At 38.6% G+C, this 72,089-nt stretch overlaps 2 protein-coding genes and 1 pseudogene across 4 annotated transcripts in view; all 3 read left to right on the top strand.

Annotated features, from left to right (window-relative positions):
* Positions 1 to 3,066, top strand: part of LOC127790810 (calmodulin-binding protein 60 A-like) — a 5,053-nt gene extending 1,987 nt beyond the window's left edge. For all 3 annotated transcript variants that reach the window (XM_052320503.1, XM_052320505.1, XM_052320504.1), the window contains 5 exons: positions 1 to 40; positions 135 to 625; positions 995 to 1,155; positions 1,729 to 1,935; positions 2,029 to 3,066. The exon at positions 1 to 40 is cut by the window's left edge and continues 13 nt beyond it. In XM_052320503.1, coding sequence (XP_052176463.1) covers positions 1 to 40; positions 135 to 625; positions 995 to 1,155; positions 1,729 to 1,935; positions 2,029 to 2,619 — 1,490 coding nt within the window. In that variant the 3' untranslated portion in view covers positions 2,620 to 3,066. The remainder of the gene's footprint in view (positions 41 to 134; positions 626 to 994; positions 1,156 to 1,728; positions 1,936 to 2,028) is intronic.
* Positions 3,067 to 31,808: 28,742 nt separating this feature from the next.
* Positions 31,809 to 68,544, top strand: LOC127789803 (succinate dehydrogenase subunit 7B, mitochondrial-like; annotated as a pseudogene).
* A 1,654-nt stretch (positions 68,545 to 70,198) lies between these two features.
* Positions 70,199 to 72,089, top strand: part of LOC127789520 (LIM domain-containing protein WLIM1-like) — a 3,209-nt gene continuing 1,318 nt past the window's right edge. The window contains exons 1-2 of the mRNA XM_052318403.1: positions 70,199 to 70,465; positions 71,692 to 71,788. Coding sequence (XP_052174363.1) covers positions 70,328 to 70,465; positions 71,692 to 71,788 — 235 coding nt within the window. The 5' untranslated portion in view covers positions 70,199 to 70,327. The remainder of the gene's footprint in view (positions 70,466 to 71,691; positions 71,789 to 72,089) is intronic.

Below are 72,089 nucleotides of genomic sequence, written 5' to 3'. Positions count from 1 at the left end.
TTGAATCAGCTTTAAGAAAGTATTTGACTGGTATGGAGCAGTAAGTTGTTAAGCCCTTAAATATACTTCATAGGTAGTTGAGTTGATAAGCCCTTTTGGTGTCTGCTTGATGCACTGTTGCTCTTCTTGTTTAGGAATTGCACGACAGAGATACATTCTGTGGAACCAAGAGCATTACAGTTACAGTTCCTAACCGGAATCTCTCTTCCTGTGTTCACTGGAGCCCGTATTGAAGGAGCAGACTGTAACCCATTGAAAGTGGCTCTAATTGACGACGTTACTAGAGAAGTTGTTTACACTGGACCTGAATCCTCAGCAAAGGTGGAAATAGTGGTTCTTGAGGGAGATTTTGATGCTGATGATGGAGGTAATTGGACACTTGAAGAGTTTAAGAATAACATAGTTCGAGAAAGGGAAGGGAAGAAACCCCTACTCACTGGGGATACCCAATTGAATCTCAAGGAGGGCACTGGTTTGGTGAGGGAGATTTATTTTACAGATAATTCAAGCTGGACAAGGAGCCGTAAATTTAGAATGGGCGCAAGAGTTGTGGATAATTTTGATGGGATCAGAATAAAGGAAGCGAAGACACAATCATTTATTGTCAAGGATCATCGTGGAGAATGTAAGGATTGTAATACTTCTGTGTTTTATAATAGTACGGAGTCTTCTGGCTACCATATAACCAGCCAGTTTTGTTGCTTTAATTGTATTGGTTGTAATGATTTAACACATTGCCTAAATTGCTTATTAATGGAAAACTTACATGAGGTTTCCTTCAGGGTAATGTTTTGGAAACAATAGATTTAATGTTAGCATTATTAGTATTTAATCCACACATAAAGAGCTTGTAGTGGTCAAGGCTAATGCCAGCACACCAAGGATGGTTGATTTCCATCTGTTGACATTTTGTTGGGTGTACTAAATTGCACGCTTGTCGACCATTTGTTGGTTCGAATGAATTTGATTTAACATAAGTAGCTTCTGTTTGCAGTGTACAAGAAGCACCATCCCCCATCTCTACGTGATGAAGTATGGAGGCTGGAAAAAATTGGTAAAGATGGAGCTTTCCACAAGCGTTTGAGTGAGGAAAAAGTCAGCACTGTGAAGGATTTTCTTAGACTGCTCTTTATGGACCCAACAAGGCTTAGAAATGTAAGATATTACTGAGCCCTCATATATTTCTTTTGCAATAAATTTGATAGCATGTTGAAGGCAATATTTTCTGTATGCTATATGTTCCCTTCTCCCCTTCCTAGAAAAAAAAAAAAAAAAAGTTGGTACGATCATAATCCCCTGATTTCAGCTTTATTTTATTCTGAAGGACTTGCCACTTCGGATATAATAATAGGGTCATAAAGAGAAATTCTAACCAAGTTGTTACTGTTAAGAAGGCACTTATACTAGAGTCCACTGAACTCTTGATATTTCATTTTTGCTGGGAACATTTGTGTATATAATCATCTCAAGGCTGCTTTACTGTGGGAGCCTTGTGTCCGTCCTAGATGAGAATGACCATGTCTACATTCTTGATCTGGAACTTTGCACGAAAAAGAAAAGAAATTATTGCCAGTATCTTAGAAGGAACGTCAATTTAGTTTGATTTATGCTGTCTCTCTGCAGGTAGATAGTTGTGTGTGACCTAAGGATGTGTACATCTGAAAGGATAAACCATTTTACTCTTGGTTGAAGTTTTCTAATTGCCGTTGTTTCTTTGGGTTTCTGCAGATCCTTGGCATGGGTATGTCTTCTAAAATGTGGGAAACTACCGTTAACCATGCTCGGACATGCATGCTAGATCCAAGTTTGTACTTTTACTGCCCCCCTGGGTCTGAGTCGAAAACTGGTGTGGCTTTCAATATTGTGGGACAAGTGAAGGGACTAGTTTATGAATGCAAATATGCTGATATTGCTAGGCTGTCTGAATCTGAGAAGGCAATATTCTTTAACAACTTGGAAATGTTTCCTTTCCTTATTTTGTTTCATCTCTCTAATTCCCTTAATTTTCTTTCGTCTTCTCTAATTCAGGCTGAGGCCTGTAAGTTGGTAACCGCCGCATTCAAACAGTGGGAGGATGTGATCTCCTTCGATGATGAGGCTGCTCTTAGTGATGGCATGTCAAGCTTCTTCAATGACGGTCCATGCTCCAACTCAGCCACAGTGGAGACATCTCTTGATTCTAAGAGTTTAACTTCTCAATCGATTGACATATTCAATTACCCACAATCAAGTGCGTGTTCTCCAGATATCATCCCATCCGTTTACCCCAAGGGGAATAGCTTGGATGATCTTAGCGAGTATAGTATCGACAACACTGATCCCCTCCAATCTCTAACCTTCGCCGATGAAGCTGCACCATCCTTGATCTGTGAAACTGAGTCCTTCACTCAAACCTTTCTCGGGAATGAACAACTGCAGTACTTTCGTGCTGATACCAGCCTCGAATCGCGAGCTGATACCAGTGTGGTTGATGGCTTCCTATTGTCTCGCCCCCATAGGAGATGGACAATTTTATTCAGTGTTCTGAGGTGGTTCTCTGTAAGGAGGATTTTGCGAACAAGAAAAAGAACCATGTCAGGGAAACATAAAGAGAGAGAGAGAGATCCGGTTGATGGATGAACCAGAGAACAAAATACTTCATCTGAATGCAAATCTGTGTTTCTTGTGCAGTTGCAATGAAGGAAAAGCGAGTTTTCTTGAGGTTCTATACAGCTAGGAAGGAAGGATGTTTGGGAATTAAGTTTTGTCTCTTTGGTTACTTTGTAAAGTCTTGATGTTTATAATAGCTGTGGGATTGTGGATATCAACAGCAGCCAGCAGCATTCTGATAGTTTGTCAAACCAAGCTGCAACACATTCAGTTAGCCTTTGTGCCATATATCTTCATCCTGAATGGGGAATGGGGAAGCTTTTGGTTGCTAGATGAGTGTCAAAGCCTGCCCTTTCTTTTTTATCTGAAATCAATTCCCCACGAGTATATTAATGTATCTGCCATAACTTTCCTTGCCTTTAACTATATACCAAATCCCCATTGTCATATCAACCCCGTTAATTTTCTTGAGGGTTCTGTTTCGGTGTTTTCGAAATGTTTATGTTTTCAAAATACTAAAAAACGTGAAAAAGAATTTTTGGATGGTTTTTGCAATGTTGTTTTATAATATTAAGTAAATATTTAAAAATATTTTGGGGCTATTCACGAGAGAAATATTTTTGTCTCTAACTTAATTTTTTTAATTTTTTTTAAAATTTAATTCTTGAATTTGTTTGAATGTATTGTAGAATTTATGTTTATTTTTAGATTGAATAATTTTATATATATATTTATAAAAGTGTCTTTATATTTTTTTTATTTACATGTTTTCTTGCTTTTTTATTATATATATATTTTTTTAAAATCTTATTTTTTTCCTATCACATGTATTGCTCGTTTTTGCTTTCATACAAATTTTTCACATTAATTAATTTTGTCACCAAAAGAGAGTTGAAAGGCGTAAACCAATTTGAAGAGAAAATCAAAAGGACAATAGAGAAATTTATAAAAGTTACAAACCTAATCTCTCACATTCATAGGGGCAAACTCAGTTCGTAAATTATTACAACCTCAATTTTTGTATGCAAGTACTAGCACAATTTTACACTATTTTTAGTTGAAGAGTGAAATACTTTTGAGTTTATGGTCTCAATCTAAGTTGCACAGAATAAAAAACGAGAAACGTGCCTTTAGGGCATAGCCCAATAGTTAGGAATGATTCCAACATATGAGTTTTTTGCCTTTACATTTACGGGTATATCTGAGATCAAAATCTGGCGCTGAGTTCTTGATTTAATCTTTCACCACCATATTATGAGGTCAGTTGGTGAAGTGTCGGTGATAGAGCATAATCTAAAAAAATATATATATATTTTTGATTTAAAATGAAAACAAAAAAATAGATATTTTTTTTAAAAAATAAACATAAATAGTTTAAAAAAAAAAAACATTTCTCATTTCAAATTTGATTTAAAAATACCAAAACAACCTCTTGGAGTCATTTTTGTGCTTCACTGGTCCCAATGATGTTGGTCGACTAAAGAAACAAAGTAAAAAAGGATGGGCGGATCATTGACATTGCAGAATGAAACCTCTTTGTCAGAATAAGTTAGTGATGTAAAGTTATTAGATTGAATAGTATATGAGTGGGTGTTTGTGACTTGGAACTGAATATATAAGTGAAGATATTCTATAGCACAATGCTTTCTTTTAGGGTGAACAAAAAGGACAAGCCTTGGGTCCAAATTTTGTGTGTAAGATAAATTCATATGAAGGATGATTGATACATTTTTTATTGTCAAATAAGGTTCGAAAATTAACTTAGGAGAATGTGAAATAAGTTTTTACATAAATTTAGTTAACTAATTTATAAGACGTTATTTTGTTATTTTGCTTTTAGTATAGTTTTGATGATAAAAAATAATATTATTTTTATGATAAAAATAGTTTGTAATTGATTCTAAACTTGGTACTCTTAAATCATTTTATAAGTTCTATAAACACTAATTAGGAAAATCAATTTTATTCAATGTCAAAAATCTTGTGATAAATTATCTTAATGGCATTTGAAAAAATATGTTTTTATTTGATTAAAAATATTGTATCAAAATTAGTTTTGAATGTGTTTGAAATAGTATAAATTTTCTTTTGATGTATAGGTATAGTTGTCATCTGTTTTCTGCGTTCGAGCAATTATTTTTGTCCAAGAGTCGACTCTCGCTGGCAAGAGTTGACTTCTGATGTCAATCGTCCAAAATCTTGTTCTAGGTTGTTTGTTGTCAACCATCTTTGCATCAAAACTGTTGATCGTTTCTCAAGATTGTCGATCGTTTTTGCTCCAAATGTCAATTGTTTCTTATATTCTATCGACCGTTTTTGTCTCTAACGATTAGTTTTGCAGGTCTAACATTAATAAACGGCTAATTTCCTTTAAAACTCTCGAGATGCTTATAAATATCATTCAAATAAGAGCTTGAGAAGACTAATGTGCAAAAATAAAATCATTTGACTTTACATTTGTATTTTTACTTCTCAATTATACTTGGCTCTCATTTTCTCTCAAAAAGCTTCGTTATCATTAGTATCATTTGTGTTCAAATCTTATATTTAATTTTGAGAGATTATTGTAATTGAGAGTGTTTACTCTCATATCCTCTCTTGTAAATCATTCTTGTATTTTATAACTTGTTGGCTAGAAGGTCTATTTTGATAGTAGGACGTTATAAATCTAGTCTTAGACTAAAAGGTCTACTTAGGATTAATTAGGAAGTTTTAGTAAATTGGTTTGAAATTTTTAGTGGGAGATAAGGTAGTAGATTAGGCAGTTGTTGTACCATAAATTTTTCAAAAAACGTCAACCTGGTGGTATTTTTAGTGAATAAATACAAGTTAACATATTTCTAATGAATAAATTTAAGCGAGCGTATTTTAAATGAGTAATTTCAAGCAGGAGTATTTTTTTCAAAGAATAAATCATGAATAAATAATAAGAAAATAATTGTTATATGTATTTCCCGCATCACCCCGCATGGGCCAGACTCGGTCCGATAGACCGGCCCAATCACCCAAGGCCAAGAAGGCCCGGACGACCTTGCCAAGGAAGGTCCAGCCTCCACCAAAGATCCGGAACTCGTAAAGCGAGCGTATGGCGAGCTCCGGGCAATCCCCCAACGAGCTCGGAGCAATCGACTAACGAGCTCCTGAAATATCCTCCAGATCGCTGGACCATCTAGGTCGCTCGCCTGAAACCTCCAGCTCGCATGAGCGGCAAAGCTGCTGAGAAGTCAGAGGTAGGGTCCGATCACTTTATCTGTAACAGCCCATGCCCCTCGTAATGAGGATCCCACTCCCGGTCTTGCGAAGGCGGTAAGAACTATTTGTCCCCCATTATACAAACACTGTATTTTTATATATTATCTAGATTGTAAAAGTCCCTCAAGAAAAATGGAAATAAAGGAGGCCATGAGGGGCAAGGAAGAAGGACAAGAAAAATATAATCAGATACCGCCACTCTGGGAGAAGATCAGATGGCGGCCGTGGACTAGGCATCGTTCTGGCCGAACCACGTAAAAGATTCTGGTGTACACGCTTGGAACGTGGGGGGGAGGGGTTTTCTTCCTTCCTTCTCGGTATTTTTGGATTGACTCACCGCGGCCCAAAACGAATCACGGTCGGCCGAAATCAAACGTCGACATTTTGGCGCTAGAGGAAGGGCCGCTCTGATCAATAGCCATGGCTAGAGGAAGGAATACTAGAAGTTCCGAGGCGGCGGTCGACCCACCTGAAAATCACCACGACCGACAACGAGACTTACCACCAAATGGAGGACCCATTGCCCCGACAGCCGATACCCCTTTGCCGCCGCCCGCCGGAGACGTTCCCGGCATATCACCACGGGTCCCTGTCCAGCCTACTGTCCAAATCACTGGGACAGGGACGATCCGGGACTGGCAGCAGCGCCAGGAAGCGTTGGAGAATACGGTAATGCAACTCGCTGACGCGGTCAGAATTCTGGCCCAAGCTCAAGCACGGGCTGTCCACGACCCACCGGCGTCGCCTCGCAGGGTCTGCCAACCGCGGGAGGAGAGACACCCACCCGCGGAAGAAGATATCGGGGATAACTATCCGTCCCCAATTCACCGCTCCCCAGTCCGAGAAAGAAGCAGGCGATCGCAAGCCCAGCAATCAGTAGGACCGGACTCAACTGTGGAAGAGCTGTATCAGAGGGTGCGACAGCTGGAGGAACGACAAGGAGTCCGCAGCCAGAATAATGGCCGTGGGGATAGGACGCCATTCGCCAGAGAAATTGAGCTCGAACCCCTGCCCCGGAGGTTTAAGGTCCCGAGCATGCCACAATATAATGGGGACAGCGACCCCTATGATTACCTGGATGCGTACAACGTGCAAATGGATCTGCAGACAACCAGCTCGCTGGCTAAATGTCGCGCCTTCCCAGCAATCTTAGGAGACATCCCCCGAGCTTGGTTCAGGAGCCTTCCGCCTCGTAGCATCAACAGCTGGGAGGAGTGCCAACAGAGGTTCCTTAACCAATACAGGGCTCTAAGGAGGCAGCTCGCGCCACCTTGCCACCTCGCCACCGTATTCTAGAAAGCAAACGAACCATTAAGGGATTACATCGCCAGGTTCAGGCGCGAGGTGAGCAACGTCGAGGATCCCTCGGATGAAAGTATCCTAACGGCGATCTCCGCCGGCCTCCGAAAAGACGGAAAGCTCTACGAGAGCATCTACTGAACCCCGGTCAAAGACCTGGGGGAATTCTATGAACGAGCTTCCAAGGAAATCCGATGGGAATACGCCTTCGGGGCGAAGAAGCCCGTCGGGTCGAGAGAAGAAGTTGGGGGCTCCAGCCAGAATAAGAGAAGGCACAACGAAGACGCCGAAAGAGAAGCTCGGGGGGAGCGCTCGAGCAATGAAGTGTTCAAGCGAGCTCGGAAGGCAGAGGGAGATGAGCGACCTCATAGATCACAGCGCTTTGACAGCTACTGTGCCCTGTCAGACCCCCAAGAAATGATCTTCGCCATCGAAAGGAACAAAGAGGAATTCGGGAAGCCCAACCCATTAAGAACCCCAAACAAATTCCGAAACAAAGAAAAATTTTGCGCGTACCACAACGAGGCGGGTCACAACACCTCGGAATGCTGGGCCCTAAGGGACGCCATCGAAGATCTGATAAGAAGAGGTCGCTTGAAAGATTACGTGGTGCGGCCGACTAATCAACCAAGCCAGCCGCCGGTACAGCAGCAGCCTCCCACCGATGACGACCAATCACCGGCTGTACGAACCATCTACACGATCCATGGCGGGCCCCACCTCGCTGGTTCCTCCCACAAATCCCGCGACAAATACGTACGAGAGGCCAACCATGTCTTGCTAGCGAGATCGGGCGAACAGCCGGTTCCCGCGAAGCGGCCTAGGGGTAACCCAATCCTAGAGAAGATGTTTTTCTCGAAAGAAGACGCCAGAGACGTCCATTGGCCGCACAACGACGCACTCGTTATACGAGCCCAGGTCGGCAACTCCGAAGTGCGGAGGATAATGGTGGACACGGGCAGCTCGGTAAATGTAATGTACAGAGCATGCTTCGATCAGATGGGTTTGGGACCGGAACAGTTGAGTTCGTCCCCAGAGCCACTCTATGGGTTCACGGGAGACGCAGTGATTCCCGTCGGTCGGATCAGCCTTCCCCTCACCATCGGGGATGCGAACCGCCAGGCCACTACTTTGGCAGAATTCCTAATAATTGACTGCCCCTCAGCATACAACGTCGTACTCGGAAGGCCGACGATGAACGACCTGGATCTAGTGACCTCAACCAGGTCGCTTACGGTGAAATTCCCGACCCCCGACGGTGTAGGGTGTGTACGAGGCGAGCAGCACCTCGCAAGACGTTGCTATGAGGACGCCCTGAAAATGGGAGCAAAAGGAAAGAAAGTAAATATCATCGCAAAAGTCGGCCCGCGATCAACCGGCCGATGGGAGGACTTGGATCCACGCGAGGTCGACTGCGAAAAGCCCACCGGTCCCATGGAAGAGCTCGAAGATATCTCAGTTGGCGAGGCAGACGAGGAAAGGCACCTCAAGCTAGGCAAGAGTCTAGCCCCCGAGGTAAAATCCCAACTTACAGATTTCCTTAAAGCTAACCTTGATGTATTCGCATGGAACCACGAAGATATGGTGGGAATCGCCCCAGAAGTCATGTCACACAGGCTCAACGTAGATCCAGGCTACAGGCCAGTGCGCCAGAAGAGGAGGCCAATGACTCCGGAGCGTTATACCGCTCTTAAAGAAGAAGTGGACAAACTCTTGGCGAATAATTTCATCAAGGAAGCCCACTATCCGGTCTGGGTGGCCAACCCGGTCCTAGTAAAAAAGAAAAACGGGAAGTGGAGGACCTGCATCGACTTCACCGACCTGAACAAGGCCTGTCCTAAAGACAGCTTTCCCCTCCCCAGAATCGATCAGCTCGTGGATGCAACGGCTGGTCACCGCCTCCTCAGTTTCATGGATGCCTATTCAGGCTACAACCAAATCCCCATGAACCCCACGGACCAAGAGCACACCTCGTTCATAACCGACCGGGGGCTCTATTGTTACAAGGTCATGCCCTTTGGATTGAAGAATGCTGGCGCGACCTACCAGAGGCTGGTCAATACGATGTTCGAAACACTGATCGGAAAAACCATGGAAGTATACGTTGACGACATGCTGGTAAAATCCGAGCAAGTGACGGACCACGTTTCCGATCTAAGAGAAACGTTTGGAGTCCTCAGGAAATATCAGATGAAGCTCAACCCGCTCAAGTGCGCCTTCGGTGTAGCCTCTGGAAAATTTCTTGGGTTTATGGTAAACAACAGAGGCATTGAAGCCAACCCAGACAAAATTAAGGCTCTGCTCGACATGAGGTCGCCCATAAGAAAGAAGGAGGTGCAAAGCCTCAATGGTCAGGTCGCGGCTCTGAGCCGTTTCATTTCAAAGGCAACTGACAAGTGTGCCCCGTTCTTCGAGCTTCTAAAAAAGGAGAAAGACTTCAGATGGACAGAAGAATGCGAGTTCGCATTCCAACAACTAAAGGAATACATGGGACGGGCCCCACTGCTCGCCAAACCTAAGGAGGGAGAGAGGTTGACCTTGTACTTAGGAGTATCCCAACAGGCTCTCAGCGCGGCCCTCGTTCGGGGGGAAGAAGGGGTGCAGCACCCCATTTATTACGTCTCCAAAAGCCTAATCGATGCAGAAACAAGGTACGCACCAATCGAAAAATTAGCTTACTGTCTAATAGTGGCATCAAGGAAGCTGCGACCCTACTTTCAAGCTCATGAGATCGAAGTCCTGACCAAATACCCATTGAAACAAATCCTCCAAAAACCGGATACCTCAGGCCGTTTACTAAAATGGTCTATTGAGCTCGCTCAGTTCGACATAAAGTACAAACCAAGGACGGCGATTAAGGGTCAAGCGTTGGCAGACTTCATTGCCGAGTTTACTGGGCCAATTGACGAAGAGCCGGAAAACCTGAAAGGACCGTCCTGGGAACTATACGTCGATGGATCATTGAACGAACAAGGAGCGGGAGCCGGGGTTATGCTAATAAGCCCCGAAGGTCACAAAATCCTCTGCGCCCTGAGGTTCGGTTTTTTAGCCACCAATAATGAATCCGAGTATGAAGCCTTATTAGCAGGACTCCGCCTGGCAAAGGAAATACGAGCTGAATTCTTGGAGATCTTCAGCGACTCTCAACTAGTTGTCAACCAGGTGCGGGGAGAATACCAGGCCAGAGACACGAAGATGGCAGCATACTTACAGAAGGCACGCGAACTTTTAGCCACTTTCGGAAAATATGAAATGCATCAAATCCCCCGTTCCCAGAACTCTCATGCGGACGCTCTGGCTCGCCTAGCAACTGCCCGGGACGCAGAATTCTTGGGGGACATACCTGTCGATTTTTTGGCCACCCCGAGCACAGAACAACGAGATGAAACGCTACTGATCACGGTGTCCCAAAACTCATGGATGACCCCCATCTTGGAATATCTGCAAGACGGGAAACTACCGGAAGACAAGCTGGAAGCACGTCGCCTGCGAGCTCAAGCCGCCCGATATTGCATCTACGATGAAAGACTGTACAAGAGGGGATTCTCAGCCCCACTCCTGAGGTGCATTGACGGCACCGATTGCCAGTCTGTGCTAGAAGAAATTCATGCAGGCCACTGCGGTAATCATGCAGGGGCACTCTCTCTGGCACAAAAGGCCCTCCGACAAGGGTTTTATTGGCCCACCGTGAAGCAAGATGCCATAGAGACGGTCAAGAAATGCGAGAAGTGCCAAAGGTTCGCCAAGGTTCCGCGAGCTCCGCCGGCTTACCTGCAGCAGATGAGCAGCCCTTGGCCCTTTGCCATTTGGGGCATGGATCTAATCGGGCCGCTGCCCACGGCTCGCGGAGGATGCAAACATGCCATAGTGGCAGTTGACTACTTCACCAAATGGGCAGAGGCCAAAGAGCTCGCACAGATCACCAGTGCGAAGACACAAGCTTTTACATGGGATAACATAATCTGCAGATTCGGAGTGCCACAGCAAATAGTAACGGACAACGGAACCCAATTTACCAGCGAGCAATTCATCCAGTTCTGCGAGTCAATGGGGATTCAAAAGAGTTTCACCGCCGTTGATCACCCCCAGGCCAATGGGCAGGTCGAAGCAGTCAACAAAATAATCAAGCAGACCCTGAAGGCAAAGCTTGAGGCTAGAAAGGGAGCCTGGGTGGATGAACTGCAAACAGTTCTATGGACCTATCGCACAACAGCCCGAAGCAGCACTGGAGAAACCCCATTCTCAATGGCGTATGGGTCGGAGGCTATGATCCCCGCTGAGAATAAAGTGGCCAGCCACCGAAGGGTCACATTCAACTCAGATCGCAATAACGAGCTACTGGCGGCTAATCTGGACCTGCTCGAGGAATCAAGAGATGTAGCTCGCGTGAGGATCGCCATTTATCAACAAAGAGTGGCACGATACTATAACAGGAAGGTCCGAATCCGACGTTACAACGTCGGAGATCCGGTACTACGCCTAGTACTGCCAGGAGCATGGGCGGCAAGCGATGGCACCTTAGGTCCTAACTGGGAAGGTCCATTTATCATCAAAGAAAATTTGAATAACGGAGCATATCATCTGGCAAACATGGACGGTCTCCCTCTCCCACGAGCTTGGAACGCAGAACACCTTCGTCCTTACTTCAGATAAATGTAATCGTTCTTGCCTATGCTCCGTCTTTTTCATTACGAATGACTTTCATGATTCTGGTCAGAATTTATGAACTTTCATTGCACTTTATTCTTATTGGTATTCGATTGAATGCCCCCGTAACGAGGGGTCGAGAAGCCATGGTTTGCGAGCTGAGGCCTAAATAACCTAGTCGCGGCGCTACGGTCAACGGCTTAACCGAGCATTCACCTTGGTCCCTCCCTCAGGTCGTGGTTTGCGAGCTGAGAACCAATCATCTTGACTTTATGTCATGGTTTGGAACCTACTGAGCAACCACTTCCACAAGTAACCCCGAGCTTGGGTTCGCTAGCCGAGGTCCTTTTATCTTGGCTTAAAGGCATGGTCTGCGACCTACCTGGGTGTTCCCTCTCAGTTCAAATAAAACTTGTAGAAGCCAGTGGGTGTTAGCTGAGGACGTAACGCGACCTACCTGGACACATATCCCGGCCGTACAAGTCAAACGAAATAACAAGCCATGGTGTGTTAGCTGGGGTCACTCTATGACCCGCCTGAACATATAACTTGGTGGTACAGGCTGCACTTTCACTAGCTGGGGTCCTCCTATCTTGGCTTAAAGCCATGGTCTGCGACCTACCTGAGTGTTCGCTCCCAATTTATTGAAAACCTATTAAAGCCTCAACATGCCGGCCGAGGACATGGCATAATCTCATACCCTAGCAAACTTGCGTATTGGACCCTATCAGCTGAGGTCCGTCTTAACTTGGCTAAAAATAAAGCATTCGCGACCTATCAGGCACACGCCCTATAACGAGCTTCTCAGCCACCACATGTTAGACAAGATCACAAGGCCGTCCGACTTTACATATATCTCGGGAAGGCTCTCGTTATTTCGTCAAAATATGCCGAACGGGGTTTCCTGGAAATTGCCTAAGTATGAGTGTTCGCGCTGATTATTACAACTATCGTCAACGAGCTAGTTAAAGAGCGTTAGTCTACGAGCTGATAAAACTCCGGATCTACCTGGACCTATGTTCGAACAGTTTATTATCAAGTTACATACTCGAAAGTCCCTTATCAGTGGACCTTTCAAAAATACGGGAGCTTTGTTGAAGAAATTTTCAAGTTATACCATGAAGAAGTTACTTTCAAGTCATGATTCAAGAATCGTCATGCCAAAACCTCGTCAGAGATAACTTGAATTCGCGAAGAAATCTGAGGCAACGTGCACAAAATGCCAATTTTTATTATGAGATGAAGCTCACATTACAAAAAAAAAAAAAATATAATACATGTGGGAATCCTAGCTAAGAGGGGCGTTCGGTTCTGCAGAATCAACCTCGACAGGGCGAGCTTCAGTAGGTATGGTCGGCTGGAGATCGACCTCGACAGTCCCGGCTGGGCAAACCTCGGCAACCTCCACAGGAGGCTCCTTGGCAGTCTCACCAGGCTGAGCCGCGACGACCCCGGATAGCTCGGCCCCGACCTGTGGAGCTTGCGCTGCGACCAAAAATGAGTCAAGGGGACTGGCATCATCAGCATCCTCCACGGCCTCGGCAGCATACCGAGCCACCTCCTCGACAGCTTGCGCACCGAAGAAGGAAAAATCCATCTCAGGATGGTTCACCCAAAGGGTGTACAGAAATGCCGAGCAGGTGTCGGATCTGGTCTCCCTACGAGCCGCGTCCATCCGCTCTCCGACCTCCGCCCTTATATCGTCAATGGTCCTCTTGGAAAACTCCTCGCATCGGACGGCACGATCATCCGCCCGTGTCCGCTCCTCCTTCGCCGCCCTAAGCTCTGCCTCGGTTGACTTGAGTCGCTCCTCAACCCTCCGCAACTCCGCCTTCGCTCCATTTAGCTCGCCGGTGAGCCCGGGGTTGGCTTGCTCCCACATGTTCTTCGACCTGCGAAGCTCCTCGTCGAGATCCTTATTCTTCTGGATCTCCATCCTCAGACGCGTCAAGCAACCCTCCACCTCCTTTTGAGTGGCAAGAAGCTCGACCTGGAGATCTCTCTTCTCGTCCGAGAGCTTCGTTATTTCGGCCTTTTGGGCGCTCTTCTCGTCCTCAAGCTTCGCAATTTCGGCCTGACGGGACATGCTCACCGACTGAAGCTGCTCCTCAAAATCTTTGTACTGAGCTCGGAGCTTCACGGCAGCAAGAGAAGTCTGCAAAAGAAGAAATGTTAGCTCATTAAAAAAGTAGGCTAAGAAACCAAGGTACGAAGAATTCCTACTTACCACCAGGCTGTGACGGGCGACAAAATCACAAAGGGGGATTCCCTTTAACTTCGGGTCGTCGAGGGGCTTCGAGTTCGGACCCAGGAAATCGGGCACGGAATCCAGGAGGGGACCAACAAAGACCCCTCCTGGCAGGGCCTCCACGGCCAGCTCCTTCTCACGGACCCTGACCCGTTTGGCCCTGATATCCTCCCCCTGTTGCAGCTGGTCCGATCTCCGTTTCGAGCTGGCAGCAGGAGCGTCTCGAACCTCCACTACGACCTCCTTCCCACAGGCTCCACTCGAACCATGGTCTCGGGAGGCAGGGGGCCGATGCCCCAGCTGCAGATGAGCTTGCTTTGACTGTTGGGGCTGACGGGGCAGTGTTCTTTGCCGCTGCTCCTGCTGCCCCCCCGCGACTGTTGGGTTTGCTGCTGCTGGGGGCGTGATTGCGGCTGCGGCTGCTCCGACCTGCCATCCCGCGAGCTATAGCTCGGGGTTATGGAGGACGTAGTGCTCGACCTCGCCCTATGACGCTTCGGTTGGAGGAGCTCGAGATCAACCATATTATCGTCTTGGTCGGCTTCCCCTCTTGAACTGTTCGTCTCAGCGAGCTGTAAGCTGGAAGGGAGAACCTCCGCACCCAAGTCCCTGAAACGATCTCCCTCGATAGTCTCGGTGCCAAGAGGAGGGGCGAGCTCGTATTCGCGAAGTAGCTCGTCCGAAAGTTCAAGAATCTCCGAGCTCGACTCCGCAGCCACAAGTTTGCCAAGGATATCAGTCTCCTCGGCCGATAAAATCGGTTTCTTCCCCCCAAAATCTACATCAAAGCATGAGCAAGTTAAAACAAGCACTCTCGGAACAAAGGAAAGATTTGTGAGAGCTCATATTCTCTTACCAGGGGTCAGTGCGAAGCTACAATTCCTAAGTAGAGAAAGGGAAGGGCAAGACACGAAGAACCAACTGGACTTGTAATCGCCCACGTTGGACTTCCCCTTTACTTTACCCTGAGGAAGGGCGGCCTTGTACGGAGAAGGACGAGCCGCCAGGTAATACAGCCCGTCCTTGGCATTTTTGAAAGAAAATAAAAATCTTATCAGTTTTGGGGAAGGGAGAGGAAGTTTGTTTATAAGGAACAAAACGGCCAAAGAAGTAAGTTGGGCATACGAATTCGGTGTTAGTTGGAAGGGGGCGAGCTTGATGTCGTTCAAGAGGGCGATAAGGTACGGGGCTATTGGAACCTAAAGCCAGACTCGAGGTGTTGGGGGCTAATAGCAATGAAATTGGCTGGCGGGTATGCTGCATGGGAGCTCGATGCAGGGATGTATACTCGGCAGGTCCTGGGGAGACGAAACTCCTGAGCACAAGTCATCACCTCGTGAAGCTTGGCCTTGGACGAGAATCTCTTGAAGACCGCAAGATCAGCACTCCCACCAGCGATCTGATCTTAAACCTTCAGCTCGGTTTCCCGAGAGGTCGGGACGGCGACCTCCCTGCACCCCGAGCTCGTACCCCCAAGATTTTGGCCCTCCATAATGAGACAATCTTCGGAGCTCGAAGTGTCGTTTTCTCCTACGATATAATTGCAGCGCTTTTGACCTGAATTTCCATGGTGTTGGTCGGACATCTACAAAGGAAAAGAGAGAACAGTCAGGTCGCAAGTCGCGAACCAGACCTCAAGAAACTAGAAGAAAAACCCTAAAACGTCCCCTAGGTCTTCCAGGCCGAGCGCTTCGCAAAAGGGGTGCCGCCTAAGGCGGAGGGGCTACAGCCGCAAGCCCGGTGTTCCATGAAAAGCTAATCCTAAGGTCATTGGACCCAAAGGCCCAGCAAACGACAAACCGAATCGTGCCGTTTCTCCAAAAATGAGAACGACATCGATCGACGAAGCCAGAGAAACCACCGACGGCTAACCAACGGTGGACGGCCTCACAAGAAAAAGAAGAAAGTCACGACAAACTTACCTAAAAGCTGCGCTTGACGACTGAATGGGGACTCGTACCAAGCACCGGACGAGAACGGCAGACGTCTGAAAGCATGGCGATAACGGAGGCCTCGAGAGAGAAAAAAAAGAAAAGCAGGGAGGCAAAGGTTTGAGGGAGTTTCAAAATAGCGTGAAAGAAGAAGCGGGTGGACACTCCCCACTATTTATACTGACGGCCTGGTCCATCCCAACCGTCGGATCGAATGACGACTTATCGCATGCTCCGCATCCAGCGGCCGCACAACAGCTTGTGGGTCCCACGAGTGTAATCATGCGCAGAAATGGGGAGGGGGCGCGCATTAAATGCGCTGCCGACAAAGCGTGCTGCGTGGAACAACGAGACTTAAGGTGATTGGACAGAAGTCGGAGGGATGGAAGAACAGCTGGCACGCGCCAGTTCCCAGCACGAAGATCGTGCCGCGAGCTGGGGGGCTTATGTTATATGTATTTCCCGCATCACCCCGCATGGGCCAGACTCGGTCCGATAGACTGGCCCAATCACCCAAGGCCAAGAAGGCCCGGACGACCTTGCCAAGGAAGGTCCAGCCTCCACCAAAGATCCGGAACTCGTAAAGCGAGCGTATGGCGAGCTCCCGGCAATCCCCCAACGAGCTCGGAGCAATCGACTAACGAGCTCCTGAAATATCCTCTAGATCGCTGGACCATCTAGGTCGCTCGCCTGAAACCTCCAGCTCGCATGAGCGGCAAAGCTGCTGAGAAGTCAGAGGTAGGGTCCGATCACTTTATCTGTAACAGCCCATGCCCCTCGTAATGAGGATCCCACTCCCGGTCTTGCGAAGGCGGTAAGAACTATTTGTCCCCCATTATACAAACACTGTATTTTTATATATTATCTAGATTGTAAAAGTACCTCAAGAAAAATGAAAATAAAGGAGGCCATGAGGGGCAAGGAAGAAGGACAAGAAAAATATAATCAGATACCGCCACTCTGGGAGAAGATCAGATGGCGGCCGTGGACTAGGCATCGTTCTGGCCGAACCACGTAAAAGATTCTGGTGTACACGCTTGGAACGTGGGGGGAGGGGTTTTCTTCCTTCCTTCTCGGTATTTTTGGATTGACTCACCGCGGCCCAAAACGAATCACGGTCGGCCGAAATCAAACGTCGACAATAATTAATAATGTTTATAATGTAAATATTTATGATTTGGGGGGTAAAATTATCTAAGAGAAAATGTAACACTATTTTCTATAAATAACACAATAAATGAACAATAAAAAACTTTTTAACACGATTCCCAAAGCTTCTCCTTGTTTTCTTTACACAACATTCCAACATCCTTGCAGCACAATGGTGCCTTACAACATTTCCTTGCCTTACAAAATTTCCTTGCGATAGTCTGCTGCAACATTCTTTGTCGTAGCCTCCTTGTAGCACAATGGTGCCTTGTATCATTTCTTTGTGGAGTCATTCTACAGAGCCAAACAGCTCTACCAAGCACCTCACTGAATGGGGGCAAAATGACAAATTTGTCCCCGCCTATTTTGCAAATTTACAAAGCGGGTCACTGTGCTCGCCCATGTTCTTTCCTCTCCCTTTCCATGGTTGTCGTTGCCGTCGCCTTATCGTCGCGTCTCGTCTCTGTCGCCTCTCTACCATTGCCGTCTCGCCTCGTTGATAGTCGATGCAACAATTGTCAGCGAGGTGAGGTGGCGATGGCAGCGAGGCGATGACAACGAAGCGTGACGGCGAGGCGAGGGCAGTGGCGTCAGCCATGGGAAGAGAAATAAGAGAGCAGGGGCGATGCAATCCATGAGAGGAGAAAGGAGAGAGCAGGATGTAGGGGCAAATTCATATTTTTACTCCCTTTCGATAACTTGGTTGGTAAATTTGTTGGGCTCTCTAAACTTTTCTTTCGTTGCGATAATGGATCTTGCGAGAAGCATTGCTTTTGACCAGCCACGTAGCCGCAATGGATCTTGGGGCAATTGATCCAACGAGAGTCTTCCTCCAGCAATCCAAAAGATGGCCATCAATTGCCAAGCGGCCCCCTAGTTGCTGCATCCGTCCAAGGCACCTCAATTGAGATTGCATATTATATTATGCGATAGTCACACACTATTGCAATTGAGATTGCATAATATATTATATGATGATATGATAGCCACGCACTATTGCAATGGAGATTGCATATTATATTATATTATATTATATGATAGCCACACACTATTGCAATTGAGATTACATAATAATATATTATATGATATATGATAGCCACGCAGTATTGCAATGGAGATTGCATATTTTTTATTATATGATAGCCATGTACATTTGCAATTGAGATTGCATATTATATTATAAGATGGCCACCAGGTCCCTTGGCAAGCCACATGCCTCCCACTAATTTTACTAAAGCCTTCCTTTGTAAATTGGCCTACACGTGCATGCTCTCCAATTCGCCCACCTGCCCCACGGCTTTACGCATATAATTTACATATATAGTCACCTATAATAGCCTAACTTAGGGTGTTTGTTAATTAAGATAAGAAAAAAAAATGTTAAATATGAAAAGCATTTCAAATGTTTGGTCTTTCCAACATGTTTGTTAAGCTTATCTAACCACTTTCAAAAAAATCCTCACGTGAACTCTTATATCTCTTTTTCAAGATAAATTTATCCGATCTCTCCTTCGGATAAATTTATCCGGCTCTTTCAAGATAAGGCTCAATTACTTATATGCCCGTTATAAGATAGTTAATGCCATTTAATGTATTTTAAAGATTTAAATTTATTAAAAAATTTATTTATTTAACTCTTATAATTAATATTATTTAATATATTTTTAAATTGTTATATGTTTTGACAATTTTTAAATTTTAAATGACATTATTCATTTCATTGATTTTCAAAATTTAAATTTCTCTCTCTCTATATATATTTTATTAACTAATATAATTCCTTTCACCAATTTTTAAATTATTTTATTTAATTTTATATTTTTGAACATGAATTTATAAAATAAAATATTATTTTTATTTTTATTTTTATTTTTAATTTTTTTTGACAATTCATATTAATCATAAAATACTATTTTAATCATAAATTTGGTAATAAGGATATTTTGGTAAAAAAAAACTCTTATCTTGGTACTTATCATATGCATTAACAAACACATAAAAAAATATATAATTATATTTGATAGAAATCTTTGAATGCTTTCCAGTCTTTTCTTGATCATTTCATATCTTGATTCAGAATGCATTTCAAACTTATCTTGATACCTCTTATCTTGCTCATTTTAACAAACACCCCCTTAGTATATATGGAGTATAATCAATTATGTATAAAATATGTATAAGATTAACTCCACAAGCAAGTGTTCCTGTCTTTCACATTTAATATATACTAGTGGATCACCCATGCGATGCATGGATGAATGGATATCGTAAAAAAAAAAAAAAAAATTGTTAAAGTAAAAATTATATAATTTAGTAGTTACAATAAATGAAAATCACAATAAAGAAGTAAAAAAATAAATAAAATAACCATGTTACAATCATGAAAATATAATAAAAAGATGATAGATTTTGAAAGGTTTCCTTATATGCATTCAAGGGTAGACAAACAATTAAAAGTACATAACTCTATCCCGAAACCATGTAAAAATAAACCTAAATTAACATGTAATACAATAACCAATGCGTAAAAAATAAAAAAATTTACACAATAACAGGAAAAAAAAATAAACGATAACCAACCTCTTTATTTTGAAATATGCATTCAAGGGTAGACTTTTTTGGGGGGGAATTTTTACGTATATTTCTCTCATATGTGCATACCACATGAACCCTCAAGGCCTAATTTTTCTTAGTTGCATTCACATCACTCACTTGACAGAATAGTGGTGCTATGTTACACCAGAAGAACAAATTGGATAAAAAAAAATATGGTTAAAATTTACTAAATAAAAGTAAAGAAGAAGAGAAAATTTAAGAAGAATAATCGAGAAAGGAGAAGAGAAGAAATGAAGGGGTTGAACGGGAATGGAGAGGAAGAAGAGAGAGAGATATTTACTTTCTTTTATTAATTTCTCTTCATTCAAATTCTCCTATTTCTCTCAATTTATCAAATCACATGTCACCATTAAGTTTATCTGTTTTCTCACGCTTTGTCACACAATTTGAATCTTACTCACTTAACATAATTTTCAAAACACAAATTTAATTTGCATTTAATTTCTCCAAGTCCAACATATAACACATCTTCAATGTAGACTAATGGGAAAAAGAAAAATTAAATAAATGACAATAATCAATTAAGTTGAAAAATAAAATTATGACATTTAAAATTATAAAAAATAAATTTAAATTAATTAAATTGTATGTAAAATAAAGATAATTTAAATAATCAATTAATTATATAAAATAATAATAATCAAATTTTCAAAATTGATTATCCATACATGAATTTACATATTTCTCCTAACAATTAATTATCACATTTAAGACATGTCAAATTTTTAAGTAAAAAAAAATTAAAAATAAAATTATAACATTTAAGTTATATATAAAATTATAATATTTAAAATTATAAGAAAAATAATTTAAATTAATTAAACTATATATAAAACAAAGATAATTTAAATAATCAATTAATTATATAAATGATAATAATCAAATTTTCAAAATTGATTATCCATACATGACTTTACATATTTATCCTAGCAATCAATTATCACATTTAACACGTCACATTTTTTAAAAAGCAACCAAAAAAAATAAAGTTAAAAAATAAAATTATAACATTTAATTTATATATAAAATTATAATATTTAAAATTATAAAAAAATAAATTTAAATTAATTAAGCTATATATAAATAAAAATAAAATAAAAATTTTACTTGACAGTAAGTATTCAATAATATTACCTAACATCTCAAGATTTCTCCCAATTTAAAAAAGTCTCATTTTTCTGTAATTTATTTCAATTAAAATTTTATGCTAATATTTAAAAATTAATAATATGGATAAATTAATAATATTTATCTTGGCTCTTTATATACCAACATGATTACACATTCTTCAAATACTATTTGGTTATGAAAAAATCATTTACATGTTCCAAGAATTACATGTTCCAAGAATTACATCTCCAAGACTTAATTAATGACCTATAAAAATTCTATTTCAGGTAAGTAAAAACAATTAAAAAAACATAATAAAATATCAAAATAGTAATTGGAAATGGGCAGGAAAAAATTTGACGGCTGTTTTGTTATAATATATATATAGATGAATATTGCATTAATATAATTAATTAATTATATATTATATATGCATTTAATTAAGTTAACTAGGAAGGAATTAGCTAAGTGCATTTCAACTCCTCCACAGGGGATTAATCCTTTACTATGTAACCTGTTAGAAAACATTGATCTGATCATACGTAGCGGAAAATAAAAACTGATTTTATTAGTATCACGTTTTTCAAATCTTACGGTTAAATCGAAAACATAAAACGAAAAGTTACCTCGAAACGAAATCTGATTTCGTTGCCGATAACCCGCTTGATATCTCCCACGCGTGAGATGCCGAGTTAGTCCACCCGAAATTGTCAAGACTTCAATAGACTTGAGAGAAAAAGGGATTCAGAAATTTTCTCTAAAATTTCCGTTTTGATTCAACTAAATTGATTCATTGGATTTTGGGTTTAATGTTATATTTATAGACAAGAAACCCTAAAACCCTAAATGCTATTAGGCCGGACTTTAGGTGCTAGCAAAAAGCCCAAACCAAATTAATAATTAAATAAATAATCATATTACTTATTTAATTATTATTATTTCTTAAATAATTGCATTTATAATTTAGTAATTCCATAATTACTAAATTTGCCCCCTTTTTCTTTTAAAACGATTTCTATTGGGTGGGACTTTCTGGGTTCACAATTAAATTGACAATGAGAATTAATCAATTATTAATTCTCGTAAATCACGAGTGACATCTAGTAATATGTCATGATTATCCAATTTAATGTGAAGCGGGAATGTGAACCTTACATTACGGTGTCCTGCAATACAGTCCCTCTATCATACTATATCTCGACGAGATATGAGATCACGGTCAGTAGGTCAAATCTCTCGATCTCGTCGTATGACCAAATCCAATAATCACATTTGACTAATATGACACAACCTCTACGGAATCCAAATTCCGTCGTCATATTACATTGGCCAAGGATTTATCGTCAAGTGACCATTGGATCGCATAGGATATCTTCCTCGTATATTTCGAGATGATAGATTCCATGTCTGATGCACACATACCTCGTGTGTCACTGAACCAGGCACATAGATACGTACGGCTATCCCTGATTAGGACAACCATATAATATCGTTGATATCCTAATCCACTAACACACAGATATCCATGTCATTTCAGGTCTAAGGACTAATGCAAATCCGTAGTTAATATTAAATCATTGACCCGTGAGATAAAACCCATGTGATTCAATATTAATAGTCCCGTTCAGTGAACTCGTTCCTATAACGAGCACACACTCGTCTTTCTTCTGTATCTTATACAGAGTGGTACGAGACCCACCAATCTTGTCTTTCGGTATCTTATACCGAACAAGGAGGAAGACGATGTGCCGGCCTTTACGAGTTACTAATTACCAAGTTAGGAACTCTATGGCCAGGAACATATTTATAGTATAACGTATTGTGAATTATCCGTCTCGATTATTCTTAACAATTAAGAATGGTATCCACACCTTATTATACTAAAGGATATTTATATGTTCAATTCAAATCATATTGCAAATTAAATTAAACATAAAACTTGCCATTAAATAAGGTTTAAAGAATTACAAGATCAAGCCCTATTGTGTCACTAGAACTGGTCTTAAGGGTTTATATCTAACAATCTCCCACTAACCCTAAGACTATTCTGAATGGTATCTCATACCCCATCTATCTAGATGAGAATCTAGTTGCTTCTGGTTCATGGCCTTAGTCAGTGGATTTGCTGCATTCTCTGATGTATCTACTCTCTGCACATTTACATCTCCTCTACCAACAATCTCTCGAATGAGGTGGAAGCGTCTCTCAATGTGTTTGGACTTTTGGTGAGACCTTGGTTCCTTGGCTTACGCTATGGCCCCATTGTTGTCGCAAAACAAGGGCACAGCAGACTCTATTGAGGGAACCACTCCAAGTTCTGTCACAAACTTCTTGATCCAGACGGCTTCCTTCGCAGCATCGGATGCCGCGATATACTCGGCTTCTATAGTAGAATCGGCGGTAGTATCTTGTTTGGAACTTTTCCAACTAAATACTCCACCATTGCAAGAAAACACATAGCCTGAGATAGACTTTCTATCATCAACATCTGATTGGAAATCAGAATCTGTGTAACCTTCCACTTTAAGTTCTCCCGTTCCATATGTAAGAATCAAATCCTTAGTCCTTCTCAAGTACTTGAGGATGTTCTTAACAGCAATCCAGTGTTGCTCACCTGGATTAGATTGATATCTTCTTGTAACACTTACAGCATGAGCGATATCAGGCCTAGTACACAACATCGCATACATTAGGCTTCCTATTGCCGAAGCATAAGGAATTCTAGACATGCGATCTCTCTCTTCTTGTGTTTTGGGACACAAATCTCGAGAGAGGTGGATTCCATGTCTAAAGGGCAGCAGGCCTCTCTTGGAATCCTCCATGTTGAACCTCTTCAACACTCTTTCTATGTACTTGGTTTGGGAGAGCCCTATCAATCTCTTGGTTCTATCCCTATAGATCCGAATGCCGAGAATGTAGGCAGCTTCTCCCAAATCTTTCATGGAGAACGTACTTGACAGCCATGCTTTTATTTTTTATAGCAATCCTACATCATTCCCAATGAGTAGGATGTCATCAACATATAAGACCAAAAACGCAATCGCGCTCCCACTAACCTTTTTGTATACACAGGGCTCGTCAATGTTTTGAATGAACCCAAACAATTTGACTTCATTATCAAAACGAATGTTCCAACTCTTGGATGCTTGCTTAAGACCATAAATGGATCTCTTAAGCTTGCATACCTTCCCTGTTTGATCCTTGGGTGTGAAGCCTTCAGGTTGTTCCATATAGATATCTTGATCTATATAACCATTTAAAAAAGCTGTCTTCACATCCAATTGCCAAATCTCATAATCATAATGAGCGGCAATGGCTAGTAGAATCCTAATGGATTTAAGCATGACAACTGGAGAAAAGGTTTCCTCATAGTCAACACCTTGCCTTTGACGATAACCTTTTGCCACTAGTCTTGCTTTGTAGGTCTCTACCTTTCCATCCAAACCTATCTTCTTCTTGAAGACCCATTTACATCCAATAGGTACTATACCTCTTGGTGGATCTACAAGAGTCCAGACCTGATTCGAATACATGGAATCCATTTCAGATTTCATAGCCTCTAGCCATCTTTGTGAGTCGATGTCTGACATCGCCTCTCGATAAGTGGTAGGGTCATCTGAATGATCATGGTCTCCTATTAAGAACAACTCTTGTTCACTTAGGAAACCATATCTCTCAGGTGGCCGAGGTATCCTCTCACTCTTCCTATTGGGAGGTGTAAGACTCAGCCTTGGCTCTTCACTTGGTAATTGGACATCTTGTGGGATAGATTTAGGTTCGGCGAACTCTTCACCAAGTTATATTTTCCTTTTTGTTCCACCTTCTTGAATAAACTCTTTTTCAAGAAAAATGGCGTTTCTGCTAACAACTACTTGTTGCAGCTCAGGAATATAGAATTGATATCCTAAGGTATCCTTAGGATAACCTATGAAACTACCCTTTAAAGATCGAGTTTCAAGTTTTTCTGATTTAAGATTTTTCACAAAAGATGTACATCCCCAAATCTTAACATGTTTAAGACTTGGTTTCCTACCAAACCATATCTCATGTGGTGTTGTAGGAACTAACTTGGAAGGTACTCTATTTAGAAGGTATATTGCAGTAAGAAGGGCATGACCCCATAGGAACAATGGTAAGTCAGAATAACTTAACATACTTCTGACCATATCTAATAGAGTCCGATTCCTTCTTTCTGAAACCCCGTTCAGTTGAGGTGTTCCTGGTGGAGTGCGTTGTGAAATAATACCCGAGACTTTAAGAAAATCTTCAAACTCGTGACTTAGATATTCGCCTCCACGATCTGATCGTAAGGCTTTTATCTTTTTACCAATTTGATTTTCTACTTCAGCTTTAAAATCTTTGAACATTTCAAAAGATTCAGATTTATGTCTCATAAGATAAACATATCCATATCTAGACATATCATCTGTAAAAGTTATGAAATATTGATAACCCCCTCGGGCCATTACATTAATTGGCCCACATACATCAGAATGTATGAGTCCCAACAATTCTGTAACTCTAACCCCTTGTCCAACAAAGGGTGATTTGGTCATTTTGCCTAGGATACAAGATTCACATGTTGGATAAGGTTCAGAACCCAATGGGCCAAGAAGCCCATCTTTCTCCAACCTAGTGATTCTATCATCCCCTATATGACCTAATCGATGATGCCACAGAATTTTGGGATTTGGGTTATCCCTTTGTCTCTTGTTATTATTCAATACACGCAGATTTTTATCATTATCAACAGTTACATTCAAAATGTAAAGACCATAGACAAAATTACCAGAAGCAATCAATTTATTTCCAAAATAAATCTCACAAACATTATTTTTAAAAGAAAATTCATAATTCTCTTTCACTAAAGCAGGAATAGAAATAATGTTCTTAAAAGCTCCAGGTACACATAAACAATTGTTTAAAACTAAACTATGTCCATGCAATAAAGATAAAGTAACAGTGCCAATAGCCGTGGCTGCAACTCTTGCCCCGTTTGCCACCTTCAGCACGATCTCATCATCTGCGAGCCTTTTACTTTGCTCCAGATCCTGTACAGAAGCACAAACATGAGTTGTCGCTCCAGAATCTAGAATCTATAAAATAAAACAATGAGAAATGGAAAAATACTCGTGAACTATCATCATACCTTCCGCTTCCTTCTTCAAGGAACTGAGGTAGTCTTTGCAGTTCCTCTTCCAGTGCCCGTCTTTGCCACAGTGGAAACATTTTCCTTTGGCAACAGCTTTTCCCTTCTTCTTACTTATTATCTTGGCCCCCTGTGGTACTTTTGTGGCCTTTTTCTTTCCTTTCCCCTTCCTAGTCTTACTGGAAGAGGTAACAACCATCACAGTACCCGTTTTCATGTTGCTTTGTGCCGTCATAAGTATGTTCATTAACTCAGCCGAAGTACACTCTATTTTATTCATATAGAAATTCGATATGAAATTTCCATACGAATCTGGCAAAGACTGAAGGATCAAATCAATTTGGAGGTGAGGATTCAACTCATCCCCCAAACCCTTCAACTTCTCTAATAAGGAGATCATTTTGAGAACGTGTTCTCCCACTAATCCTCCCAGAGACATCTTTTCCCTAAATAGTGCCTTAGATATCTCATATCTTGCACTCCGACTTTGTTCACCATACAACTCTTGTAGGCGTGTGATGATAGAGTACGCGTCAGGCATATTCGCATGTTGACGCTGTAATTCACTACTCATTGAAACAAGCATATAACTCCTAGCGGTGAGATCATCATCTCGCCACTTGGTAAGAGTATCTTGCTCCTCTTGACTAATGTTTTGAGGAACACTTTCCCCTCCATCATCATTAGCAGGCACGGGTACAGGAGCATCCAATACATAAGTAATTTTCTCCAAGTTCAAAATCAGTTTCAAGTTTAAGAGCCAATCATTGAAATTTGGTCCAGTTAATTGGTGCTTGTCAAGATTTCTTGTAAGTGGGTGCAATGAAGCCATTTGATGTATCTGTAGAAAATAAATAAATTATTAGATATCTTGTTTTCCTTAACTATTTGACTTTGGTCTTTAAATCAAACAGTGCCTCCCACTAAGTTTATCAGATTTCTTACTCCCAATGAAGGAAAATGCGAATTCACGTTGGCATGAATTCTAGTGGGTATTTGGATTCTTATCAAACTTATTATTCCTCACATAATAGATTCTTGGAATAATAAATTCAAAAAGTGGACAACTCTTGTCCAGTACATCTTATGTACGGCCCAAATATTATTTTGGCTCCCAGTCCAATGTACCTCACATAATAGTTTTTTGGCAATTGAATATGGTTAAATTATACCATCACACTGACAAGTCTGCACAGTTGAATATCGATCCCCTCACATAATAGGTTCTTGGGTCTCAATATTTGTGCATTCCCGTCTCATCAAATGAAAAATAGAAATTAAAAACATTTTAATCAGTGTGCAACCCCTATGTATCCATAGCCGGTCAACACACGAATCAAAATGCCCTAATCTCTACCGTGATGGAGAGCCCCGATTAAATTGCCTTAACTCTTAAGGTCTAATCGGTTACAATTTAATTTTATAAATATGAGAGATTTTCGGTCTAATTTTTTAGGTCTCACTTTACACATGCAACGTTTTAATCATCATACATCAACTATGTAAAATAAACATTGCATAAAGTAGTCGATATGGTCATGAACTCAAACATGCATTCTAAGCACGATTCCAGCCATTGGAAACGTGCGGTGCATACGTGGGTGCATAAAAGGAAAACTGCTTATAACTATTACAAGCATAACCTATTTACATAGGGTCTTCGTTTCTTCGATTGTTTCACCTTTGATGACTCCATTCCACGTCGTGCCTCCATTGATTGAATCATTGCTTTTACATTTATTATAAACTACTTTTACAATAGAATAAAAGCAAAAATAAAATTAAACAATTAATTTTACAACCGTTATCCAAAAACGGCAAATCTCGGCACGCAGGCCATCAAATAAAACAATCCATACATCCACACAACACATACATCATCTATGTAGTGTCCTAAGTCCATGACCAATACCGATATGCGACACGGCATTCACTACATGCTATTTAACAATTAAAAGCACATTATAAAATTTATCTGATTGTCAGACATGTGTATAACATTTATACCTTAAGTGCTTTGAAAAATAATAATTTAATTTTTTTTTTCAAATTAAATTTGCTAGAAAACATTTAAAATAAATTAAAAAACAAAAATGGAAAAAAGGGGGGGCGCCGCACGCGCGCGTGCAAGCGCGGCCGCGTACTGTAACGCGCGCCATGGGCGCACGCGCATGGCCGCCCGCGCAAGGCACGCGGCCATGCAGGCCGCGTGCACGAGGCCAGTGGCCGGGCCCTTGGCCCGGCCCATGAGCGCGTCCAAGGCCGCGCTCGCGAGCCAGGCCCCATAGCCCAGCTTAGGGGACGTGGGCCCAGCCCGCGTCGAGGGGGCACACGCCGCCCTAGGCAGCCGTGGGGCATGCCCGCGTCGTGTACCCCTCGCCACCGCCTTAGGCGGTGGCCCCTCTTCCAGGTGGCTGCCCAGCAGCCACCTCCCACCCCTGCGGCCACCGTCGCCGACAGCGACGGCGGTCGCAGCAACAGTCATGGCCGCGCTGCTGGGTAGCGCGGCCTTTGGCCATGGGCGCCGCCCAGCGGCGCCTTTTCTTCTGGCGATGCCGCCTAGCGGCGCCGACCGGCCTGTCGGCACCGCCCAGAGGTGCCGCGGCCATCAGCGCCGCCCAACAGCAGCGGCGGATCGAATCCGCCGCTTCATTTTGCTGTTTCCTGCTGTATATATATATATATCCTATATACATATACATACATATATGCTTTACGTTCCAGCAAAACTTCAAAACAAACATATATTTGTTTAAATAAAAACTTTTGTTTTGTTTTTTCCAGCAACATATATTTAGTTATTTACGTATATCATATATACACAAAATTATTTTTTTTTATTCAAAACACAAAATTGATGTCCGACAAACACATAAATTAAAACCATAAGTTTGAAAAAACGATGGCTCTGATACCACTGTTAGAAAACATTGATCTGATCATACGCAACGAAAAATAAAAACTGATTTTATTGGTATCACGTTTTTCAAATCTTACGGTTAAATCGAAAACATAAAACGAAAAGTTACCTTGAAACGAAATCTGATTTCGTTGCCGATAACCCTCCTGATATCTCTCACGTGTGAGATGCCGAGTCGGTCCACCCGAAATCGTCAAGACTTCAATAGACTTGAGAGAAAAAGGGATTCGGAAATTTTCTCTAAAATTTCCGTTTTGATTCAACTAAATTGATTCATTGGATTTTGGGTTTAATGTTATATTTATAGACAAGAAACCCTAAAACCCTAAATGCTATTGGGCCGGGCTTTAGGTGCTAGCAAAAAGCCCAAACCAAATTAATAATTAAATAAATAATCATATTACTTATTTAATTATTATTATTTCTTAAATAATTGCATTTATAATTTAGTAATTCCATAATTACTAAATTTGCCCCATTTTTCCTTTAAAAACGATTTCTATTGGGTGGGACTTTCTGGGTTCACAATTAAATTGGCAACGAGAATTAATCAATTATTAATTCTCGTAAATCACGAGTGACATCTAGCAATATGTTATGATTATCCAATTTAATGTGAAGCGGGAATGTGAACCTTACATTACGGTGTCCTACAATACAGTCCCTCTATCATACTATATCCCGACGAGATATGAGATCACGGTCAGTAGGTCAAATCTCTCGATCTCGTCGTATGACCAAATCCAATAATCACATTTGACTAATATGACACAATCTCTACGGAATCCAAATTCCGTCGTCATATTACCTTGGCCAAGGATTTATCGTCAAGTGACCACTGGATCGCATAGGATATCTTCCTCGTATATCTCGAGATGATAGATTCCATGTCTGATGCACACATACCTCGTGTGTCACTGAACTAGGCACATAGATACGTACGGTTATCCCTGATTAGGACAACCATATAATATCGTTGATATCCTAATCCACTAACACACAGATATCCATGTCATCTCAGGTCTAAGGACTAATGCAAATCCGTAGTTAATATTAAATCATTAACCCGTGAGATAAAACCCATATGATTCAATATTAATAGTCCCGTTCAGTGAACTCGTTCCTATAACGAGCACACACTCGTCTTTCTTCTGTATCTTATACAGAGTGGTATGAGACCCACCAATCTTATCTTTCGGTATCTTATACCGAATAAGAAGGAAGACGATGTGCCGGCCTTTAAGAGTTACTAATTATCCAAGTTAGGAATTCTATGGCCAGGAACATATTTATAGTATAACGTATTGTGGATTATCCGTCTCGATTATTCTTAACAATTAAGAATGGTATCCACACCTTATTATACTAAAGGATATTTATATGTTCAATTCAAATCATATTGCAAATTAAATTAAACATAAAACTTGCCATTAAATAAGGTTTAAAGAATTACAAGATCAAGCCCTATTGTGTCACTAGAACTGGTCTTAAGGGCTTATATCTAACATAACCGAGCTATAATCTCTATAGAAGATATTATATTAATTTTAAAATAATAAATAATTTTCAAAAATACTTTGTCGCCCCAAGATTTTATTCAAACAGGCCATTTAGAGGTCAAAAACCTATTTTGGTAGCTCGCTGTAAGATTTACCTTCTTCCGGAGGGCTTCCTAGACCATTTAATCCTCTAGGGGAATTCCTCTTAAGTCCATCCCAATTAGATTAAAGACTATTATCCTTACATTCATCACGTGCATGTTTATTCCAGATATTTGGTAAAAAACACTATAAATGACCCTTATCTCGACGAACAAAATACCTCTTTATATACGTTAATTACATAATTTATTTAGTGCACTATTTTTTCTCGCGTACAGAGTTGAGCATCGAAGGGCATACGCAGGTAAGGAATCTCCGCGTGCCTTTTAACTTGTTATTATGAGCGTAGTTATATCCCAAACACACAAAAGCTACTCCCACAAGGATTAACTCACTACCGAAAATACCCCTGAGGGCTTATTCCAGACCTCGACCAAATAATCGGATATTGGATCTACATGACGCATATTTCCACAAGCAAACATTTGCCAGCTATTCATCTCACTCTATCGCAACTCTAGCATTCTCGCATTACAAATTCTTATTGTTGTATTTTTGACAACAATAATTATATTTAGCTGAATTACTCTAAAATTAAAATTCTTGTGTCTCATTTGCATTTATTTCTCATTTTATTATTTTTGATTAACATTATTCTTAATCAACATTATTTTACAGTAAAACCTCACCATTTAGCAAAAACTCTTCAAGTTTAGTTAAAAATTTTAATCATCTAATTCACCTCTCTTAAGTGTGTGGTGTCATATATTATATCAAATCTAATATATTTGACTAATTAAGTTTTTTTTAGAAAACAAGATTCTATTGTCACACTTTAATCGACTAGTTAAACTTGTTGAGAGAATTCTTGGCAAATTGCCAATCTTCAATTGACTAGTTGAAGATTACTCGTCAACTAATTGTAATTTTGTAAAAAGAGTAGAAGTAATCTATCGGGAAATATTATAATTCAGACTATGAAATATTTTAAATATCTTTAGTATCTATTTATTTCTATATACCTTATTAAAAATCATTTGAAATATTTTATAACCTGATCTATAAGAAAATAAATACAGTTAAGATTAAAAAATATTTTATTCTATATAATAATAAAGTAAAATATATAAATTTCCTCAGTAAGTAACATTTGTGGACGAATGCTTGTGGGCAAGGGCCTACCCGGGTGACAAGTCGGTCATGACGTCAGCAGATTGGCCGGGTCAAAATAGAATTTCTTCTAATATCTGGGGGTTATAATGAAATAACCTATCTTCCTCCGTATATATCCCCCAATTTCCCAAATCAGAGTCATTCTGAATTTCCGATCGATCGGTCGATCGAGATCGCTGATCTCACAGTACTGTGGGAATAATGGCGTCCCTATTCAGTAAAGCTTCTCTCCTCTCTCACTTGCGATCCCATTCTCAGGTACTTCCTCTTCTATATACATACATATACACACACACACACACATCTACTTCGTTGATGAATGAATCTATCTTGTTTTGTTTGATTTTCTTTGCTGGAGCCTTTAATTTTTAATTTCTTTTGTCTGTTCTTGGAATTTTACTTTTTATTGATTGCGAATCCGGCAGCAGAAGGGGCCGGGGGGGGGGGGGGGGGGCACAAATCGGGGATTCCATTTCGAACCAGGGCCTCGCGAGAAGGCTGTGAGTTCTGTTTGAACTTTTTCTTCTTTTACTTCTAATTTTAAATTCTGTTCGTTTCCATAGCGAATTATCGATTTAGGTAAATTGTGCGTGGTAAAATCAAGAGGTTTGGTAAACATAATTTGGCTCAAGGGCGGATTTACCCCCGGGGGAGGGGGCAGGCCTTCTCACCCTCACCACACCACCACCGAGAATCTGGAAAAGCCGCCCCACCCAACCAAATTAAAAATTATATTTACTTTAAATGTCTCCCACTAAACTCTCTCCTCATCCACTCCAACAAAATTAAAACTATAATAATTATATTTATTATAAATGTTATCCAACACTAATCTCTCTCCTCCCCCACCCACCGTCTCCTCTACCCCGGTCGAAAATCTGAAAGCCCCAAACGCCATTTTCCCAATCTCTCTCATTTTTATTTTTTCTCAAAAATACACCTATAAATCATTGATTTTGTAAAATCTAACCATTTGAAATACTTGAATCTTGTTAAAAATCGTTTGCGCAGTCGAATTGATGATCAATAGATGAATGTTTGTGTGGTTGCTTATATTGAGAGGGAAACATTTGATACAATTGACAATAAAAAAATCATGCAACGGTTTTAGAATATAAAGAGTCGGTGAGAACATCTATGATTTTGTGAAAATCTAAATGTAAGTACAATATTTTTACTTTTAAAACTTTTCTTTTTTGGAAAATATGTGTTTGAGTTTATCAGGGCGGAGCTAGGATACTTAAGTACAGGGGCAAATGACGATGATAAAAAATGTAAAATTTAAACTTATACAACAATTATTCATATTGATAAAAAAAAAGTATTGTAATATGATGTCAAAATATTATATCAAACATTATTATAGTATTTTTACATAAACTCAAACACATGTTTTCCAAAAAAAAAAAAAATAGTTTAAGAAGCAAAAATATTGTATTTACATTTAGCTATTCACAAAATCATAGATATTTTCGCTGACTTCATATTCTGAAACCGCTACATGATTTTTTTATTGTCAATTGTATCAAATGTTTCCTTCTCAATATAAATAACCAAACAATTATTCATCAATTGATCACCAATTCGATTGCGCAAACGATTCTTAACAAGATTCAAGTATTTCATACAGTTAGATTTTACAAAATCAATGATTTATATATGTATTTTTGAGAGAAAATAAAAAGGAGAGAGATTGGGAAAATGATGTTTGGGCTTTCAGATTTTCGGCTGGGGGGTGGAGGAGACGGTGGGTGGGGGAGGAGAGAGATTAGTGTTGGATAAAATTTATAATAAGTATAATTATTATAATTTTTAATTTGTTGGAATGGGGGAGGACAGAGTTTAGTGGGAGACATTTAAAGTTAATATAATTTTTAATTTGGTTGGGAGGGGCGACTTTTCTAGATTCTCGGTAGTGGTGGGGTGGGGGGGGGGGAGTTTATATGGAAATATTATAATGATATTTGATATAATATTTTAACAGTACTTTTTTTTTATTATCAATATGGATAACTGTTGTTGTATCTAAACCAAGTGAAATGCATAAAATATGAAAACCAAAATGTATTAGTGAATAGGGGAGCGATTAAGGAGAGATGGAATGAGTATTTCACAAAATTATTCAATAATGGTGGGGACACAAGAGTTAGGTTGGGACATCTTAGTAACTCTGAGGGAAACTATACATTTTATCGACGCATGAGATCAAAAGAAATAAGGCAAGCATTAAGAAAGATGAAAAATTATAAGGCGGTGAGATCGGATAATATACTAATAGAAGCATGGAAGTGCATGATAGAAGAGGGCATCTCCTAGCTAACAAAATTATTCAACGCGATTCTTAAATAAAAAAAAATGCCAGATGAGTGGAGGAAGAGTATTTTGGTTCCTATATACAAGAACAAATGAGATGTTCAAAACTGTAAAAATTATAGAGGAATTAAGCTAATGAGCCATACCATGAAACTCTAGGAGAGAGTAATAGAGTAGAGGCTCAGAAAAGAAGCAGACGTCTCGAAAAATTAGTTTGGTTTTATGTTTGGTAGGTCAACAATGGAAGCTATATATACCTACTGAGGCGCTTAATGGAAAGGTATCAGGATTATTAGAAGGACCTGCATATGATGTTTATAGATCTAAAAAAGACTTATGATAAGGTTCCTAGAGAAGTATTATAGAGGGTTTTAGAGAAGAAAGAGGTTCGTATAGCCTATATACAAGCCCTTAAAGACATATATCACAGTGTAGAGACAAGGGTTAGAGCATGCGGGGGGATACTGAACCGTTTAAAATTCCAATGAGACTATATCAAGGTTCTGCACTAAGTCCATACTTATTTGTTTTAGTAATTGATGAACTCACTAAACACATCCAGATAGAGGTGCTATGATGTATGCTATTTGTAGGTAACATAGTGTTGGTGGATGAAACAAAAGAGGGAGTGAACACTAAGCTTGAGTTGTGGAGAAACAATTTAGAATCTAAGGGATTTAAATTAAGTAGAAGGAAAACATAATATATTGAATGAAAATTTAGTAAGAATGTAAGAGTGGAGGATGTTATAATAAAATTGAAAGACCAAATAAAATAAAAAAAAAGACCATTTTCAATATTTGGGATCAGTGATTCAAAAAGATAGAGAAATTCACAAGGATGTCATGCATAGAATTAATGCTGGTTGGCTAAAATAGAGAAATGTATCAGGGGTGTTATGTGATGGTAAAATTCCGTTAAAACTGAAAGAAAAATTATATAGGACAGCTATAAGACCAATTTTGTTGTATGGCTTAGAATGTTGAGCAGTCAAATACCAGCATGAGCAAAAGACGAGCATAGCGGAGATGAGGATGCTAAGATGGATGTGCAGCCATACAAGAAAAGATAAGATTAGAAATGAGGTTATTCGTAATAAGATAAGAGTAGTGCCAATCGAGGAGAAGATGAGAGAGGTGCCATGATGTATGCTATTAGCAGACGACGTAGTGTTGGTGGATGAAACAAAAGGAGTGAACACTAAGTTTGAGCTGTGGAGAAACAATTTAGAATCTAAGGGATTTAAATTAAGTAGAAAGAAAATAGAATATATGGAATGTAAATTTAGTAAGAATGCAAGAGTGGATGATGTTATAATAAAATTGGAAAACCAAATCTTACAAAGAAAATACCATTTTCGATATTTGGGATCAGTGATTCAAAAAGATGGAGAAATTCACAAGGATGTCGCACATAGAATTAAGGCAGGTTGGCTAAAATGGAGAAATGCATCGGGGGTGTTATGTGATGGTAAAATCCCATTAAAATTGAAAGAAAAATTCTATAGGACAGCTTTAAGACCAGTCTTGCTATATGGCTTAAAATGTTGGGCAGTCAAATACCAGCATGAGCAAAAGACGAGTATAGCGGAGATAAGGATGTTAAGATAGATGTGCGGCCATACAAGGAAGGATAAAATTAGAAATAAAGTTATTCGTAATAAGGTAGGAATAGTGCCAATCGAGGAGAAGATGAGAGAGACTAAACTAAGATGGTTTGGTCATGTGAGAAGGAGACCAAGAGACGCTCCTGTGAGGAGAGTTGGTGAAATGGAACAATTAGTCAAAAAAATAGGTAGAGGCAGGCCCAAGAAGACTTTGGGAGAGACATTAAAGTTTGATATGAAGTGTATGGATCTAAATGAAGATATGTCAAAAGATAGAAATACATGAAAGTTTAGAATTCATGTAGCCAACCCCACATAGTGGGATAAATGCTGGATATGTTGTTGTTGTTGGTCATGTGAGAAGAAGATCAAGAGACACTTCTACGAGGAAAGTTGATGAAAAGGAACAATTAGTCAAAAAAAGAGATAGAGGCAGATCCAAGAAGATTTTGTAAGAGACATTAAAGTTTGATATGAAGTGTATGAACCTAAATGAAGATATGACAAAAGACAGAAATACATGAAAATCTAGAATTCATGTAACCGACCCTACATAGTGCGATAAAGGCTGGATATGTTGTTGTTATGAATAATTGTTGTATAACTTTAAATTTTATATTTTTTATCATCATTGTTCCCCCCCCCCCCCCCCCCCCCTAAGTATTCGGGCTCTGCCCCTATTTGGATCGGTGGAAACTTAATCAAATACTAAAATTGAGAATATGAATGAAGCTATATTATAGTGTCCTTGGAGCTCTCTCATATTGTAAAATGAAATCTTGTCTAGATATTCCTATTCTTCTGTATTTTTGTTAGAATTTTTGCCTTTTCTTCCCCATACCGTTTAATTTGTTGAAAATTTGGTCCATTAACAAGTTTTTGAATCCCATTTTCAGTTCTAAACCAAAAGCTAGCAGTCTCGGATGCACGTAGAAAGCCCTATTGTTGGGATTTGTATGCTATTGCTCCTAATTTGTAGTCACAGTTGCCTCAACTTTTTTTAATTAAATTAGGATAATTTTTTAAAAAATTTGTTATGCAACTAGCATTGATTTTGCAATTTTTACTAAAGTAGCATTAGGTGACTTCTGAGGCTAGGCAAGAGAGACTCGCCAGACAAATTGACAAGTCTAAAAAGCATCAATTTTTGCAAGACAAGTCAAACTCGCTAGTGTAACCGGCGGCTCTACCTGTTAGGTTGGTAAGTTACCCAAACAATAATCACATGACCTGATTTTTACAACTGTTTCTTCATCAACCAACTTACCAGCTGCAGGTGCCCCATCATTGCTTGGAAACTCAGCCAAGCAAAGATTAAAGGGCAGCAAAGACGAACTGAATTCTTTTTCATCTTCAACTTAGTCATGGCGTCAAAGACTGCACAAAAACTATTACACAGCCAGCCAACTTGATTTGAATGTTTACAAATGTTTAACCTGCTTGTGAAGGAAATTCTAGTTTCATGTTAGAAGATGTATTACAGAAAAGTCTAGCCCCATGACAACCTCACAAGAACTGTAAGTTTAGTAAGAATATTAGTATGGACGATGTTATAGTAAAATTGTAAGATCAAATTATACCAAGAAAAGATCAATTTAGATATCTTGGGTTAATCATCCAAAAAAGGTGGGAGATTAATGTTGATGTTACTCATTGAATTAAGGTAGGCTGGTTAAAATAGAAAAGTACATATGGTGTTCTATGTGATGGTAAGATTCTATTAAATCTAAAAGAAAAATTTTATAAGACAACTATAAAACTAGCTTAGTTAAATGGCAAGGAATGTTTTGCAGTAGAGTACCAACAGATGCAAAATATGAGCATAAGTAAGATGAGGATGTTAAAAGGGATGTTCAAGTGTACAAGATATGATAAAATTAAAAATGAGATTATTTGTAACAGGGTCAATGTGGCTCCTATTAAAGATAAGATGTGAGAGACTCGATTAAGATGGTTTGATCATATGAGAAGAAGGCCAATAGAGTCTCATGCGAGGTGAGTTGATTAAATTGAACAAGTAGGTAGCAAAGTGGCAGTAAACCAAAAAAAAAAAAAGAAAAAGGCATGGTGGGAGACACATAAGAAAAGGCAACTAATAGAATGAATGGAAAATCTAAAATTCATGTAGCCAATCCACATAGTGGGTTAAAAGCTTGATATGTTGATATATTGTTTATTTTTTTTCCCCTCTTGTCCTCTATGTTATTTATTTTCTATTGGAGCCAGGGGTAGGATTTCTTATTTGTCTGCATAAGCTTGAACCTAAGTTGCAATCTTGAATAACTCCCCCTAAAATTTGTGGTGTCTTATGCTTACACGTTCTCACTTTTTATTTCCAATTTTTTCTTTTCATCTCTATTGGTTTGAAAGAACTATCAATTAAACTTTAGTGGATTGCTTCTAGGGGTGTGCAAAAGTTTGGGTGAACCGAACCGATTTGTTCGGTCAGTTCGGTTATTCTTGATAGACGGTTCGGTTCGATTACTAATAAGTGACTAATTTTCTGAAAAATCGGGTAGTTGGTTCGGTTCGGTTATTGCAGTATAAATAACCACAAAAATCGAATCGAGCTATTTGGTCCCCTGCCCCGCGCCACCCCCCTCTCCCCTGTAATGCCTCGTTCTTCTCGAAGCGTTTCTTACTCCGACGTTTATTAGTTAATAATTACTTTATCAATTTTACCTTATATATATATATATTTCATTCTCCTCGTTGGGGTAAACCATAGCTAATAGCAAAAACATGATAGATCGTAACCTAATACTTAACAAGCTTATAACATCAAAATCGTAAATTCATACACATAACAAAATCATAACTTCATTCTCAAACGTACTAGTGTTTAAACATAATCATGATCATCCCTTGATATTATATGCCGAAAATATCATAATCAACATCATGGACAACATAACAAAACATAAACAGGACAAGTTATATGCATAACCGATATATTTGCGCACTTCAACGAGTGCCATCACATGCCTTTATTTCCTTCGTTGTTTCTACTATGACTTCATCTGGAACATTAAATATTCTAGGGGCATCACCCAGTTAGATGATCAGCCATCTAAGTGAGAGTATAATATTCATGTATGAATTTAAATACATAATGTCCTGTCATTTGGCCTGTTTGGGCCGACGGACATCCATACTTCATATGCCACTTACTATTTTTTTTCGACTAGCTCTTTCCAGGGCGAGGTGTATGGGTGTACCCTTGGTAAAGCAGTTATGCCCATCTGTACTCTCAAACATATGCGATGCATAAGCAACGATGGATTACACGTGAACATATGCATATCATCATCATATTATGTCAACATGCCAAAACATACTTTGAAACATACATCATATTTAACATATAATCATATTATCAAATCATAGGGCACATTTTAAAAATTACCTTTCATAGACAAATTAGGTTTGATAAATACTAGCTTACTTTTGAAATCAGCTTAAGTCTCGAGAAATGTGATTTAATCTCAAAAAAACATGCTCGCCTCGATTTTCGCACCAGACTTCCAGATTTAGTCTCAACGATCCCTAGACATCATATTTATTCAAGGGGTATCAAAACTTATTTACCTCAAATTTTTCACATCAAATTTCTCCCCATTATTTCTTCAATAGTTCCAAAATAAATACATCCCCAAGTATTTTTTTTTTTTTTTGAAAAATTAAACATAATAACATAAAATAAATATTGTCAACTTCCATCTATTTGAGATATTTGCACTTACATTGTAATACTTTATTCAAGCTTCTCTTTGATGTGCCCAAATTTCTCTTTCTTACTCCTTTCTTTGATGTGCCCAAATTTCTCTTTCTTACTCCTTTCTCCCAAATCTTTTTCACAAGCTCAATTTCTTTTTCACAATCTCTTTCTTTTTTTCTCTTTTTCAAATCTCTCTCACTCTCAAATCTTTATTTCTTACAACCTTTTTTCTTTCTAATTTAAGTCCTCCAACCTTTCAAGTTTTCTCTATTTATAGAATGTTGAATTAAACTTAGCATAATTGTAGTGTGACCTACTATCTTTAATTATTTTGTCACATTTCTTAATTATTTTTCACTAAATCTTACCCATAATATTTAATTATTTGTCCACACCTTACTTTGTTTCTCATATTTCTCAATTATTTCACCCACTATTTTTAATTATTTGCCCACACCCTATTTTCTCCCACATTTCTCAATTATTTTACTCATTATCTTTAATTATTTTATCACATTTTTTAATTATTTTTCACTAAATTTCACCCATAATCTTTAATTATTTGTCCACACCCTACTTTGTCTCCTACATTTCTCAATTATTTGACCCATTATCTTTAATTATTTTGACACCTTAATTATTTTTCACTAAATCTTCTTTTGAATAGATTATTCTTTCATTTAGTTCATTAATTTTAAGTCCACTTTCTTAGCATACTAACTCTAAGCCAATTTACTTAATCTTTTCTTTTTCAATTTAACCCACTAACCTTAAACCCATTTACTTAGTCTTTTTTTTTTTTTTTTTTTAACTTAGCATATTAGTTTTCTCAATTATAATCTTCAATGGATGTCAAAAAATATTTTAAAGAAAAAAATTAATTATTATTAATAATTAATAATAATTAACAATTATCATTATTAATGATTAATAATTAATTAATAATTATTTTTTGTATTTAAAATATTTTTTGACATCCATTAAAGATTATAATTGAGAAAACTAATGGACTAAATTAAAGGAAAAAAAAAGACTAAGTAAATAGGTTTAGAGTTAGTGGGTTAAGTTGAAAAAGGAAAAACTAAGTAAATGGACTTAGAGTTAGTAGGCTAAGAAAATGGGATTAAAATTAATGAATTAAATGAAAGAATAATCTATTCAAAAGTAGATTTAGTGAAAAATAATTATAATTATTTTTCACTAAATCTCACCATAATCTTTAATTATTTGTCCACACCTTATTTTGTCTCCCACATTTCTCAATTATTTCACCTACTATCTTTAATTATTTTAACACTTTAATTATTTTTTATTAAATCTTATTTTGAATAGAATATTTTTTCATTTAGTTCATTAATTTTAAGTCAACTTTCTTAGTCTACTAACTCTAAGCCTATTTACTTAGTCTTTCCTTTTTCAACTTAGCCCACTAACTCTAAACCCATTTATTTAGTCTTTCCTTTTTTTTTTTTTTAAACTTAACCCATTAGTTTTCTCAATTATAATCTTTAATGGATGTCAAAAAAATTAATTATTAATAATGATTAATAATTAATCATTAATAATTAATAATTGAGAAAACTACTGGATTAAATTGAAAAAAAAAAAAAGAAAGGCCAAGTAAATAGATTTAGAGTTAGTGGGCTAAGTTGAAAAAGAAAAGGCTAAGTAAATGGGCTTAGAGTTAGTAGGTTAAGAAAGTGAGTTTAAAATTAATGAACTAAAAAAATAATCTATTTAAAAAAAGATTTAGTGGAAAATAATTAATTTGTCAAAATAATTAAAGATAGTTGGAGAAATAATTGAGAAATGTGGGAGACAAAGTAAAGTGTGAACAAATAATTAAAGATTATGAGTAAAATTTAGTGAAAAATAATTACAAAATGTGACAAAATAATTAAAGATAATGGGTGAAATAATTGAAAAATGTGGGAGACAAAGTAGGGTGTGGGCAAATAATCAGAGATAGTGGGTGAAATAATTGAGAAATGTGGGAGACAAAATAGGGTGTGGACAAATAATTAAAGATAGTGGGTCACTATAATTATGTTAAGCTTAATTCAACCTTCTATAAATAGAGAAAACTTGAAAGGTTGGAGGACTTAAATTAGAAAGAGAATGATTGTAAGAAAGAAAGATTTGAGAGAGAGAGAGATTTGAAAAAAAGAAACAAAAAAAGAGACTGTGAGAAAGAAATTGAGTTTGTGAAAGAGATTTGGGAGGAATGAGTAAGGAAGAGAAATTTGGGCATATCAAAGAGAAACGTGAAGAAAGTAGTACAATGTAAGTGTAAATATCTCAAATAGGTGGAAGTTGACAATATTTTCTTTATCTTATTATATTTAATTTTTCAAAAAAATTCAAAAAAAAAAAATGCTTGGGGAGGTATTTATTTTGGAACTATTGAGGAAATAATGGGGAGAAATTTGAGCGACTGTGGAAAATTTGAGGTAAATAAGTTTTGATACCCCTTGAATAAATATGATATCCAATGATCGTTGAGACTAAATCTTGAAGTCTAGTGCAAAAATCGAGGCGAGCACAATTTTTTGAGATTAAATCACATTTCTCGAGATTTAAGTTGATTTCAAAGGTAAGCTAGTATTTCTCAAACCTAATTTCTCTATGAAAGGTAATTTTTAAAATGTGCCCTATGATTTGATAGTATGCCTATATGTTAAATATGATGTATGTTTCAAAGTATGTTTCAGCATGTTGACATGATATGATGTGTGCATATGTCACGTAGATGCATTTACATAATATGATGGTATGCATATGTTCACGTGTAATCCATCGTTGATCATGCATCGCATATATTTGAGAGTACGGGCGGGCATAGCTGCTTTACCAAGGGTGCACCCATACATCTCGGCCTGGAAAGGGCTGGTCGAAAAAAAATGGTAAGTGGCATATCAAGTATGGATGCTCGTCGGCCCAAACATGCCAAATAACAGGACATTGTGCATTTATATTCATATATGAATATTATACTCTTACTTAGATGGCCGATCATCTAATTGGGCGATGCCCCTAAAATATTTAATGTTCCAGATGGAAGTCATAGTAAAAACAACGAAGGAAATAAAGGCATGTGATGGCACTCGTTGAAGTGCGCAAATGTATCAGTTATGCATATAACTTGTCCTATTTATGTCCTGTTATGTTGTCCATGATGTTGATTATAATATTTTCGGCATCTAATATCAAGGGATAATCATGATTATGTTTAAACACTAGTATGTTTGAGAATGATATTATGAATTTGTTATGTATATGAATTTACGATTTTGATATTATAAACTTGTTAAATATTAGGTTACGATCTATCATGTTTCCGCTATTAGTTATGGTTTACCCCAATGAGGAGAATGAAATATATATATATATATATAAGATAGAATTGATAAAGTAATTATTAACTAATAAACGTCAGAGTAAGAAATGCTTCGAGAAGAACGGGGCAACTATACATTTGGTATCAGAGCAAATCCAGTAGAAAACTTAGTAGCAACCTATGGAGGACTTAGAGGTTAGGAACACCAAACTTAAGGTTTTAGTTAGAAGAACTAATGAAGTTTTGTGTTGAGTCGACAAGATGGCAGGAAACTTTTCGGAACATGTGATGATTTATCATTGGACACATCGCCTTAACACAAGGGAACAAGACCCTGATGGTATCTATGCATACTTAGCTCAAATTGAGGGCATTATTGAGGATGTGCCACCTAGTTACCGGCTACGGCCTGACTTAGCCCAATTCCAAATAGATTTCCTTATTGATGCATTGGAGGGAGAGCTAAAAGCCATTGTTGAATGGGTCCCAACGAAATGGAATCTTCCATTTATGTTATTACTTTTGTGAGGGGATTCGTTAACGTTTGGCAGAATTGTACGAGGAAGAGCCTTGGAAGGAACCTAAGGAAGACGAAGAAGGTCCTAGCATGGACAAAGAGGAAGAGGACTTATTGGAATTAGAAATCAAGAATCACCCTCCAGAATTTGATAGTTCCGATGACGAGATGAAACTAGAAGAGTATAGGAGTGACCACGAGGGACCCTCTTGGGAGTTGGAAGACGAGGAAAATGTCTCAATATGGAAGTCAGCTAGTTTCAAGTAGGAGAATCTTTGGAGTGTTTTAATTTCCCTGATGGACTATGTAATGAATATGTATTTCCTTATGAGTCAATGAAAGTTGCTTGAGTTAAGCCTTGGTAGATGCTAAGTTCCTGTAGTCTAATAAGAAATGTTGTTTTTAGATGGTGCACACTCGAAGAATGTTGACTGTAGGACCTAGAACACCCAACCATCAAGACGATGACATCGAAGGACGTGCTAACGATGTTCCTAAGAGTAGTGCAAGCGAAGAAAACTCAGGAAAAAATGGAAGCCGGTTAGATCAAATGGAGAGGATTATGGGGAACATGATAGGGTTCATGCAAGGAACTCAAACCCAAGATAGCCGAGCGACCAATATGCTTGACCTGTACTGCTGTCAGCACTCTCCCACCTTCCAGGGAAGACTTGGAATGGATCCTAGCAAGGGAGAATTTTGGATTGAACAGACCACCAAGAAATTGTTAGATCACCTCCATTGTGGCGACGAGAAAAGGGTTAACTGCACCACCTTCATGCTTCAAGACGAAGCAGATAGGTGGTGGAAAGAAGTTAAGAGGGCGATGACCCTACAAGCCAGGGCACTGTACGTCCCATGGGAGCGATTTAAAGAACTCTTCAACGAAAAGTACTTCCCATTGAGTTTGAGAATGAAGAAGGAAAGGGAGTTCATGGAACTATGGCAAATTGGGGACATGACCATCGCTCAGTGCGAGGATGCCTTCAATCGGTTAATTAAATATATGCCCATTTATGAAGGAGACAAAAGAATTAAAGCCCAAAAGTTTTTGGGAGGATTGAATTTCAAGCTTCAGAGAACCTTAAGTAATGTAGACACTCAATCCTATGTTGAAGTAGTACAACAAGCTGTCACCACTGAGGCTAACTTGAGACGGATCGAAGCCATTCAAGGAGCAGGCCAACAACTCTAGGCCAGGGAAAGAAAAGAAGCTGGACCCCAAAAGGCCTCAATTCAAGCCTAGCAAATAATGCCCACAATGCCAGAAGCAGCACCCTGGGAAGTCGTGTTTTCAGGGAATGAAAGGCTGCTACAACTGTGGGGAGGAAGGACATTTCAGTTGGAATTGTCCCAAGAAAGGAATCCTTTGTTACAACTGCCAACAACTAGGACATTTCGCAACGGATTGCACAAAGCCGCGACAAGCAAGACAGCCTCAGGGACCGTTAGAAAATGTTAAGGTGCAGCAAGGAAGTGTATTCAACCTGACATAGCAAAATACGGCAGAGGACCCAACCGTAATTCAAGGTACCATGTTCATTTCTAGTTTTCCTATGCATGTTCTGATAGATTCCGGAGCATCTCATTCATTCATATCACATGCGTTAGCTAAAGAGTTAGGGGAAGAACCTGAACAAATGAATTGTCGTATGATTGTAGCAATCCCTATGAGGAAGTCTCTAGAAACATCGTCGAGGTACCAAGATAAGTCAATCCAAATAGGAGAGGCTGAATTCGTAGTAGGCCTAATCCAACTAGAAATTCGAGATTTTGACGTGACCCTAGAAATGGATTTCCTAAGGAAATACAATGCATCGATGGATTGTACAGCCAAAACAGTCAATCTCAAAATTGGAGACTTGATTGTCAAGTTTCGAGGGCAAGGAAGGGTAAATGAAAAGAAGTGGATCTCGGAGAAATTATTGCGAAAGGGGGCATACGGGTATCTGGCCCATATTGAGGAAAAGAAATAAGATCCTTTAAGAATAGAGGAGCTGCGGGTGGTTAATGAATTCGGAGATGTATTTCCGAAGGAGTTACCTGGGTTACCATCGCAGAGAGAGATCGAATTTTCCATAGAAATAGTGTCGTGGACAAGTCTAATTTCTATACCCCCTTATAAAATGGCTTCTGCAGAATTGAGAGAATTAAAAGTTCAACTTCAAGAATTGTTGGACAAAGGGTTCATCAGACCTAGCATGTCTTCATGGGGAGCACCGGCACTTTTTGTCAGGAAGAAGGATGGGAGCTTAAGGATGTGTATAGATTATCGACAGCTAAACAAGATAACCATTAAGAATAAGTACCTGTTGCCTAGAATAGAGGAGTTGTTCGACTAATAGCAAGGAGCCAATGTTTTCTCGAAGATCGATCTAAGATCAGGATACTACCAACTGAGAATCAAGATAGATGACGTGCCCAATACGGCTTTCTGTTCACGATATGGACATTACAAATTTATGGTTATGCCTTTTGGGCTAACCAATGCCCCAACAGCTTTTATGGATACCATGAACCAAGTTTTCAGGCCGTTTCTGGACAAGTTTGTGATCGTGTTCATAGATGACATACTGATTTATTCTCCTTTTAAGGAAGAAGACGAATTGCATTTAAAGGTGGTACTGCAAACATTGCGAGAACATAAGCTTTATGCCAAATTCTCTAAATGTGAATTCTGGTTAAGTCAAGTGGTGTTTCTAGGTCATGTCATATCAGCCGAAGGAATATCGGTCGACCCAGCAAAGATAACGGCAGTAAAAGAATTGGAAGCAACCTCAATGTGTTACGAAAATTAAGAGCTTCTTAGGGTTGACTGGTTATTACAGAAAGTTTGTAGAAGGATTTTTCAAGATTTCTACACCTCTCACCAAGTTAACCTAGAAATGAGTGAAGTTCGATTGGAACGAGCGGTATGAAATGAGCTTTTAGATGCTTAAGTATAAGTTCACAACTGAATCGGTACTAGCTATGCTAAACGGGTCAGGGGGTTATGTGGTGTATGACGATGTTTCGAAAAATGGCTTGGGATGTGTGTTGATGTAGCACGATAGAGTTATTGCCTACGGATCCTGACAGCTTAAGAATCACGAGCGAAATTATCCGACTCACGATTTGGAGTTAGCAGCCGTGGTGTTCACACCAAAAATTTGGGGCACTGCCTATATGGTGAGAAGTTTGAAATTTTCACTGATTACAAGAGTTTACAGTATGTGTTCTCTCAGAAAGATTTGAACATGAGGCAACGACGATGGATGGAGCTTTTGAAAGATTATGACTGCACTATCTAGTACCATGTAGGCAAAGCTAATAGTGTGGCTGATGTCTTAAGTAGAAAAGAAACTGTTTGTATGGCTGGATTAATGTTATCCGAATGGAAGCTAGTCGAGGATTTTAGCTTAATGACAGTGGGGGCAATTTCTCGTGGAAACTCTTCTTACGTAGCTAGCCTCACCTTGCAACCAGATTTGATAGATCAGATACGACAGGCCTATTCAAAAGGTTCCTGAATTAGACTATGGGTTGATGAGTGCGGTTAGGTAAAGAAACCAAAATTTAAGGTAAAAGAAAGCATCATTCGATTTCAGTGAAAGGTATATGTACCTCGGGTGAAGGAATTACGACAAGTGGTTTTGGGAGAAGCTCACCGATCTGGGTACTCAAGACATCTTGGTGCAACTAAATGTATCAAGATTTGAAGTCGGTATATTGGTGGCCTGGAATGAAGAAAAACGTGGAAGATACGTCAGACAATGCGATACGTGCCAGAGGATCAAGATCGAGCATCAGAAACGAGGTGGAAGTTTGCAACCGTTAGAAATCCCAGAATGAAAATGAGAACACATCACAATGGATTTTGTGACAGGGTTGCCAAAGAGCTTTAAGGGAAATGATGCCATCTAGGTAATTGTTGACAGCTATTCATTTCCTAGCAATGAAAGTAGGTCAACCAATCAACAAGCTTGCCCAACAGTATCTCAACGAAATTGTTAGATTATATGGGGTACTTGTAAGTATTGTCTCGAATCGCCACCCAAGATTCACTTCGTGATTTTAGGGAAGCCTACAAAAGTGTTTAGGCACTCAGCTTAGGGTAAGTATGACCTATCATCCCCAGACTGACGATCAGTCAGAGAGGACCATTCAGACCTTGGAAGACATGTTGCGATCATGTGCTATAGATTTTTCAGGAAGCTGGAAAAAGCATCTACCTTTGGTAGAGTTCGCCTACAATAACAGTTATCATAGCAGCATTGGTATGGCTCCTTACGAAGCATTGTATGGTCGAAAGTGTAGGCCTTCGTTATGTTGGACTGAAGTGGGAGAACGTCAAATGTTGGGACCTGAGATTGTTCAACGAACGTCTGAGAAAATAAAGATCATTCGAGAAAGAATCAAAGAGGCTCTGAGTCGTCAAAAATCTTATGCGGACACTAGAAGAAGGAGTTTGGAATTCCAAGTTGGAAACAAGGTGTACTTGAGGTTATCTCCTCTTAGAATGTTCACTCGAACCAATAAGAAGAAAGGCAAGTTGAGTCCTAGATATATAGGTCCGTATGATATATTGGAGAGAATCAGGCCAGTTACTTATCAACTAACCTTACCTATGGCCTTATCCAACCTTCATGATGTATTCCACATGTCAAAGCTCCGAAAGCACGAGCCAGATCCCTCTCAAGTAATGCCATCAGAAGAGCAGTCGAGGTTTAAGAAAATCTCTCCTACCTAGAGAGACCCGTTAAGATTTTAGATTGAAAGGAGCTAGTCTCGAGGAACAAGTTGATACCGTTAGTGCAAGTTTTGTGGAGAAACCCGATAAGTGAAGAGCTGACTTGGGAACGAGAAGAAGATACGAAGACCAATTTTTCATTTCTATTTGAGGAGTCTTTAGATAGAATGATTGAAAAATAAACAAATTTCGAGGACGAAATTTTTGTAAGCAGAGGAGAATGTAATATCCTAGTATTTTGAGAATAATAATAATTAATTTTTTTTTATTTAAAATATTTTTTGACATCCATCGGAGATTATGATTGAGAAAACTAAGACTGCGTTCTTTTTACTGTTTTCAAGTCATTTTTAGTTTTCAATTTTCTAAAATAATGAAAACGCGTTCTCTTTATTATTTTTAAAAATGCATTTTTGAAAACAAAAAAAAAAAATTGTAAAGAAAACTCAAAACAACAAAAAGTTGTTTTGAGTGTTTTCAACCAAAACAAACTTAAAACTCAAAACACATTTATTTATTTATTTATTCATATTTTATTATTGTAATATTATAAAATTTATTTACTTTAAAATATATATATATTTAATAATATATTAACCTTAAATATTTTTAATTTATTGAATAATCAAATTCATTGAATAAAATATAATTAAAAACTTATTTTCAAAATTTCAAAGATAATGCGTTTTCTAATTTTCTGTTTTGAGGAATAGTTTTTCAAAATGACAAAGAGAACATGTTTTCAATTTTCCAAAAACAGACTACCAAAACAGAAAACTGAAAATGAATTCAAAACTTAAAACTGAAAATTGAAAAGTAAAGAAAATGCAGCCTAATGGGCTAAGTTGAAAAAAAGGAAATATTAATTTTTGTTCTGAGATAGGATTTATGGTAAATAAAGAAATGGGAATTGAGTCGGTTTTTGGTACAGTTAAAATACAACTATGATTTACGCTGAAAAATTGAATTGTTGTAAGAGACTTCCGGGAAATCAACGGAACCTTGAGGGGGCTCCGATTTTTTGTAAAGATAAAACTTTGAAATGGTTTCGGGATGAAACAAGGGCCCGATGAGGACACTGGGGCAAAATCAGTCTTTATCGAGTAATTGTCAGTTATTAATTTCAAGGAAATCGATGTTTTGAGTGGCTCGATGATAAATAATTATGGCGTTAAAAGGTCAGAAGTGCAATTAATAAAACTCTAAAGTAAAATTAATGAGAAGTGGAGAGATTAATTGTGTAATATACATATATTATCAGTGTTCTAAAAGGCGCTAGGCGCTAGTCGGGCGCCAGGCTAGGGCCTAGAAAAACTGCTTTTTTTTTTTGTTTTTTAAATTTTGTGATGTAATTTGATATTATTTTCAATTAAATCAAAGTTGAAAAGCATTAATAATGCAACATAAACCAATAATAATACAACAATAATGGAATGACAAGTGAAATATAGAATTAAGCATGAGAAAACAAATTGTTGTAGATCAGTTCTAGGTTCAATAAGATAAAAGCAACAATAGCAAAATAATTTATGTTTTACAATATAATAAAAACTGAAATATAATCAATAATAAAAACATCAATATACTATAAGCAAGCAGCAGATTTTTTGGAAATATTATAGAATATATATAATTAATAATAAAAACTAAATATAAATCTAATAATTATATATAAATAGAAAAGAAAAATGAAATAAGATAAAAAACATAAAAAAGAAACCAGAAACGCAGCAAATGCAAAACCCACAGAGAGAGAGAAGGGGGGTTACGAGTTGACGGAGATGGAGCTTGCCACGGCGGAGATAGAGCTCAATGGCGAGGACGGGGGCGGCGACAACGGCGCTGAGGCAACGAGGACGAGGAGGACGCAACGGATAAGAGGCGGTGATGATGGAGCTGGACACAGCGACGACGGTGAGCTACTGGCGGGCCGATGAAGCTTGGCGGCGTTGAGGTGAGAAGAGAGTAAAGAGGGGGAGACGCTAACATGTTCGATTTATGATTTAGCAAAAAAAGCCCTAAAAAGTTGATATTTAAAGCCAAAAAAAGCCCTAGGCGCGCTGGCCGACTAGGCACCGCCTGGGCGCCCAAGCTGGCCGATTACTCGGGCCTCCTAGGCGTCGACCCGACTAGGGCAATTTCGGGGCGGCCAACAGCCGCCTAGCGCCTAGCCCGATTTTTAGAACACTGTATATTATATATATATGTATATATATGTGGGTGCATGCACGTGAAGCGTGGAGAACAACTGCGCAGCATGTTAGGCATGATGAGTTGGTTCTCCATTGGGCTGGGGAATTGCAAATGACCGACAGCTAATTGTCAAGAGAAAGAGTGGTGCCCATGCTGTATTTGGCTATAAAAAAAAATGCAAAATGAAGAAGATTGGAAGCAAGAATGAAAATGAAAGAAGCAGAGGATGAAGGTAGTAAACAGAATGGCCGAAAGAGAAAGAGAGCTCGTGAGAGCCATGGCCGAGAGGGAGAGAAGTTGAGATAGAGAAAGAGGGAGATCGCAGGAGATGATGAAGGCCGGTCGGTGTTAGAGCTGGCAGTAGTGTGCATAGGAGCAGCCACCATGGCTGTCCACGAGAAAGCTCAAGCGAAGCAAGGCGCGACAGAGCAACCAGCAGCAGGCCGAGGCAGCAGCCATGGGCGTGCAGGCAGTTGGTGAGGCTGGTGGTGACCAGAAGCAGCGAAGCCACGGCCATGGCCGCGAGCTCAACGGCTGACGCGAGGCAGGGGAGGTTATCGTGGGTGGCGGCGGGCATGGTGTAGGGCTACGGTGGCCCGACGTGGTTGAAAAGGTTGGTGGAGGATTGGGCGGAGGCTGGCAGTAGGCCAAGCGGTAGTGGCCGCATGGTTGTGCGCACAGGAGCAGCTAGAGGAAGAAGATGAATAGAAGAAGGAGAAAAGAAAAAAAAGAGAAAAAAGGAAAAGAAAAGAAGAAAAAGAAAAAGAAAGAAAATAGAAAAAATAGGAAAAATTCTAGAAATTTATGGAATTTTCTAAAAAATAGGAAATGGAGATTTATTAATATTTTGGAGATTTTGGTGAGAAAATGGTTCAGGTACGCATTTCGAGGTTGGGCACAAAAATCGAGACAGAGCATGAGAATTGAGGCGGTGCACGAGAATAGAGGTAGTGCACTAGAATCAAGGTGGTGCGCTGGAAATTGAGGATTTGCACGCGTTTCGAGGATATGACACGCATATTGAGGAAGCCTGAGAGGCTAAGTTGAGGTAAGTAAAATTCCTTGAAAATTTCAAAAATTCAGAAATATTATTTTATAAATTGTTATAATGAAATATTTGAGAAAATAATTGAGAAATATTTAGTTTGGATTTATTGAGGAAAATAGGAAGAAATAGAGAGAAAAATAAATAAAATGCAAGAAATTATGGAAAAATAGGTTTTAATGTTTATTTAAATAAATATGATGATTAGGGTGCTTTGAGGCTTAAGTTGAAGTGATTGGTGTAAATTTTGAGGTTGGCACGCAAATCGAGATGATGTATGTATTTCGAGGCAATGCGCGAATATCGAGGTAGCCCGATAAGTTTGAGAAGGTAAGTGGTTCAACCCCAAAACCTGATTTTATTTAAATGATTTTATCATGTCTTGATGTGAATATGTTCATGTAGATTGCATTTACATGTATTGATGATGAAATATGCATATGTACACAATGATATTATTGATCATGCATTCGCATAAGGGTTTGAGAGTACGGGACGGGATCGCTGCTCTTTCAAGGGTGTACCCATACACCTCGGCCTGATAAGGAGGTTGTGAAAATGGGGAGTAGCAATAAGGTACGATCGGCTCAAACTGAAATGAAATAGAAAAGGACATTTTGCATCTATGCACGAAATATGTTTATTATTCCCTTACTTAGATGATTCATCATTTAATTTGGGTTTTACCTCTGAAATATTCAAACGTTCCGAATGGAGATTGTAGCAGAAACGAGGATGAATGAGGCATGAAATGACACTTAGCAAAGTGCATGATTAATTGAATGATGAGTTGAATGTATGTTATGTAGCCCATGTATTTAAGTTTCGTTACTTCGAATTCTGAACGTTTTGAGGTATGATGTATAACCTTATTTATAGTTGATGAGGATGTAAGAATTGATTTATGATTAATGTTAAGATATTAGGTTCGATTCTAACTTTCACATTTAATATTTATGATGATTCTCTTTCGAGATAAATGTATGAAAATTTTGGGATGGATAAGAGCAATTATATGGTTCAGTCATAATTTTAAATAAATAAAAAATTATTATCCCAGAATTGTCTTAAGTTATACCCCAAGAGCCCGTAAAGTGGAGTGTTACAGTTGGTATAGAATGTAATACCCCAAGAGCCCGGAGAAGAGTAGTACATATCGAGGATAAGTAAGGAAGGAAACAAAATCAGCTGGATACCTTTTAGGTTGAATGTAAGCAAAGAATCCCCAGATTAAGTGTGCTTGAGTTAGGGTAGCTCAAGGATGAGTGACCCCGTGGGAAGTTTACGTAGGCCCATTAGAGTAAGTTGTTCTAATCCTTCCTATCACTTGACGTGGGATGTTACAAGTGGTATCAGAGCCGACTCTTGGTGAAGGCGGTTCGATGAGGGTGGGGAGTGGCGCCGGGGCCCGAGGGCCTGAACAAGGAGCGGCTCCTGGCAGGCTTTTAGGATGGCAGCCCCCAAATGGGAGAAGATATGGGATCAGTTGTAACGTTGCATAATGAGGACATCATGTGCTCAAGGGGGGGAGAGAATATAATACCCCAAGAGCCCAGAGAAAGGTAGTACATATCAAGAATAAGTAAGGAAGGAAACAATACCAGCTGAATACCTTTTGGGCTGAATGTAGGCAAAGAACTCCTGGATTAAGCGTGCTTGAGCTAAGGTAGCTCAAGGATAGGTGACCCCCTGGGAAGTTCACGTAGGCCCATTAAGGTAAGTTGTTTCGATCCTTCATATCGCTCGATACAGGATGTTACACCCCCCCCCCCCAAACAAAGATCGAATCGATGCTCGGCCCCTGCAGAACACTCCCCCAACCCAACTCCCAGCTTAGCTCCCCGACCCCCTACACTCGAATCCCCAATCCCACCCGTGAGCAAATAACCCTAATCCTCGTTGTCACCGTCGATCGGAAGATTGAAACCAATGGCTGTCGCCCCCCCCCCCCTCCCCAGCCCAGCCTCGCTGCACTTGAATCCCACCCGAGAGAGCGAATTGAAACCCTAAGTCCCTTACCCTCGTTCTCGAAACCAATCATTGTCATCTTCGGCTTTTGAATACTCACCCACCCTACCCCCACCGACATCGACAGCTGAGATCCATAGACCCGTCACCGTCACTCCTTCATCCCTTCTCTCTGAAGCAATCATATTCAGAGCACAAAGGGAGAGAAGAGAGACAATATCGAAGCTTCCGTCTGCTTCAATTCCTTGATCGATTCAAAGTTAACAGGTACATGTATGTGTGTATATATATAGTTGTACAATGCATATACAGGAGAATGATATGTATTGCAAGGTAGGTTTTGTGTAACTTTTTGAGTGAATGATCCTAGAAATCAACTGATGCCATTTTATTAATCATGAATGAAATTTATCCATTTTTCTTTCAATTTTAGATTTGGATGCAAAGGCGTTGATGTTTAGATTGATGTTGTGGATGGATGTTGTATGTTTATATTCATATACGTGTGTTTAGATTGATTGATGTTGTGCGTTCAGTTTATTGTATTTGAATTTGGATAGGTAGCTTGTTTTCGGTTCGGTATATTAGTTATGGTCGGATATTATGCTAATCGGTTCGGTTATCAAAAATTTAAATTTGATTAGTGAATAGGTTCGGTCGGTTTGGTTCAGTTTCATGTCTAAGTTTGGTTTGGTTAGGTATTTTGGCCCGGTTCAGTTCTATTATAACCGAATGCACACCCATAATTGCTTCTATATTGTTTATCCTAAGAAAAAATGCTATGAAATGCCCCTAGGGCACATGTCAAGTGGTTGGACTATGATAAATTGGGATTCGCACTAGTAGGTCGTAGATTTGATTCCTTGCACTGCGCAATAAGGCAAAGCCTCCACCTGCGATTTACCTCTTCTGTCGAAATCGAGGGCACGAGCAGTTGGGGACTGCACAAGGGCGATAATTCCAAGAAATGCTATGAGATTTTGAATGATTTTAAACTTGTGGGATCTTAGTTCAAAATAATTATTATACTATATGAAAGTCTTCTGCATGGTTTTCATTTAACAATATAGAGGCATCCCTAATGCATGATTTGCCCTCCTTTGTGAGGGTTGGGAGAGAGTAATATTTATACAATAGAAGATCAGATCATTACACACAACTTCCTTAGGTAACCACTTCATCCTACATAGTGTCTTGTACTTATATAAATTTCACCATCTTCATATACAAAAAAATGACTTTGACTAAACCAACACTTAGCCACCAAGAATGCACTCTAAACCTACTTTTGTGTGTGTGTGTCTATATATATGAACTACGATTAAATCACAATTTACAAGTAGCCTTGATTTCCAAACTACTCACAACCATGGTAATGAAAAGAATGAGAGAAGATATAGAAATTGAGAGGCTAGCTATAGCCAATTGCATGGCATTGCTCTTGTAGGAGGCACGAACAACTTTTTGCTGTTACCAAAGGCTACTACTTTTGTGGTTGGATCTTAGCTTGCAAGACTTGTAAACTAATGGGCCATGGGGACCACCTTGATCACATTCAGGCGAGTTGGTTTTCATCGCTGCCATCGGACAAGTGGATCAAGACTCATTAGTGCATGATATGTTGGATAGAGTTTACGATGGGCCAACCTTTAGGTGGTCACATGAGACAACATCAAGTCACTGTGACAGTAGAGGGTGCATTGTTGGTTATAGAGAAATTGGCAAGTAGCTATTGAACAAGTGTGCTTGGATTTGGATTTGCACTTTGTGTCTTATAATCAATTATGTCAAGTTTAAGAAGATAGCCTAGCTCCATGATTTATTGCTTCATCTTGGTGTTTGGTTTCTTACTTCCTATAGTTGGATGTTTTTGTTTTTGTGTTTATTAATGATTAGTGATTTGTGAATTTTTTTCTTACAAAAATGGAACTTAGCACGCTAAGTTTGGTAAATTTTCTATGGTAAGTTCTATTTTTATAAAAAAGAAAACTTCATAAATTATTAAAAAACAAGAACAAAACAAAAATATCCAACTATTGAAAGTAAGAAACCAAACATGTAGATGAAGTGATCAACCACGAATCTAGGTCATCTTCTTAAACTTGACATTGTTGATTATAGGGCACTAAGTGCTTATCCAAATCTAACCACACTCTTTTGCAGGTACTACTTGCCAACTTTCCTATAACTAGCAATGCCCCCTCTGCCATCTTAAAGCCTTGATGCCGCCTCATGTGACTGCCAAGATCTTGGACCATTAGAAATTGCATCCCATAAATAAAACACTAGTGCTGATTTGCTTAGTTGATGGCAATGATAACAATCCGCTCTTCTCAACATGATCAAAGTTGTTTTCACGGTCCATTAGTCTATAAGCCTTCTTGTGGCTTGTCGGGTGGCTTCAGTGCACCTAGAAGATGGTTAACTCTTTTTTACAGGTTTTGCAAGCAAAGCTGCAGTCGCTACAGTACACGCTATTGGCAACAACATGAAGTTGTTCATGTCCACTTGCAGGAGCAATGCCATGCAGTTGGCCATGGCAAACCTCTTGATTTCTTTAGCTTCTCGCATTCTTTTCATCACCATGGTCATGAGTAGTTTGGAAAACAAGGCGACTCGTGAATTGTGATTTACACGCGATTGGCATCTTGGTAACTAAGTGTTGGTTCAGTACAATTTGTTTTTTGGTAGACAAAGATGGCAACATTTTTATAAGTGTGAGACACTATGTATCATGATACGATTCTCTAAGGAAGTTGTGTAGAACAATTTGCTCTATGATGGTTGTTATTGCTTGTTTGACTCATTTATAGAATTAAAAATGTACAATAATGTGGTAGAGATATTTTTTTTTAAAGACATAAAACGTCCCAACTTTATTTTATATGTAATTTTGTTATTATATTTATAATATATTGATTTTTTTTTCTCCATAACACAAACATGCATATCATCATTTTATCAAATCAAAATTGATTAAATTAATAAAGTATGGTGATGTTGCAAAATGGCATAGATAAAGAGATCAAGGAGAGGAAAATGAAGTTAGGAATGGATTAGAAATTATGTAGCACAAAATAAGAATTTTTCCTCCCTCTTTATATGCCAATAGAGTAAGAAAAAAATATTGACGAGTAGGTACTAACAAGAACATTAAGGGCCCTTCTGATAGCATGGAAATTGCATGGAAAATGTCACATTCGAGGAATTGAATTCCATCTTTACTGTTTGACACACTATATTTTTCATAGAATTGAATTTCATGGTACAATTATTAAAGTATGTTTTGGCCATTTTTTTATGAAAAATTCCATCTAGGGGGGGTTGTTTTCCATGCAAGTTGGAAATTGTTTTATTTTCTAACTAAATGCTATCAAACACACCCTAAGACTATGTTTGATTGCATTACCTAGAATTAATGATTGCCTAGAAAACAAAAACCACCCCACCCTCTTGAAAAATGAATTCTATGGAAAGAAGATTTAAATGCTTGTACCTTACACATATTTTTCATAAAAAAGTTAAGAGTGTTTAATTGTGTCCATAGAAAATATACATTATTCCTATTGTGGAGAAACAAATCTATATACTAAAATTTTTATAGACACACCAACAAAATTTTATATAAAATACAAGTCAAGACATTTTATATATCTTTAGAGAAAGGGCCTTTACCACATCATTTTGTATATTTTTAATTCTATACATAAGTCAAATAAGCGATAAAAACTCCTAGAGTAGATCATTCCACACAACTTCCTTAGGTAATTGCTTCATGCTACATAGTGTTTTGCACTTGTATTAATCTTGCCATCTTCGTTGATAAAAAACAAATCCAACTAAACCAACACTTAGTAAACAAGAATACACTTCAAGCCACTTGTATATACATGAACCACATGTAAATGACAATTCACAAGGGCTTTGATTTCCAAAGTGTTGTTTGCAAGACTTGTAAGAAAGAGTTTATCACCTTTTTTGTGCTTGATTACCACTGAGCGAGCCACAAGTTTCATTACCATGATCAAGATTTATAGGCCGCAAAGATCACATTGATCAAGTTGAGACAAGTAGTTAGTCATCATTGGCATTGGCTTAGTAGATCAAGATTCATTAATGTTGTGATATGTTGGATGAAGTTTACGATGGGCCAAGCTCTAGGTGGTCACATGAGATAGTATCGACCCATTGTGATGGTAGAAGGTCAACTATTAGTTATGGAGAAGTTGACAAGTAACAACTGAAAGAGTGAGTGCTTGGATTTGGATTTGCACTTGACGCCCTATAATTAACAATGCCATGTTTAAGAAGATAGCCCAACTTCATGGTTTATTGTTTCAAATTGGTGTTTGGTTTCTTATTTTCTATACTTGAATGTTTTTATTTTTGTGCTTTTTAGTAGAGGTTGACCATTTTCAATTCGGATTATTGCACTTATTTTTTGTAGCTCAGGCTGTGAAATATTTTAAATGCCCTTAACAACTCTTTGTTCCTATACACTTTATTAAGGGAACATTTAAAGCATTTCGTAGCCTAGACTGCTAAAAACAAATGTAATCCGAACTGAAAGTAGTTTTATTCTTTTTAGTAATATGTAGTTTTTTCTTTTTTGGGTTACAAGAATGGAACTTAGCATGGTAAGTTCTATTTTTGTATATGAAAAAATCCACAAATTACTAAAACTTACAAAAATGAAAAAAAAAAAAAAATCTCACTATAGAAAGTAAGAAATTGAACACCTAGATGAAGCGATCATTCGGGGCTAGGTCATTTTCTAAAACTTGACATTGTTGATTTTAGGGCACCACCAAGTGCTTATCCAAATCTAAGTGCACCCTCTTGTAACTGCTACTTGCCAACATCTCCATGACAAGCGGTGGTCCTTCCACTGTTATAGAGAGTTAATGTCGTCTCATGTGACCACCTAGAGTTTAGCCCATTTGAAACTCCATCCCACATACAAGCACTTATGCTAATTCGTTTGGTTGATGTCGGTGATGAAAACCCACTCGTTTCAACATGATCAAGGTGGTCTTGTGGTCTCTGTGAATCATTTGTTTGTAGGCTTTCTTGTGGCGACCCTAGTGTCTATCAAGTACCTGGAAAGTGGCGAACTCTTTCTTACAAGTTTTGCAAGCGAATCTTTGATTGCTATTGTACATGCTGTTGACTATGGCACAATGTTGTTTGTTCCCACTTGCAAGACCACTGCCATGCAGTTGGCCATGTTGAGCATGTTGATTTCTCTGGCTTTTCTCATTCTTTTCATCACGGTGATCATGAGTAGTTTGGAAATCAGGGTTGTTTGTGAATTGTGATTTACTCACGCACACACAAGTGGGCTTTGAGTATAATCTTGGTAGCTAAGTTAAAATTCAACTAATTAAATAGTAATGAAGTTAAATTAAAACTAAACAACAACAATATACCTAGCCTTTATCCCACTATGTGGGGTCGGCTACATGAATTCTACACTTCTATGTATTTCTGTCTTTTATCATATCTTCATTTAGGCCCCATATACTTCATATCAAACTTTAATATCTCTCCCAAAGTCTTCTTGAGTATGCCTCTACTTCTTTTTTTGACTAATTGTTTCATTTCATCAACTCTCCTCACATGAGCGTCTCTTGGTCTTCTTCTCACATGACAAAACCATCTTAGTCTAGTGTCTCTTGTCTTCTCCTCGATTGGCACTACTTCTACCTTATTACGAATAACCTCATTTCTAATTTTATCTTTTCTTATATGGTCGCACATCCATCTTAGCATCCTCATCTCTGTTAAGCTCGTCTTTTGCTCATGCTGATATTTAACTACCCAACGTTCTGAGCTATACAACAAAACTGGTTTTATAATCCTATAGAATTTTCCTTTTAGTTTTAATGGGATTTTACCATCACATAACACCCGATGCATTTCTCCATTTTAGCCAACCTACCTTAATTCTATGTGTGGCATTCTTGTGAATTTCTCCATCTTTTTGAATCATTGATCCCAAATATCAAAAATGGTCTTTTCTTTATATGATTTGGTCTTCCAATTTTATTATAACATCCTCCACTCTTGTATTCTTACTAAATTTACATTCCATATATTTTGTTTTCCTTCTACTTAATTTAAATTCCTTAAATTCTAAATTATTTCTCCACAACTTAAGCTTAGTGTTCACTCCCTCTTTTGTTTCATCCACTAACACTATGTCATCTGCAAATAGCATACACCATGACTAGGGGTGTGCATTTTTTCGGTTTAACCCAACCGAACCGACCGAACTGGTCAGTTCGGTTCGGTTTTGTAGCTTATCGGTTAGCGATTCGGTTCGTGGGTTGGCTGGGGTTCGGTTCGGTTTGGTTCAACTGATTACCTGAAAAATCGAACCGACCGAAGTATGGAACGACGTCGTTTTGTGTTTAGAAAGACCTCCCCAACCCTTGCGCCTCATTGCCATTTGTCGTTCGATTTGAAACCCTAACCCCCTTTCGAGAGACTTACGAAGATTCAGAAAGAGAGAGAGCGAAACCCTAACCCCCTTTCGAACCCCAACCGTCGATGTTCCCGCTGTCCGTCGCCCTCGATTCCTTTCCTTCGTCGCCTCCGACGTTTGTCGCCCTCGGCTAATTCTATGTCTTCAACCTTCTCTATGTAGATCAAAAGGTGAACGCGCTTCACTCAAAACATTCGAAGACTGAACAGCGCAGGAGGAGCAAGATTAACGAGAGGCAAGCACCAGGAGCCTTCTATTTTGTTATTTGCTATGTTATTATTTGTGTACATTAAACTAGGAGGAAAATGGTTCATTGCTCAGTGTATGGTTGTGATGATATATTTAATGTATTGACTGTCGATCTCTGCTACATGGTGTCTTTTTAGTGAAATTTCGTGAATTAACTCGAACTTCTTGGTAGTCTTGAATTTTCGTATCCAGTGATAAATTCCTCATTAAGTAAACTCTTGGTTAAGGTTCAAGAGATAAAACCCTTCAGAGTTGTTTCATGGGCATAGCTGGATGTTGGCTTGATTTAAATCTCTTGAATAGTCTGTTGAGTTGAAGGGATAGTTATGGAGACGATGGACCATTTTAATTAAGTCGAAGTTAGTTGAAACAAGAATGTTATTGATGAACCGTAGGTATTGGAATGTTTTAAGATTTTTGAGAAAACCATTTTCCAATGAGTGTCATTAGAAAATTCAGTTTTAAGCACTATGTTGTCAGAAGACTAACTTAGTTGATTATATTTGTTTTTTCCCTATAAAAGACTTTGAGGAAATAAATACAGAATGCGTTGGATCATCTTTGGTTGCTAAGTTTATTGTTTTGAAATAGCTGTGTCCCATGTTTTAAATGTTTTTTGTTCAATACATGTAAAAGTTTGCTCTGTTTTATATATAAGCAGTAAGCTCAGTTTTGGGTAAATATACATACCAGTAACACACTCCTGTGATACATAGGAATGAATTCTTTCCCTAGTACAATTCCATTTCCATTCCTTTTAAAAAAATTAAGGTTAAATCTATAAAGCATGATTGCATACTTGTCTTTCCATTTCTTTTCATCACCATGGGAGGGAACACGCCTGTCCCTTGTGCAAACACTATGAAATCTAAAAATTAAGGATTATCTTTTTCACTTTTCAATTCTTAGACTCGATAATCTATGATTTTTTTTCTATGTTTTGATTGCAAGATTGTTTAGTTTTCATATCCCTTCACGTATATTCTCTAGTTCTTTAAACATTGATTGGATTGTGAGGGACAAAGTCTATTAGATTGTTAGTTGATTGCTAATTAGATTAGCGTAATAAATTTTAAATGCATATTTTAACGAGAGGAATGAGAGACAGTGATAGACTGAGCGAGAGGCAATGAGTGAGAGCGACGATGAGCGGCCGAGGAGTGAACGATAATGGTAGCCGCAGCCAGTGATGGCAGCGATAGACTGGGCGAGCGAGAGCAACCATGAGCAGTCGAGGAGTGAACGACGATGGCGGCGGCAGCGGCTAGTGGCGGCAACTCCTTCATCCTCTAGGTGTATGTATATTCGTTTTATTTTTTGAATCTTTTGTGTATGTATATTTGATTTATTTTTAGCCAATTCAATTGCAAATATTTTCCTTCCATGCAAATTCCATTCTTGCAATCAAACACACCCTAATAGAAAAAGGATTTTATAATCCTAGTAGGATTTTACTAACACTTGGGATTACCGTCCTTGCGCGGTCCCCCTGTGCTCGTGCCCTTGATTTCACAAGGAGAGATAAATCGCAGGATGTGTCTCAGGGAAGCCAAGGTTCGAACTCTCAACTCACTGGGATGACACTAGCATATTACAGCCCGTCCTTTGCCATCCGAGCTGTGCCTCAGGGGTAGAATTTGACTAACACTTTATAAATACTATTGTTATCTTTCTTTTTCATTAGTGAATGAATGAATAATTTCAATTTTCTCTAAATGTTGATGCTTTATTTGAATTTTTTGATGCAATTCTAACCATAGGTGTGATGCCTAGAACATAGTTACCTAATACCCCCTACCCCCCCGAGCACCGCGTTCCAGTACGCGCACACTAAAACGCAGTGCGTTTGCATCTTGGAACGCTTGGGGACGTGTCCCAGTTCTCCGGTAATGAAGACCCAAATCCCTGTTGCCATCTTCTTCCTCTTTCTCTGCACCGATATTGTCTTCTTCCTTTCTCTCTACAACAACTCATGGTTTTTGTCAAGAAGGGGAAGCAACATCGAGGATCAAATCTGTTTAAGTTCTGAAGAAAGGTTGCAGCAAGTTCCCCACCGTTTGAGCTTCTCATGTCCAAATAGAGGTGACTACGAAATACGAATGACGATGGACAACAAATCTTTGAAGCTTCTTCAATGATGGAGTACTTCAAGTTGCAAGTTGCAGAAGATGAAGATGAGGTTTTCTTTTTCCACTGTGAGGCTTCAAGTTGTTGTAGCTAGTGGAGAGCAGCTAGTGGGTTTGCTCTGTAGAGAGGCACAACCACCTCTCGTGAGTTGTGCTTCACGTTTTGACTTTTTGGCTAAAATTTTTATTGGGACTCCACATCCCATAATTCTCATTGTATTTTCTAGAAATACATGGGAAACATCTCATTGCATATTAAATTAACGTCAAATATAAAACTTATAAATTAAATAAAAAAGAATAAAATTTATTCTGTAAAATAATATCAAATATAAAACTTCTAAATTACTAACCTTAGTTGTAGCGCCCCGTTTTCCGAGTGCGTTATAAACTTGGAAAAATTCTGGGATAATAAATTTTTTTCTTTCAAACTAATGCTAAACCGCATCATACCTCGAATCCGTCCCAGAATTCCCATTTATCTCAAAAGATAATTACTATACACATCAAATGCGGAAGCAAAAATCAAAACCTGATATCTTAACATTAATCATAAATAAACTCAACATTGCTCAAAACGTTCAGAATTCAAAGTAGCAGAACTTAAATACATGGGTTACATAACATACATTTCAATCTTCATGCACCCTACTAAGTGTCATTTCATGCCTCATTTATCCTCGAAATCTGCTACAATCTCCACCTGAAACGTTTGAATATTCCAGGGGCGAAACCCAAGTTAAATGATGAATCATCTAAGTAAGGGTACATAATACTATGTCATGTGTATATGTAATGTCTTACCTCGTAGGTGTCAACTGCACTCCTCATGCTACTTACCATTTTAGCGGCCCCCTCTATCGAAGCCGAGGTGTATGGGTGCACCCTTGGTAAAGTAGCGGTGCCAGTTCGTACTCCCTACGGCCTCAAATGCAAGTGATCAATGATATCAACGTGTATTTATGCATTTCATAGTCATGTCATGTATGCAGTCTACGTGATAGGTACATATCAGAGTATGTCAATATGATAAAAACATTTTCGAGGAACATAAACCAAGCATTTTCCATAAACTAACTTTAATTGGGAAGTACCACTTACCTTCTCAAGCTTATCGGGCTACATCGATATCCATGCCTTGCCTCGATTTGCGTGCCAACCTCAAAATTTGCATGAGTCTCTTCAACTTTAACCTCAAAGCATCCTAATCACCATAATTATTTTCAACTTTAGCCTCAAAGCATCCTAATCACCATAATTATTTAAATAAACATTAAAACCTATTTTTCATAATTTCTGACATTTTCTTTAATTTTCTCTCTATTTCTTCCTATTTTTCCTCAATAAATTCTAACTAAATATTTCTAAAATATTTTCTCGAATATTTCACTATAATAATTCATAAAATAATATTCTTGAATTTATGAAATTTTCTAGAGAATTTTACTCATCTTGATTTAGCATCTCCGACTTCCTCGGTATGCGTACCATATTCCCGAATAGCGTGCCCGAGCCATTTTCCTTGCTAAAATTTTCGGAATATTACCAAAACATAATTTCCTATTTTTCGGGATTTTTCGAGAATTTTTCCTATTTTTTCTTCTTTTCTTTCTTTTTTTTTTTTTCCTTTTTTTTTCTTTTTCTTTTTCTTTGTCTTTTTCTTTTTCTTTCTCTTCTTCCTCCCATCTTCTTCTTCTTCCTGACCTGCGCGCGAACCAGCCTCTGCCTCTGCCGCCGCCGCCCGCGCACCAGCTGCCCCTCCCGTCGCTGTCGTTTCCCACCGCCGGCCGCCTCGGCCTCACCGGACCCCAGCGCAACGCACGAAACATCGCGAGCCGCCGCTGGCTACTGTGGGTTGCAGCTCGCTGCAGCTGGTTGCGGCCATGGCCGCACCAGCTGCCTTCGGCCGCCTCCCGAGCCTCCGCAGCATCCTCCAACCGCCGTGCCACCATGCCCGACCTTGCCAGCTCCCATCGCGGCCGCTGCCGCGCTTGCAGCTGCGAGCGGCTGGTTCAGCTTCTTCGGCCACCACTGAACGTCCCCTTGAGCCTCCTCGCGCCACCACGAGCCACCCCCTCGGCTGATCAGCAGCTTAAAGCTGCCCGCTGCCACCGCCATGCTTCCCCTGCTTCGCGACCAACTCACTGTCGCGGCTGCCATGGCCGCGACCCACCTTCTTCCAGCTCTCTCTCTCTCTCTCTCTCGAATTGCCCAGCCCGAGCTCGATCTCTCCCTCTCGACCCTCGCTCTTTCTCTCTTCGTCTCCCACTTTCTTGCTGCTCTGAATTTGGCCAAATGCATCTCAATTTATAGGTAAGCTGCTGTACAAGATGCATATATATATATATATATATTAGATCACATTAATTGCACAATCTCACAAATCCGGTTGCCAAATCTTCTTCCTCAAATCTCAGTCAAAAATCTCGGCCATTAAATTGCACAATCTCACAAATCCGGTTGCCAAATCTTCTTCCTCAAATCTCAGTCAAAAATCTCGGCCATTAAAGCTTCACAGAAGCTGCCTCTGCCATTCACGCACATATGCACGTGCATATATATATATATATATATATACAACTATTTATTACACCTTAAATTAAAAGAAATTATACATTAAACTCTAATTTTATCATAATATCACTTGGGCAACTCCATAATTTCAATTATACCCTCAAACACCGGATTAAATTACATTTTAACACTGAAAACACAAAATTAATAATTTTGAAGCTTAGTTAAAAAGAACGATTTCGCCCCAGTGTTCTCACCGGGCTGTCATTTCATCCTAAACCACTGAAGGGTTGCTTACTACGCAAAACCGAAGCCCCCTTTGGGTTCCGTTGATTTTTCGGGAGTCTCCTACCACGATTCGGTTTTATAGCCTAAATGGCAGCTATATTTTAGTTATACCGAAAACTGTTCCCGATCCAATTTCTTTTGATACCATAAATCCTATTTCGGAACGTTCATCGAGACCATATAATTTTCTTTAAACAATTTCACTCCGAGACATTCCCTGCAGTTGATTCGGTACTTATAACTGCTATCAAGCCAATTTTTCGGTATTCTAAACTTATTAAAATTACGTGGCAACCTTATACAATCATAGGGTATTACATTAGTTACACGAAAAACATAAATTTATTTCATGAAGAAATATCAGTTATGTGAGTTATGGATTAATTTATTAGTTATGTGACAAATTTATTTATTAGTTCTTATTTCCTCATTTATATGGTCAAAAAATCTAAGATATTTTTTAAAAAAATTATATATTCATCGGCATTCCACTTTGGCACACCAAAACGTACCATGACCCCAAGTGGCGAACTGATGAAACCTACCCCCATGTACCACGTCCCGAGAAAAGTGGCGTACCGCGTTCCACAAACTAAGTAACTATGGCCTAGAAAAAACCATTCATCTCTAATCTTTCAATTTCGACGTCTTATTTTCTTAAACCCTAGTTCCAGCCTTGTTCTCAGCCCCAAATCTCTTCTCTTGAGCGGTATTCTTTCTAAATTGGCTACTAGCCTATTACATACCTGAACCCTACATTTTTCATCAATTTCTCTTAGCATTCTAATCCTCAGGCCTCTGGTCAGTTGGTATTAGTAGGATTCCAAATTTTCCCTGCAACAGGTGGTGGATTTCAGGGACAGTAATTTCAGCTCTAATACCAGTTCATGTAGAACTACTAGGAAGAACAAAGAACAACAAAATACTAACTCAATATCACTTAGCCAAAAAAAAAACTTAGAAAAGAAAAACTAACTCAATATTCAATTCAACAAAGGCTGCCTAAGAATACATCTCAAAAGGATCTATATGGACCATAAATAGTACCTAATTAGGAAACATACTTAAACATGAGAATTCTATCCCTAAATAGAATACTAAATAAAAAATCTTTCCAAGACTACTCAGGAAAATATTCCTATAATTTTTTTCTAGAATAATATATTGAAAACATTTCCTTTCATGTCCAACATCGAACAAATTCTTAGATGGCATTGCAATTCATATTTACCACACGTGGAGGAAAAAAGAAAAGTAAGAAGCAGAGGACGTCATAGATAGTCAGTTCCACATCCCTCCAGTCACATTATTTTGACCTTTGCGCCACTCCTATGCTCTCTGATTAATGTGTCTGTATAACGATCACTTCTTAAGCTATCTGTGCCTGGGTATTTTTGCTTTCATAATTCAATATCAGAAATGATATCTCAAATGTCATAACTTCATAGTTTATTTTACTTCTTTTTTGCTTTGGGCTTTTGTCTGTACTGCATTTTATTCTAAATTTGCTGAGTTTGATGATCATCTTTAACTAAGCTCATTACCCTGCAGCTTCTGGCAGTGGATCCATCACTAAGAATGGTTTAAGTCTCATAAGAAAAGTGTTCAGCAACTAAAAAGAATCGGAGATGTCTCACCATTGTTGTTGTGGCTGGTAAGTAATGTGTTTTTCTATGGGTTGAGTGTACCAGTTTTTTTAATTGCATTGAGCTGACGCAGTCACCCCAGGAAATCAAAATAAATGACAGAATGCTGATATTGCTGCAAATTGTTTTTTGCATTCATATTACTAGTGTGAAAAATTAAGTTGCTTTAGAGTGCCATTGCTCTCTGATTATCTAGGCTAAGATCAGAATCTGATGGTCATTGAACTATGAGGATAATTGAAGCTTTTTGTCACTTATAAAATAAAAGAGTACACAAGAAGGCTCGAATAGGGTGTCAAGAACCCAGTCCTAATCTATGGTTTTCTTCAAAGATAGAATTGAAAGAGAGGGAGGGAGAGAGAGAAATGAGGCGGAAACAGAGAGAATAATTGAGGGAAGCAGAGAAATGAGGGCGAAACAGACAAAGTAGGGAGAGAATTGAAGAGAAAAGAGAGAACTTGAATTCTGATATATTCTGTTATCCTTGGAACTGTGGCATAGCTTTATATATAAAGCTATCCAGCAGTTATTTACAGCTTAGTAGGCTAACAGCGGCTACCACTTCCACTACTCCACTACACCCAACTCCTATTCATGACTGTAAGAAATAACAATTGTAAAAAATAACTTCAACTGCTCCTAATTCTCTGGTGCCTATTCATGACTGTTAGATGGAATGCCTTGTATTCTATAAGGACTCTTGATGCATGCCTTTCTGCTAGTAAGCTTTGTCCTAAAGCTGCTTTTGCTTTATATTGTTTCATCATTCTTTTGGGAAAAACACTGGCCTCATGACTTTCCATTCTTTGTGAAAACCATTGGCCATACCTCATATGACTATGCTATAAACTATTTCTTGGTGGCGTTTTAGCATTTTGCTTGCAGCAGTCAAAGTAGCAGGACGACTCTTTATTTGTTGCTTCATTTAACCATCATTTCTTGCAGCAAGATATGGTATTTAGTTGCTACCATTGCAACCACTTACTGTTTTGGCAACATACTCTGTTAGACACATCGAAGCTTTCCATCTTTATAATCTGGAAACATCAATGCTTCCTGGTATCCACATCTTTTGGGGCCTTCTCTTGTAGTATCTTCTATGTCAATCTTGGCACTTCTGATTTGTAGAATTGAAACCCTATTTGAATCCATGGTGGCAAATTGACATGGTTCCTGAAATTGATGAGAAACATTTTTAGCTACTTTCATCATGAAAATGCAGTTTCTTCTGCTTTTTCCTATTTGAAGTTTTTGTTAAAGTGCTTTTCTGCAACGTTTTCATGTCAGGATGTTGCTATGAGATTTACGTCAAAGCAACAATGCGAGAAGCTGCTATGGAACAAGCAAGTAGAAGCACCCGATGGTAGTGGGTGTTAATATGGAATTCCTTGTCTAGGAAGAGCATCATTAGGGCTTTCTGTGATATATTCTTTAGCATTGAATAATCCCGAGGAAAAGTCTCAAGCGTTCAACTCTAAAAATTAACCGATACACTTCCCGATTGATTTAGTTTCCAATAATAGCTGTTATCCGAGTGGTGTATATGATGTTGTTGATGTTTTCTTCAGTTTCAGAATGGTGATCAAGAGGAACACGGAGAAGAAATCCCCTTAGTATGGTGCCCTCATTTCCAATTCTTATGTTTTGACTACCCAGCAACTGGAAGGAAAACGTTGGCCTGTTTTCGGAATTTGAATGATTTGGACGCTGTGATCAGCACAAGCAAAAATACCGCAAATATGTATGGTAACTTGTTGCCATTCTAATGCTATTTTTATTCCTCCATGCCCCTGTTGTTTTCTTCGGTTACATTAGTTGAGTGCTAGGACCCTAGGGTTGGCTCTTCTGCCAATAATTCAGAAATGTAGATTGCAAGAGAATTCAAAGATGTAATGAGGGTTATTGCAACTTTATTGTGGTATTATTCTCTATAATTGCTTTGTAGAAGATAAGGACATGGATTGTCATACTCATCCAAAATGAGGGGGACCAATTGGGTTTCTTTAGGGATTGGGATTACATAAGATTGCCCTTTGGTCCCCCAATTTGTGCCCACATTGCATATTATTATTCTAGGGACACACAGAGATTATTGATAAGTTTGAATCTCTTTATTTGACTTTATCTAGTAGAGTTAAGACTCGACGTATTGTTGTTGCATCAATTAGTTGTTGAGTTTGCTGGTTATGTTGGTATATGATTTTAATTTGTAAATATTAATGTAGAGGCAAATTTTGACTTTTTTTTAAGTGTAGAAAATTCAAGAGGTTTCTGATCAATGCACATTTTTTAGCTAAGATTATCTTATCCTCTCTAAAATTTATATTCCGTCATACTCTTAGTTTGATCGAATGGATAAATGAATTATAAATCGAAACTCGAGACTCAGCTTCTTAAATAAACATAAATTATTGATATCCAAACTTAAATTCAAGATCTTTCGATAACCCAAACTCCTAATATTGTTCAATCTTGCTTGTCTTGCTCAATTATATTGTTTAGCATAATATTTGTACATTATGCAAATAACACTAAAGCCCAAATAGCTTATCCAAGGTTGATTGTTGGGCTATTGATTAGGTCTACATTAGTCTGTCTTAATTTGCACTCGGGATTTAATTTAAGAAATTGAAATTGAAGATAAAAAATGAATAAATAGTCTTTTTAATATTTAAATTGAACGGGTATGGCATGTGTATTTATTAGAATATTCATTATAAGTATAGAAATAAAAAACTAAATATATTTATTATAGATATCAGTACGAATACAAAGGAATTTGTATCTAGTCTTTTGTAGTTTTACCCTTAATATGCTTGATTATTTCTAAATTGGTATTACAAAATTACAATATAAATATAAATTAGGGTTTGGAACCCAATCCCAATTAGAGTTTATTGAATTTTAGTTAAGTTTTAGTAATATTTAATATTTGTAGTTAATTTTTAATACTTAAGCGAGTAATGGGTAATTCACACCAAAAGTTATAAAATTTTAATATCTTTTGTAATTTAATCACTAAACTTTAATTGATTGTAAAGTGATCACAAAATTTTCAAATATTTTATAATGTGATCACATTTAAGATTTTTTGGCATGTTCTCGTTAGAGTTGCTGATGCGTCGATGACATGGCGCTAATGTGTCGATAACGTGGCGTTGATGTGTCAGCAAAAATATGCTGAAAAGTCTTAAATGTGATCACATTACAAAATATTTGAAAGTTTTGTGATCACTTTACAATCAATTGAAGTTTAGTGGCTAAATTATAAAAAATTTCAAAGTTTTGTGACTTTTAATGTGAATTACCCTACTTAAACATTTAAAATTTATTAAATTAATTAAAAATGACATGTAATAAAAAACAACTTATTAGATTTATCGTTCAATATTTTGTAAACAAATAATAGTCATTGATCGGAATAAAACACGTCAGAGTTAGAGACTAAAATTCACGCGCCGTGAGATACGGCGCCCGCAATTTAACAAAAATCACTATGAGCAGTCGTTTAAAGTAGGGGTGCTCCGCTGGGAGTTAAAAAAAAAATCTTCCCACCTGTCTCTTTTAGAGGGATATTTTTGTACTTTCATGTATTTAAAATTGCAAAAACACGTTGATAGGCTCCTCCCAAAAATTACTCATTTCCTTCGTAGAAAAAAAATCCCAATTAAATTATTAAATCGGTCAGTGTAAAGTTACCAAACTACCCCCATAAGGACAGTCAGCTTCTTTTGTTGTCTTCCGCCGAAGACAAACCTATTATTAGCAAAGTGACGTTGCCGATGCTGCCTCCCTCTCCATTCGGTTTCTGACCCCTGAAAAGAGAACTCTGAGTGAGAGAGAGAGAGAGAGAGTTGAGTGTTGTTGAGTGGTTTGTTGGAGAGGTCTGAGTGTTTGAAGAAGATCCATGGCGACTTTTGCAGGGACGACCCAGAAATGCAAGGCATGTGAGAAGACGGTGTACTTGGTGGATCAGCTCACTGCCGATGACAAGGTCTATCACAGGGCTTGCTTTAGGTGCCACCATTGCAAGGGCACCCTCAAGGTCATTCTGATTGACCACTTCCTCTCCTCTTGCTTTTTCACTTGTGATCAATCACATCACAACCCTCTAAACACACAATCACCATAACTTGATAACATCATCCCTCGAATCGCTGAGTAGTCGATCATCGACTATTCTAGAAATGTCTATTTGTGCTCGTCGACTTTGAGGGGATTCTCCTTATCCATCCCTATTGCTATTCATAATCTAATTGGGTTTTATCAGGCAGAACCAGTGAATTATTATGCTTGTTTGATCATATTTACGCTTTTTCTTTTCCTGGGTATAACATTCTGTTCTCTCTCTATGAATATGGTGATGTGCTCTTGCTGGAACTTGAGTTTATGTGTGCCTAAAATAGGGTTTTTGGCTTATTTGGGGCTCTGCGTGTACTGTTTGTGGAATGGAGTTGTTCAATTGGGTGATGAATTGGCAAGAGACTCTGAGACTATGAGATGCTGTCACGAAGGCTTTAACCAACTCAATTTCACCTTTTTGGGCTTGTGAATTCTCATTCTAGTGATGGAAGTTGCTTACAAGATTGCCCATCAAGATTAGGTGAAGCAAATGGTAGAGAAGATTGGACAGAGTAGTGAATTATGGAGTTTAACAATGAACTCTAGATTATTAGTATTGAGTTTTGACTGCTCTGAACTGTCCTAATTTGTAAGTATTCTTGTGGATTCAAGATGCAGAGTGGAAAATTTCATTATAATTTTATCTATTCCTAGCAATTAAAGAAAGATTTTTCATAATTATAACAAGACTCCTTTGGTTATGATTTTTGATTTTATTGTGTTTATGGGGCCCTGTTCATTATGATGTGATGGCTCAGGGGAGGAAGCATAATAGGTTTTTCAAGCTATACAAGAAAATTATATCTGCTATTTAGCCCCTTCCCTGGGGAGGGGGCGATACAGGTTTCAGTTCTATTGTTTCTGCAGTTTGGTAGGAATTAAGCCTAAGAATTCCCCACTTATGAGTTGGATGCTTTAAACATTCGGCCTCGGATGCTTCTTCTCAAACAAATAAACGAACAAGCTGTTGCAAATGTGATAAACAAAGAAAAAACTCTCTAGTTATCTAATCCCTTCCGAAGGATTTTGGTTCAACATCTTAGAAGACAGACTATGTTACTTCTTGTTCTTTACTCGCATTTACACCTGTATGTATTCATTTGTTATTGTTCTTTCCTACTTCATCCTTTAGTTTTGTGTTCTTTGCAGCTGAGCAACTATTGCTCCTTCGAGGGCGTGCTATATTGCAAGCCTCATTTCAACCAACTGCTTAAGATGACAGGAAGCTTGGACAAGAGTTTCGAAGGTAAATAGGTCTGAGACTGGCAGAGTTTTCTTCGGAAACGGTTCGATAGTTTAACAGTCACAGAAGATAAAACAGGAAACAGATTCATTTAAGGGTACCGTCATGTTTTCTTTCTCATTCTTCTTGTTTGGTGACAAAACAAAGTTGATCGAGGCACTTGGCACTCGAAAATTTCAAATATCAAGTACCACATTTATGAGGAGTGGTTTCTGAAAATCAGATTAAACGAGGCCTAGATTTTTTCTGGGTTTTGAGAGGCATTTGCACATTTCAACTGCTTGTTTATGATAATTTCCTTTTC

The sequence above is a fragment of the Diospyros lotus genome, chromosome 14 (assembly GCF_014633365.1).
Source record: "Diospyros lotus cultivar Yz01 chromosome 14, ASM1463336v1, whole genome shotgun sequence".
NCBI classification, from domain to species: Eukaryota; Viridiplantae; Streptophyta; class Magnoliopsida; order Ericales; family Ebenaceae; genus Diospyros; species Diospyros lotus.
The sequence above is the reverse complement of the archived record's forward strand: the minus strand, read 5'-3'. Positions and strand labels throughout refer to the sequence as shown.